General features: G+C 43.9%; 3 protein-coding genes across 9 annotated transcripts in view; 2 read left to right on the plus strand and 1 right to left on the minus strand.

The window, feature by feature from the left end:
- Window positions 1-8,271: 8,271 nt before the first annotated feature.
- LOC106572866 (uncharacterized) lies at window positions 8,272-45,152 on the plus strand. Of its 3 annotated transcripts, none has more exons than XM_045694185.2 (7): window positions 8,272-8,465; window positions 16,193-16,421; window positions 20,993-21,872; window positions 36,937-37,137; window positions 41,923-42,117; window positions 42,784-42,941; window positions 44,325-45,152. In XM_045694185.2, the coding sequence occupies exons 2-7, from the start codon at window positions 16,215-16,217 to the stop codon at window positions 44,472-44,474; spliced, it is 1,791 nt and encodes a 596-aa protein (XP_045550141.1). In that variant the 5' UTR covers window positions 8,272-8,465; window positions 16,193-16,214; the 3' UTR covers window positions 44,475-45,152. The 3 variants fall into 3 exon arrangements, with proteins under 3 accessions (XP_045550141.1, XP_045550144.1, XP_045550127.2); XM_045694188.2 differs by having other exon boundaries at window positions 36,937-37,116; XM_045694171.2 differs by lacking the exons at window positions 36,937-37,137; window positions 41,923-42,117; window positions 42,784-42,941; window positions 44,325-45,152 and adding exons at window positions 31,219-31,308; window positions 31,439-32,062; window positions 32,809-34,671.
- Window positions 45,153-51,488: 6,336 nt separating this feature from the next.
- inip (INTS3 and NABP interacting protein) lies at window positions 51,489-59,529 on the minus strand. 4 transcript variants are annotated; one of them, XM_014147377.2, is made up of 5 exons: window positions 59,416-59,529; window positions 58,983-59,028; window positions 58,672-58,768; window positions 58,392-58,482; window positions 51,489-51,942 (listed from the first exon to the last, which is right to left on the minus strand). In XM_014147377.2, the coding sequence occupies exons 1-5, from the start codon at window positions 59,512-59,514 to the stop codon at window positions 51,832-51,834; spliced, it is 444 nt and encodes a 147-aa protein (XP_014002852.2). In that variant the 5' UTR covers window positions 59,515-59,529; the 3' UTR covers window positions 51,489-51,831.
- A 4,415-nt stretch (window positions 59,530-63,944) lies between these two features.
- LOC106591923 (sorting nexin-30) overlaps window positions 63,945-72,089 on the plus strand; it is a 63,606-nt gene continuing 55,461 nt past the window's right edge. For both annotated transcript variants that reach the window (XM_082957055.1, XM_082957058.1), the window contains exon 1: window positions 63,945-64,241. In XM_082957055.1, the coding sequence (XP_082813181.1) occupies window positions 64,101-64,241 (141 nt within the window). In that variant the 5' untranslated portion in view covers window positions 63,945-64,100. The remainder of the gene's footprint in view (window positions 64,242-72,089) is intronic.

Below are 72,089 nucleotides of genomic sequence, written 5' to 3' on the forward strand. Positions count from 1 at the left end.
TACGGAGCTGTGAGGGGAACGGCACCTCCGTACCTTCAGGCTCTGATCAGGCCCTACACCCAAACGAGGGCACTCCGTTCATCCACCTCTGGCCTGCTCGCCTCCCTACCTCTGAGGAAGCACAGTTCCCGCTCAGCCCAGTCAAAACTGTTCGCTGCTCTGGCACCCCAATGGTGGAACAAGCTCCCTCACGACGCCAGGACAGCGGAGTCAATCACCACCTTCCGGAGACACCTGAAACCCCACCTCTTTAAGGAATACCTGGGATAGGATAAAGTAATCCTTCTAACCCCCCCCTTAAAAGATGTAGATGCACTATTGTAAAGTGGTTGTTCCACTGGATATTATAAGGTGAATGCACCAATTTGTAAGTCGCTCTGGATAAGAGCGTCTGCTAAATGACTAAAATGTAAATGTAAAATGTAGTCTCTATAGTCTCTATAGTCTCTGTAGTCTCTGTAGCCTCTATATGTGGTGCATTTCAGATAACTAACAGATAATAATACATATCACTTTCTGACTGCATCCCTTTTGATTGGAAAATACCTTCCACAGGCGACATGTTTGCCCAGGGTAGAAGCGTCTTCATCACAGAAAAACGTAAACGTTTGAAGTTTGATCAAATTTGAACTCTTACAAACAATTGTATAATTTCATTTTTTTACGTCTATTTAAAAAAAAACTCGTAGCCCTTTACAACTCACAACACGTTTACAGGTTGAAAATGGCAGATTTGGTCACTGATAAGAACCTAAATTGTAACGCAGTCGCTGTACAGTAACATGCTATACATGACGTCAGAACTCAGGCTCTTGGCTTTGCAGCGCAGCGCAGCATGGGTTTAGACTGACAGACGCTCTGAGAGTGAGCACCGTGCGCGACAAGACGCCCCCCCCATCCCTCCCCCTAATTGGACTACTTTTCCTCATTTGTTGTCTGAGAGAGAGGAAATTCTGTAAATGGAGAGTCGTCGATGTGCTCTGAAAGATGAGAAGTTGAGGATTATAATAAATACTGCTTTGATGTCATACAAGCAAAACCACACACACCTTGAGGCCAAATGTGACTTCACATTTCCATATTACAAAAGTCATGTCATTTACAGTGTCCATGTTTATAATCCCCATGTTTAGTGTACAGTTACAAGGATGACATGGTGTGATACTGTGTGTAGGTCTAAGCTCAGGATCCTGGGACTGAACAACTCCTTCTGCAACTGGATCCTGGACTTCCTGACAGGGCCGCCCCCAGGTGGTGAGAGTAGGCACCTCCGCAACGCCGGCCCCTCAGGGGTGCGTGCTCAATCCCCTCCTGTACTCCCTGTACATGTAGGTAGGGGTGAAGTGACTATGCATAGATAATAAACAGCGAGTAGCAGCAGTGTAAAAACAAATGGAGGGGGGGGGGGAGGGGGTCAATGTAAATAGTCTGGGTGGCCATTTGATGAACTGTTCATCAGTCTCATGGCTTGGGGGTAGAAGCTGTTATGGAGCCTTTTGGTCCTAGACTTGGCGCTCCGGTACCGCTTGTCATGCAGTAGCAGAGAAAACAATATGACTTGGGTGACTGGAGTCTCTGACAATTTTATGGGCTTTCCTCTGATACCGCCTGGTATAGAGGTCCTGGATGGCAGGAAGCTTGGCCCCAGTGATGTACTGGGCCGTTCTCAACCCTCTGTAGCGCCTTGCGGTCGGATTTCGAGCAATTGCCGTACCAGGCGGTGATGCAACCAGTCAGGATGCTCTCGATGCTGCAGATGTAGAACTTTTTGAGGATCTGGGGACCCATGCCAAATCTTTTCAGTCTCCTGAGGGGGAATAGGTTTTGTCGTGCCCTCTTCACAACTGTCTTGGTGTGTTTGGACCATGATAGTTTGTTGGTGATGTGGACACCAAGGACATTGAAACTCTCGACCCACTCCACTACAGCACCGTCAATGTTAATGGGGGCATGCTCGGCCCTCCTTTTCCTGTAGTCCACGATCAGCTCCTTTGTCTTGCTCACGTTGAGGGAGAGGTTGTTGTCCTGGCACCACACTGCCAGTTCTGACCTTATAGGCGAACATAAAAGGCATTTAGTTTGTTTGGGAGTTCTGCATCGCTGGGCAGCTCATGTCTGCGTTTCCCTTTGTCCATTATCGTCTGCAAGTCCTGCCAAGTGGAGCCTGTGTAATATGATTCCATCGTTCTGCTATATTGTCCTTGATGTTTGATGTCTCTTACGAGGGGTTTTCTTCCTGTATGAGTCCATGTCTGTGTCCCGTTCATTATAAGCAGTAGCCCTTTAGCCAAGCGAGGATATAGTCCATCGGTTTTTGGTTTGGATATGTCCTTATAGTCACTGATGGGGGATGACATTGTCTTATTGATGAAGCCTGGGATTGTTGTGGTAAACACAATGCTATCAGATGAATCCCGGAACATATTCCAGTCTTCAAATCAAATCACATTTTATTGGTTCAATGCACATGGTTAGCAGATGTTAATGGTCACATACACGTGGTTAGCAGATGTTAATGCGAGTGTAGCGAAATGCTTGTGCTTCTAGTTCCGACCGTGCAGTAATATCTAACAAGTAATCTAACAATTTCACAACAACTACCTAATACACACAAGTGTAATGGAATTAATAAGAATATATACATATAAATATATGGATGCACGATGGCCGTGTGGCATAGGCAAGATGCAGTGGATGGTATAGAGTACAGTGTATATACATATGAGATGAGTAATGTAGGGTATGTACACATGAAATAAAGTGGCATTGTTTAAAGTGGCTAGTGATACATTTATTACATCCGAATTTTCATTATTAAAGTGGCTGGAGTTGAGTCTGTATGTTGGCAGCAGCCACTCAATGTTAGTGATGGCTGTTTAACAGTCTGATGGCCTTGAGATAGAAGCTGTTTTTCAGTCTCTCGGTCCCAATTTTGATGCTCCTGTACTGACCTCGCCTTCTGGATGATAGCGGGGTGAACAGGAAGTGGCTCGGGTGGTTGTTGTCCTTGATGATCTTTTTGGCCTTCCTGTGACATCGGGTGGTGTAGATGTCCTGGAGGGCAGGTAGTTTGCCCCAGGTGATGCGTTGTGCAGACCTCACTACCCTCTGGAGAGCCCTGCGATTGCGGGCGGTGCAGTTGCCGTACCAGGCGGTGCAGTTGCCGTACCAGGCGGTGATACAGCCCGACAGGTTGCTCTCCATTGTGCATCTGTAAAAGTTTGTGAGGGTCTTGGGGGCCAAAACAAATTTCTTCAGGCTCCTGAGGTTGAAGACGTGTTTGCTCTGTTCTCAACGGCACCAAACAGCAGACCTCACACAGAGTGCCTTCAGAAAGTATTCACACCCCTTGACTTTTTCCACAAAATTGATTTAAATGTATATTTTGTCACTGGCCTATACACAATACTGCATAATTTCAAAATGGAATTATGTTTTTAGAAGTTTACAAATTAATAAAAAATAAAAAGCAGAAATGTCTTGAGTCAATATGTATTTAACCCCTTTGTTATGGCAAGCCTAAATAAGTTCAGGAATACATATTTGCTTAACAAGCTACATGTTGCATGGTCTCACTATGTGCAATAATCAAATCAAATTTTATTTGTTACATGTGCCGAATACAACAGGTGTAGATCTTACCGTGAACTGCTTACTTATAAACCCTTGTGGTGGCTAATTTCTGCATTACCAAATGAGGAGTTACAAACACACCAGTCCGAGTTAAACTACATCTTTAATACTTAAGATACTTTTGCAAAAGTACTTGACCCCCAATAATGCACTCTCTCGAATGAACCATTGAACAAGGTGATTACCCAATGGCTACAGGGATCTTTTATAGCAACGATACACCCCCTTCAACGTACATTGACAAACCACAGATACTTAGTAACAGTTCACAAAGGTTAAGTTTTGTATGACAGATATCAATAAAACACATCAGACAGTAACTGCTATGTCAACAGGATTAATGGTATAGCCCAGTATCTGGTCTCCTTAGAACCGTCCCTCCCTGGTACGGTATTGAACAGAACTATTTCATCCAATGGCATATATCAATTGTCAACTCTAGATACTCCCATCTCAAGCAAACCCCCTCTTGACTCCACTCCTGGACAGGCTCACTGAGGGGAGTGAGCCTCTAGGCCATATATTATCACAGGATAAGTGTGAGATCTAAGAGACCATGGTCCCAGACACTGCCATAAACCTCCCCACAATAAGGAAAAGGAGGGTGTGACTTGCTCACAGACATTGTGGAGACAAGTCATTGGTTCCCCAGTAATCACGCCATCCCTTCACATGGTTTAAAAAATAGGTAAAGACACATTCCCATGACGACAAGTCTGACCTCTCCCCTCTCTGGGCCCCAAGTGTCTGAGCCCCAGCTAAGGGAGACGTGCAACAGAAAAGACACCAGAGTCCAATGGACACTTTCTAATGACAAGTACCTCAAATAAGCATATTATACTAATAAAACATCTTAATTATCTATGTTACCCAACTAATTCTGATTCGTCCACGACACCCTTAACCAACAATGCAGTTTTAAGAAAATAGAGTTAAGAAAATATTTACTAAATAAAGTAAAGTAAATGTAAAAAATTAACACAATAAAATAACGAGGCTATATACATGGGGTACCGGTACAGGGTCAAACAAAGATGCCTCCCACCAGAGCATATTTCCAAATTATGTTTGCATATAATGACAAATTAAAACTGTTATTCTTTTGTCCATTTATTTAGTTGTTTATTAAATTATATTCTAAGTTCAAAATATTATTATTTAATAACAGTAGCCATAATTTATAAATGGTACCATGCAGGGTTCAGTGAAGAAGAACCTCTAGGGTTCTGACAGGGTTCTATATAGAACCTCTAGGGTTCTGACAGGGTTCTATATAGTTCTATATAGAATGTGTGTTCATCTTGAAATTTAATTGAAAAAGAGAACACTTTACAAAAATAAACCAAAGACGACAGCAAAACAGTCCTGTCAGGAAAAACTCTCAACAGAAAACAATCACCCACAAACCCCAAAGGAAAAACAGGCTGCCTGTGTATGACTCCCAATCAGCAACAACGAACTACAGCTGTTCCTGATTGGGAGCCACACACGGCCAACCAAAAAACAAACCAACATAGAAAAATAAACATAGAACGCCCACCCATGTAACACCCTGGCCTAACCAAAATAGAGAACAAAAACCCCTCTCTATGGCCAGGGCGTTACAGTACCCCCCCCCCAAAGGTGCGGACTCCGGCCGCAAAACCTGACTCTGAAGGGGAGGGTCTGGGTGGGCCCTCCTACGGCGGCGGCTCTGGTGCGGGACGTGGACCCCGCTCCACCCTTGGCTTAGCCCACTTAGGTAGCGCCCCTAGCTGCGCCGGAGGACTGGCGGGCGACACTGGTTGCGCCCGGCTAGCGGGCGACTCTGGCGGCTCCGGGCTGGCGGGCGACTCTGGCGGCTCCGGGCTGGCGGGCGACTCTGGCGGCTCTGGCCCAGGATTCACCAGGCTGGGGAGACATGCAGGAGGCCTGGCTCTGGGCGCAGGCACAGGACTCACCAGGCTGGAGAAACCCCCTGGAGGCCTGGTCCTGGGAGGAGGCACAGGATAGACCAGGCTGGAGAAACCCACTGGAGGCCTGGTCCTGGGAGGAGGCACAGGATAAACCAGGCTGTGGGGGAGCACTGGAGTTCTGGTGCGTAGGCTTGCCACCCAAACTCCAGGCTGAATGCCCACTTTTGCCTGGCACGGGCGGAGCGCAGGCATAGGCCGAACTGAGCCCTGCCAGCACCCCGGAGACACAGTACGCAGCGCCGGTGCAGGATAGCCTGGACCGAGACAGCGCACCGGAGACCAGATGCGCTGAGCTGGAACACTCCGACTTGGCTCGATGCCCACTCTCGCATGGCACTTGCGGGGGGCTGGCATGTAGCGCTCCGGGCTATCAACGCATACTGGGGACACTGTGCGCTTTACCGCATAACACGGTGCCTGACCAGTACTGCGCTGCCTCCTGTAAGTACGGGGAGTTGCCTCAGGTCTCCAACCTGACTCTGCCACACTCCCCGCTGTCGTCGTAATGAGACCAAGGTGCAGCAGAGGATGTGTGTTCATCTTGAAATTTAATTGAAAAAGAGAACACTTTACAAAAATAAACCAAATATTTCCCTCAATCCTGAGTCTCAGTCCCTGCCGCTGAAAACCATCCCCACAGCATGATCAATGAAAACAGGATGCACCTGAGCTCAATTTTGAGTCTCATAGCAAAGGGTCTGAAAAGTTATGTAAGTAAGATAACTGATAGTTTTTTTATTTTTAATACATTTGCAAACATTTCTAAAAACCAGTTTTTGCTTCGTCATTATGGGGTAGTGTGTGTAGATTGAGGATAAAAAAATAAAAAAAATCTAATTAATTGTAGAATAACACGGAACACAAACCGGCTGCGCGCGTGCGCCATCGTGCATAAATGTATTTTGTCCCCCTACACCAAACGCGATCACGACACGTAGGTTAAAATATCAAAACAAACTCTGAACCAATGACATTAATTTGGGGACAGGATGAAAAGCATTAAACATTTATGGCAATTTAGCTAGTTAGCTTGCGCTTGCTAGCTAATTTGTCCTATTTAGCTAGCTTGCTGTTGCTAGCTAATTTGTCCTATTTAGCTAGCTTGCTGTTGCTAGCTAATTTGTCCTATTTAGCTAGCTTACTGTTGCTAGCTAATTTGTCCTGGGATATAAACATTGAGTTGTTATTTTACCTGCACAAGGTCCTCTACTCCGACAATTAATCCACACATAAAACGGCCAACCGAATCATTTCTAGTCATCTCTCCTCCTTCCAGGCTTTTTCATCTTTGAACTTATATGGTGATTGGCATCTACACTTTCATAGTATTACCACGACAACCGGCAAAACAGTTTGTCTTTCAATCACCCACGTGGGTATAACCAATGAGGAGATGGCATGTGGGTACCTGCTTCTATTAACCAATGAGGAGACGGCACGTGGGTACCTGCTTCTATAAACCAATGAGGTGATGGGAGAGGCAGGACTTGCAGCGCGATCTGCGTCAGAAATAGAAAGGAGTTCTATTTTATCCCCTTGGCAACGCAGCCGCTCGTTGGCGTGCGAGAGCAGTGTGTCCGGTCTGGTCAGCATGTAAGAGTTTAAACTACTAGAGTTATCAGATAGGATTTATTAATTACAAAAACGGGTCGTTTTTTGGGGGGTTGGAACCGGTTCATAAATGTATTTTGCTGGTTGGAACAGTGACCACATTTCCATCCACAGTAAAGTCATAATAAAACACAAATCACAACAGCTGTAGAAATAGGAAGTGTCGGGACAGATATTTTTGGGATCTTTTTGTGTCAGTAAAATGTACTATGGGAGAAATGGCGGAAGAAATGCCCAGATGTGCAAATATATCTATACAGCAACGCTCCCTATCCAACCAGACAGAGCTTGAGAGGATCTGCAGAGAAGAATGGGAGAAACTCCCCAAATACAGGTGTGCCAAGCTTGTAGCGTCATACCCAAGAAGACTCGAGGCTGTAATCACTGCCAAAGGTGCTTCAACAAAGGACTGAGTCTGTGATACATTTACATTTAGCAGACTTGCATTTATCCAGAGCGACTTGCAGTAGTGAGAGCATACATTTTACATTTTACAATACTAAATGTGATATCCGTTTTTTTTATTTCATACATTTGCAATACATTCTAAAAACCTGTTTTTGTTTTGCCATTATGGGGTATTTTCTGTAGATTGATGAGGAAAAAACGATTTAACACATTTTAGAATAAGGCTGTAACGCAACAAAATGTGGATGCACTGTACACTAACCAGATTTATTTGTGGGTAAAGTTGATAACATTACCAGTGGAGGGTTCTTATCAACAGTCTAAAGCCATCTACATTTCTAGAAATGAAACAAACAAAAAACAAATAGCTAGTGTGAGTTCTTTTTTTAATTCTCCCTATTGATTTAATGAATGTAAACATGTTTTAAAAAAAAAAAAATAATAATAAGTTTAACTTTCTTGTTTTGTTAAAACAAGTATACAATGAGCCTAACATCAACCCATGCATTGTCTTTAAAGTTTCTCATCCTTCCATTTTGTATATGTTACAAAATTGTCATGTATTGTATTTATTATGAATAAGATTTACATTTTTCATCTGTCGTGGCCACACGATGACGTAGCTACAAAAAAGCGAGAAAAAAAACCCGATGACGCAGCTACATATCCGATTCGACGTATTTCCGGTTAGGCCTCGTGCCCCTTCAACGTCTTTTATTTATATGTTTTAGGAGAAGAAGAAGAAGAAGCTATCCAGCTAGCTTGGCTAGTTGACCGCTGTGTTACTTACCATCATCCCAAACAACTCCTTCCTTTATGTTAGAAGAAATAGCTATATGAAGAGTCTCCGGTGTAAAGGTAAGTGTTTATTGACAATACAGAGAGATTAGGCGTCTCTTTGTTCTATGAGGAGTCGGATCACGCTAACGAACGTAGCTAGCCGGGCCGTTGTTATTCTGGCTGCTGTTGATTTGAAATAGCTGAATATCTAGCAAGATAACTGGCTAACTCGAGTGTGTTATGTTAGCCGCGGGCCCAGCTAGATAATTAGCAAGCTAGCTAGATAGCGAAATGCAGAATGGTTGAAATGACTAGCCAGCCCAGAACTAACGTTAAATCAATGTGCTAGCCACTGATAACGAAATGGCCTATGAACCATATTTTTATTTGGTTGTTATATATATATATATATCTAACAACTTTAACAGTAGGCCGTTCTTTGCCTTAGTTGACTTATAATCGGCATACACTAGACGACTTAACAACTTGGACGTGCTCACATTTCCCGATGTCCTTGTCCCCAATCTTTCCTCCCATCCATCCATCCTAAACCCCAGGACGTGGGTGTTCACATTACACAATGATTCCCTAGTTGATCCTGACCTGCTCTTCTCGGTTGTCGTAGGAAGAAAACAAATATGTGCAGAAACATCAAAAAAGTCTGAGGCGCAGAATATGGTCTTGATTTCATGTCATCTATTATTGTTTATTTCTGTCATGTAACGCGTATGTAATATTGGTTCGTTTTGCTTGGCCTGTTGCCTCGGGTGAGTGGAGGTTTTACTTAAGTGCCAAGGATTCTGTTTTCCCTTGCAAAAGGGATTGCTTTTGATAAAACGTTTTTTTTTCTTCCTTCCCAATGAAAATGAAAATATGTATTTTATGGAAAAGAGATGTATGTTTATGGACGATGCACCATGCTGCCTTGTTGACAACATGACAGAGCTGTTCCATTTGAGAAGGGCATGCCTCCCTCCCCGCCAGATGTGACAGGTAGAGGCCCCGGCTCAACATGATTGAATCCGCCCATTGTTTTGGTCTCACATGCTGAATGCTCCATGGCTATTGGCAGCAGTCCTTGCCCAATCATGCCGAAGCAATGCTCATACTATAAAATGCACAACCAACATTTAGGACATGTCAGAGACTGATCAGGACATCAGACAGGGGTCTGGAGAACAGAACAGCCATCATTGGTGCGTCCTTGACCTGCTCGAACTATGCGAGTCTCGATGTAATGATCCTAGCCCAAGTTCATAGGATTTTACCCAGATCATGAAAATTCATCTGGGATGGCAAAATTGTGTAGTGTATGCCTGGCCTTAAGCCCTCTACAGATGGTACGATTTTAGCTGTCTTATGCAGTGATTTTTGCCTTCTCAGACAACATTTCCACATCATTGGCAAATTCTTAAGTCGTAAACGATTGTTGGACATCTTGGCTCGTTCAGTGTAACGGGGTCTAGGTCTGCCGATTTTTAAAAGAAAAAAAGTTTAAAAATAAATTGTTTTAAGTACAATTACATTCGTAGGCTCTGACACAGTTCTGGTGGCGTCTTCATCGTGTAGTGTGGCAGGTGTTCCGAGCTGATCCCGGTGACTGACCAATAGGAACACTGAGTATGCACACAATTAGTCAGAATAATATAATAGTTTGGTTTTAAACATTTACATGCTGTGCAAGAAAGAACCGATTTCTCTAATAATCTTGTTTACATGATGGGATTTTGATAAATGCAGAAAATCTCCAATCAAAATAAACGTTCTACCATGTTATTTTGGGGAAGCCTATTTTGATTCTGACTTGGGACATATGAAGTTTGTATGTGTAAACTTTTTACAGATGCATACTTTCTGTTTTTCTGAACTCACTTCTCTCGCGCACAACCATAGAGAGAGGCTTGCGCTGCTGGTACAGATCAAATACGCCGCTGCAGTTGGCATAGCCTACATCGGCTGGTGTTGACGTAAGCCCAGCAGCATACCACCCTGCATCCCGCTGCTGGCTTGCTTCTGAAGCTAAGCAGGGTTGGCCCTGGTCGGTCCCTGGATGGGAGACCAGATGTTGCTGGAAGTGGTGTTGGAGGGCCGGTAGGAGGCACTCTTTCCTCTGATCTAAAAAAAAAAATATATATATTCCAATTCCCCAGGGCAGTGATTGGGGACATTGCCCTGTGTAGGGTGCCATCTTTCGGATGGGACGTTAAACAGGTGCCCTGACTCTCTGAGGTCACTAAAGATTCCATGGCACTTATCGTAAGAGTAGGGGTGTTAACCCCGGTGTCCTGGTTACATTCCCAATCTGGCCCTCATACCATCATGGCCACCTAATCATCCCCAGTTTACAATTGGCTCATTCATCCCCCTCCTCTCCCCTGTAACTATTTCCCAGGTCGTTTCTGTAAATGAGAATGTGTTCTCAGTCAACTTACCTGGTAAAATAACGGTAAAATAAATGAAATAAAAACATCGGCTGGTGTTGCATCTCAAGCTAATCGCAGAATGTGATGACAAACCCGTACCAATTTAACCAGGTTGATGTCCAGATTTTAATTAACATCGCACACAGTGAATCTGACGTACAGTCCGCACAAAGGCCTTAAACTCTACAAATTACTATGGAGTTGAGCAGCGGTGAGTGTGAGCGGACTGTTGCGGGCGGGCTGTAACTGGCTCCATTAGCCATTACAGGATAGTAGGCAGGGCAAACCCCGTTTTGGATATTTCTGGTAGATCATCAACAAATAAATCACAGTATGTTTTTGGACACATTCAGCAGTTTAAAAAAAAAATATATATATATATATTTTGTACCAGATTAAGTACAATACCATTGGAAATGAATGTTAAAAATTCAGTTGTATATTCCTATAAACTTAAATTGAAAATTATGCTGTCAACTGCTTCTGTTTTTCATGAGTGTTTTAGTCTTTTTGGTCACGTGACAGACGCCAAGCCCCTCCCCATGCCACTCACAACAAAGACGAAAGATTATCTTCTTCCTCTATGACAACAAGCCGTTTTAATTAACTCGCTATTTGCATTTGAGGTTTGGTCCAATACAATCGGTCATATGGACACTGAAAAACATTGAGACATTATTTTACTGTAATAGAGGAGACCTTGACCTTTCTAATGATTCCCTATTTATGTCTCAACTCCCAACATGTTGAACAGAGAAGACCCTACTAAAACGAGAAGATCAATGAACATGTTGAACAGAGAAGACCCTACTAAAATGAGAAGATCAATGAACATGTTGAACAGAGAAGACCCTACTAAAACGAGAAGATCAATGAACATGTTGTGGAAAATCAATAAAATGTATTTATAAAGCCCTTTTTACATCAGCCGATGTCACAAAGTGCTGTACAGAAACTCAGCCTAAAACCCCAAACAGCAAGCAATGCAGATGTAGAAGCACGGTGGCTAGGAAAAACTCCCTAGAAAGGCCAGAACCTAGGAAGAAACCTAGAGAGGAACCAGGCTATGAGGGGTGGCCAGTCCTCTTCTGGCTGTACTGGGTAGAGAGGAACCAGGCTCTGAGGGGTGGCCAGTCCTCTTCTGGCTGTACTGGGTAGAGAGGAACCAGGCTCTGAGGGGTGACCAGTCCTCTACTGGCTGTACTGGGTAGAGAGGAACCAGGCTCTGAGGGGTGGCCAGTCCTCATCTGGCTGTACCGGGTAGAGCGCAACCAGGCTCTGAGGGGTGACCAGTCCTCTACTGGCTGTACTGGGTAGACCAGAGGAACCAGGCTCTGAGGGGTGGCCAGTCCTCTGCTGGCTGTACTGGGTAGACCAGAGGAACCAGGCTCTGAGGGGTGGCCAGTCCTCTACTGGCTGTACTGGGTAGACCAGAGGAACCAGGCTATGAGGGGTGGCCAGTCCTCTACTGGCTGTACTGGGTAGACCAGAGGAACCAGGCTATGAGGGGTGACCAGTCCTCTACTGGCTGTACTGGGTAGACCAGAGGAACCAGGCAATGAGGGGTGACCAGTCCTCTACTGGCTGTACTGGGTGGAGATGAGGAACCAGGCAATGAGGGGTGGACCAGTCCTCTACTGGCTGTACTGGGTGGAGATTAGAAACCTAGAGAGGAACCAGGCAATGAGGGGTGGACCAGTCCTCTACTGGCTGTACTGGGTAGACCAGAGGAACCAGGCTCTGAAGGGTGGCCAGTCCTCTACTGGCTGTACTGGGTAGACCAGAGGAACCAGGCTCTGAGGGGTGACCAGTCCTCTACTGGGTGGAGATTATAACAGAACATGGCCAAGATGTTGTTTGAGGCCTGTTCATTTTCTATAATGCCTGCTACCAGTAGTTGGTCTATAATGATCTATATTGCTACCAGTAGTTGGTCTATAATGATCTATATTGTTACCAGTAGTTGGTCTATAATGATCTATATTGCTACCAGTAGTTGGTCTATAATGATCTATATTGTTACCAGTAGTTGGTCTATAATGATCTATATTGTTACCAGTAGTTGGTCTATATTGTTACCAGTAGTTGGTCTATAATGATCTATAATGTTACCAGTAGTTGGTCTATAATGGTCTATATTGTTACCAGTAGTTGGTCTATAATGATCTATATTGTCACCAGTAGTTGGTCTATACTGAGCTATATTGTTACCAGTAGTTGGTCTATATTGTTACCAGTAGTTGGTCTATAATGATCTATATTGCTACCAGTAGTTGGTCTATAATGATCTATATTGCTACCAGTAGTTGGTCTATAATGATCTATATTGTTACCAGTAGTTGGTCTATAATATTACCAGTAGTTGGTCTATAATGATCTATATTGTTACCAGTAGTTGGTCTATATTGTTACCAGTAGTTGGTCTATAATGATCTATATTGTTACCAGTAGTTGGTCTATAATGGTCTATAATGTTACCAGTAGTTGGTCTATAATGATCTATATTGTTACCAGTAGTTGGTCTATAATGATCTATAATGTTACCAGTAGTTGGTCTATAATGATCTATATTGTTACCAGTAGTTGGTCTATAATGATCTATATTGTTACCAGTAGTTGGTCTATATTGTTACCAGTAGTTGGTCTATAATGATCTATATTGTTACCAGTAGTTGGTCTATATTGCTACCAGTAGTTGGTCTATAATGATCTATATTGTTACCAGTAGTTGGTCTATAATGATCTATATTGTTACCAGTAGTTGGTCTATATTGTTACCAGTAGTTGGTCTATAATGATCTATAATGTTACCAGTAGTTGGTCTATAATGGTCTATATTGTTACCAGTAGTTGGTCTATAATGATCTATATTGTTACCAGTAGTTGGTCTATACTGAGCTATATTGTTACCAGTAGTTGGTCTATATTGTTACCAGTAGTTGGTCTATAATGATCTATATTGCTACCAGTAGTTGGTCTATAATGATCTATATTGCTACCAGTAGTTGGTCTATAATGATCTATATTGTTACCAGTAGTTGGTCTATAATATTACCAGTAGTTGGTCTATAATGATCTATATTGTTACCAGTAGTTGGTCTATATTGTTACCAGTAGTTGGTCTATAATGATCTATATTGTTACCAGTAGTTGGTCTATAATGGTCTATAATGTTACCAGTAGTTGGTCTATAATGATCTATATTGTTACCAGTAGTTGGTCTATAATGATCTATAATGTTACCAGTAGTTGGTCTATAATGATCTATATTGTTACCAGTAGTTGGTCTATAATGATCTATATTGTTACCAGTAGTTGGTCTATATTGTTACCAGTAGTTGGTCTATAATGATCTATATTGTTACCAGTAGTTGGTCTATATTGCTACCAGTAGTTGGTCTATATTGATCTATATTGTTACCAGTAGGTAGTCTATAATGATCTATATTGTTACCAGTAGTTGGTCTATATTGTTACCAGTAGTTGGTCTATAATGATCTATATTGTTACCAGTAGTTGGTCTATATTGTTACCAGTAGTTGGTCTATAATGATCTATATTGCTACCAGTAGTTGGTCTATAATGATCTATATTGTTACCAGTAGGTAGTCATTATTAGTAGATGTGCATTATTCATGGTTCTGGTTACATTTGTAACAATAAGGGTGTTTTCATAGACAGACTTGAAAGCCAGATCACTGATTATTGCAAAAAAAAAGCAGGTTAAACTATTTTGATAAAATAATTATATTATTAGTGGGTCTTATGGTTGTGGAGGCTTATATTTAGCCTTGGTATCATTTTACAACCCCTGAATTCATTAGATTATTCCAGACTTTTTGAAATGCATTCATTTACCTTTTTTTAATTGAACAACAAAGCCTGTTTTGAGAACTTAAAAAAAATTAAATATATAAACAAAACATTTACTCTATCGATTTAATAAAAAAATAAAATCTTAGTTCAATTCAAAGGTCAATTAATGCATTTCAAACATTCATGAACACCCATAAGTTTGAAAAATTCAGAGATGATTTTTAGGCCCTAGATAGGTTCTGTTTGTAGCTAGTGAGTGATGTGCAGTTTGCGAACCATTCCTTCTTTTTGAACGACTTACTGAGTCGAGTCATGATTAGTTTTTCTAAGTGACTCGTTCATTGTAGCCGTTCGTTTTGACCTGCTAGTGCTGGGCACAGTACAGCAGGATGAATACAAGCTCCTCTGGCTCAGTGGCTCCAGAGACGTGCTCTGACCACCGCCTGTCAAATTCACGCAGGACTATCGATCATGAGTACAGAGAAGAAGAAATACATGTTTACAACTGATAATTGATCACATGGTGCAAAAATGACAGCAATTCATTTATTGTTTCATGTTATGATGGACACAGCTTTGTAGAACCAAAACATACTCTGCTCAACAAACTCCTAATTTGTTGGGTTGTTGGGTTGCAGTTTACAAACAACATTGTGTTTATCACCCTCGGGCCATTCAAGCAATGCAATCCACCAATGGTGGAACAAGCTCCCTCACGACGCCAGGACAGCGGAGTCAATCACCACCTTCCGGAGACACCTGAAACCCCACCTCTTCAAGGAATACCTGGGATAGGATATAGTAATCCTTCTAACCCCCCCTTAAAAGATTTAGATGCACTATTGTAAAGTGGTTGTTCCACTGGATATCATAAGGTGAATGCACCAATTTGTAAGTCGCTCTGGATAAGAGCGTCTGCTAAATGACTTAAATGTAAGAATCATTCAATCTCGTCTGGTTGTGGCCACAACTAGACCTCGTTTGAAATGTATCAAGAAATAATTATATTTGTATACGTAGCGATCAACACATGTCCATCACCTGGGTTCACAAGGTGCGTGTTGCCTTCCTCCTCGCCGTCAGTGTTTTAAAAAATTAAAAACGTTTATAAGGGTTCAGTTCCAATACGCTATGATGAGCGACATTTGAACGAAGGGGCTTAGAATCGTTAGTTTTCAGTTCATTGTTCACCGGTAGGGGGTCCAGCGTGCTCTGGGCATTACTGACTCAAATGAATGAGATGTGTCTGGTGTAGTACAGAGTTTTTTTTTTTTTCAGTAAACCTTAACTTGGCGATACTATCTTAGTTCTCCTGTCTTCTGGAATATACGGTTTCCTGTTTACAGGTTTGTTTTGAATTACATCGAGTCGCTGTCAGTTCATACTTGGAAAAATGTTACCTATGTTAAATGTGTTATTTTCTTTGGGTGCTGCAATGGATGACTGTAATAACGCTCTCGGTAGCCGATGTGAACAAAACCTTTTAAAACAGGTCAACATTCACAAAGCCGCTGGGCCAGACGGATTACCAGGACGTATGAATAAGTAATATACATTTTTCCATAGGGGGAAACGACTCCAACTCACGATGGAAGACTGCTTGCACACTTCTTCAGAGAACCTGTCTAAGTTGGTCCGCTGGGCCCACAGTCACGGCACCATCTGTGCTCTCATCCCGAACCTCAAACACCTGCTTACCGAGGGTTCCCATGGGACCCTGACCGCCATGTGGGGGTGCAGCGCGGGCCACGCCTACCACTGGCCCCTCCCCGCCACCTGTAAGACAGGCCAGAAGGTGGGTGTGTTTTTAGTCCCAGATGTTTGTGATTTTGACTGGTCTATTGACAAGCTGAACATGTTTGGGTTGGCAAGAGGGCAGAAACAGACTGGAGCCCAGGTTAGGCATTTATGGCACTGTAATGTAAACTCAGTGGCCAGTTTACACCACCCCGTTCACTACAATGGTTCACTCCTACAGACAGTGAGTCACGTGGCTTGTTATATAAAGCAGGCAGGCATCGAGGCATTCAGTTACTGTTTTATTGAATGTTAGAATGGGCAAAACAAGTGACCTATACGACTGAGCGTGGTATGATTGTCGGTGTCAGGTGTGCCAGTTCCAATGCGCCGGTTCTCAGAAATGGCCGGCCTCCTGGGATTTTTACGCACGACAGTGTCTAGGGTTTACCGAGAATGGTGCGATTTTAAACAAAAAATATCTGGTCAGTGGCAATCCTGTTGCCAAAAACAGCTCATTGATGAGATGTCGAAGGAGAATGGCAAGAATCGTGCAAGATAAAAGGCGGTCAACGAACAGGCAAATAACGGTGCAGTACAACGGTGGTGTTCACAAACGGCATCTCGGATTGGCTATTGCAGCAGACGACCACACCAGGTTCCACTCCCATCAGCTAAAAACAAGAAGTGGCGGCTTCAGTGGGTACACCATCACCAACACTGGACAATAGAGGAGTGGAAAAACATTGCCTGGTCCGATGAATCCCGGTTCCTTTTGTCAAGCTGATGGCGCTCAGTATTTAGCGTAAGCGGCAGAGCGCTCTGTAAGCAGTATGAGTCATGGCCCCATCCTGCCTGGTGTCAACACTACCGGCTGGTGGCGGTGGTTTAATGGAGTGGGGAAGGTTTCCCTGGCACGCCTTAGGTCCCTTGATACCGATTGAGCAACTTTCCATGCCCTGGCGAAGTCTGGCTTTTCTGGAGGCAAAGGGGAGTCTGACCCGGTACTATACGAGTTTATAGGTAAACTGTATGTCTTCCTGTAAATAATGGGGCCAATGTGTGACGTTGGGATAAACATTTTCTAAATGGTTTGAAACCAAAATAAAAATGATTTTCATGCAGTTCCAAATGTGAACTCGGAGGAATAAAAGTGAATATATGCAAATTGGACCATAACTCCACCTATACGACACCACAGGTCTAGGACTGTACGACACCACAGGTCTGGGACTGTACGACACCACAGGTCTGGGACTGTACGACACCACAGGTCTGGGACTGTACGACACCACAGGTCTGGGACTGTACGACACCACAGGTCTGGGACTGTACGACACCACAGGTCTGGGACTGTACGACACCACAGGTCTGGGACTGTACGACACCACAGGCCTGGGACTGTACGACACCACAGGTCTGGGACTGTACGACACCACAGGCCTGGGACTGTACGACACCACAGGTCTGGGACTGTACGACACCACAGGTCTGGGACTGTACGACACCACAGGTCTGGGACTGTACGACACCACAGGTCTGGGACTGTACGACACCACAGGCCTGGGACTGTACGACACCACAGGCCTGGGACTGTACGACACCACAGGCCTGGGACTGTACGACACCACAGGCCTGGGACTGTACGACACCACAGGCCTGGGACTGTACGACACCACAGGTCTGGGACTGTACGACACCACAGGCCTGGGACTGTACGACACCACAGGTCTGGGACTGTACATCCTTTAAGCAAGATTCATAAAGACATTGCCCAGTCAAATTCAAGGACTTTCAGGCACTTTTTCAAGCACTTTATTGTAATTTTCAAGGACCTCAAAGTTATTGTTAGATTCTGGGTTAAACTTGGAACATTATTATACTACAGACATGATACATCAGAAGTAATACTGTAGTATCTGAGGGGTGATAGACTGGTTGTTACATCAGAAAGTAAGACCAATAACATTTTGATTTGAACAGAGTAGCGCAGCGGTAAACAAATGAAAGTGGGGGGCAATGCAAATGGGGGGGGTGGGGGGGGAATGCAAATAGTCTGGGTAGCCATTTGATTAGGTGTTCAGGAGTCTTATGGCTTGGGGGTAGAAGCTGTTTAGGAGCCTGTTGGACCTAAACTTGGCGCTCCGGTACCGCTTGCCGTGTGGTGGCAGAGAGAACAGTCTATGACTTGGGTGGCTGGAGTCTTTGACAATGTTTAGGGCCTTCCTCTGACACCGCCTGGTATAGAGGTCCTGGATGGCAGGAAGTTTGGCCCCAGTGATGTACTGGGCTGTACGCACTACTCTCTGTAATGCCTTGCGGTCGGAGATCGAGCAGTTGCCATACCAGGCGGTGATACAACCAGTCAGGATGCTCTCGATGTTGCAGCTGTAGAACCATTTGATGATCTCAGGACCCATGCCAAATATTTTCAGTCTCCCGAGGGGGAATAGGTTTTGCCGTGCCCTCTTCACGACTGCCCTGGTGTGTTTGGACCATGTTAGTTTGATGATGTGGACACCAAGGAACTTGAAGCTCTCAACCTGCTCCACTACAGCCCCGTCGATGAGAATGGGGGCGTGCTCAGTCCTCCTTTTCCTGTAGTCCACAATCATCTCCTTTGTCTTGATCATATTGAGGGAGAGGTTGTTGTCCTGGCATCACACTGCCAGGTCTCTGATCTCCTCCCTATAGGCCGTCTCATCGTTGTCGGTGATCAGGCCTACCACTGTTGTGTCGTCAGCGAACTTAATGGTGGTGTTGGAGTCGTGCCTGGCTGTGCAGTCATGAGTGAACAGGGTTTTAAGTGTCAATGTAGTGACTCTCGGTTAGAAGCATTCCATGAAAACCGTTTTCACCTGTAACATAAGGAGACACAAAATGTTATGTAGTTATGAGATCTTTATACCCAAACTGTCCAACAGATAGATACCTGGTTCCAGTTCAGTGTCTAATTTAACCGTCAATTTACACTGCTAAAAAAATGCAAGTCATGTATTATGTCACACAATTTTGGACAAATCCATCAAGTTACCAACCATGATGAAAGGTTAAAACAAGTTTTAAATCAACTTGTGAATGTTATTGATTATAGCTATGATGTTATTGATTATGATCCTTCATGTAATGACATTAAAACATTGTCAGATTATTATCAATGACTTTTGTCCTCACTGGTACCTTTTCATAGAAATTAAATTACATTATTATTATTAAATTCAAATACAGAGCGGAAAGTATTCTGACCCATTCACCTTTTCCACATTTTGATTCGTTTATAGCCTTATTCTAAAATTGATTAAATAGTTTTTTTCCCCCCATCAATCTACAAACATTACCCCATAATGACAAAGCAAAAACAGGTTTATATTTTTTTTGCACATTTTATTACAAATAAAACTCAAACACATTTACGTAATTATTCAGACCCTTTACTCAGTCCTTTGTTGAAGCATCTTTGGCAGCGATTACAGCCTCGAGTCTTCTTGGGTGTGACGCTACAAGCTTGGCAACACCTGTATTTGGGGAGTTTCTCCCATTCTTCTCTGCAGATCCTCTCAAGCTCTGTCAGGTTGGATGGGGAGCATCGCTGCACAGCTATTTTCAGGTCTCTCCAGAGATGTTCGATCGGGTTCAAGTCCGGGCTCTGGATGGGCCACTCAAGGACATTCAGAGACTTGTCCCGAAGCCACTCCTGCATTGTCTTGGCTGCGTGCTTAGGGTTGTTGTCCTGTTGGAAAGTGAACCTTAGACTGGGGCAAAGGTCCTGAGCGCTCTGGAGCAGGTTTTCATCAAGGATCTCTCTGTACTTTGCTTCGTTCATCTTTCCCTCGATCCTGAGTAGTCTCCCAGTCCCTGCCGCTGAAAAACATCCCCACAGCATGATGCAGCCACCACCATGCTTCACTGTAGGGATGGTGCCATGTTTCCTCCAGACGCTTGGCATTCAGGCCAAAGAGTTCAATCTTGGTTTCATCAGACCAGAGAATCTTGTTTCTCATGGTCTGAGAGTCCTTTAGGTGCCTTTTAGCAAACTCCAAGAGGGCTGTCATGTGCCTTTTACTGAGGAGTGGCGTCCGTCTGGCCACCCTACCATAAAGGCCTGATTGGTGGAGTGCTGCAGAGATGGTTGTCCTTCTGGAAGGTTCTCCCATCTCCACAGAGGATCTCTGGAGCTCAGTCCGAGTGACCATCGGGTTCTTGGTCACCTCCCTGACCAAGGCCCTTCCAAATCATGTCCAATCAGTTGAATTTACCTCAGGTGGACTCCAATCATGTTGTAGAAACATCTCAAGGATGATCAATGGAAACAGGATGCACCTGAGCTCAATTTAGAGTCTCATAGCAAAGGGTCTGAATACTTTTTTTAATTTTTAATACATTTGCAAAAAAATCTAAACCTATTTTTGCTTTGTCATTATGGGGTATTGTGTGTAGATTGAGGGGGAAGAAAACAATTTAATCCATTTTAGAATAAGGCTGTAACGTAACAAAATGTGGCAAATAGTCAAGCGGTATGAATACTTTCTGAATGCACTGTATTCTCTGTATATTATGTTGTCAGTGCCATTCCACCAAGTCAAATTCCTGATCCATGTCAAATGTACTTGTTAATTCTGATTTCTAAAGGAGCGGGGTGGCTGCTACCAGGACAGCCGTAGCATCAACTCAGACAGCCTCAGTCTCCAGGGAGGGGCTTCAGCCCGTCAGAGCAGCCCAGGAGGTGAGAGGTTTCTGGGCCGCTCCACCAAGGCCAAGGGAGGCGACAGCAGCCAGACCCGGGACTCCTGCGACTTCTCCAACTGCAGCGACGACAACACCGAAGCCGACGACAACACTGAGGAATATAACAGCAACCTGTTTGATATCGTCTGTGAGTCCTCAGCCACGACGGACGAGGATGGAGACGTAGACTACGAGCCTCATCACAGACCCAGGAAGAGGGGACCCCCGGGGGGAATGCCCGGCCCCCAGAGACCAGGGTCTGAGGACAGGGGACAGGGGGACAAGTCAGTGAAGAAGATCAAGCAGGAGACTTCTGAGGACTATTACACAGTACCTAAAGCCCAGCTAGCAGCAGTGGTAGGTACTGACTCTGGCCTGGCCTCTCACTCAGTCTCCCAGTCCCCAAAACCTAATAATAACAACTCTCTGTCCCACCATGCATTGCCACACAAACCCTCCCAGCTGGACGCCGACTGTTTGGTTGGTGGCGTGTCGTTGTCTGTGTTGGGGCGCTCCTTTCCTCACAAACCTCTCCGAGGCTCTATCTCCAGCTCTGTCTCCAAACCTTCCATGATGGGCGCTAGTTCTCCCAGACACCAGGACCTGTCCTCGGTGTCGACCCGGGACCTGAGCACCCTCCCTGGGGCAGGTAGTGAGCTGATGGAGGACCTGCTGAAGCATGGAGGATCCGAGGGGCCGTTGGGGAACATGACTCCTTCCTCACCCAGTGGGATGAACCCTGACCTGGACCTCCTGGGAGCAGAGACCAAAGGAGAGGCTACAGGTACAGTTAACATCGCTCTCTCTCCCTCTAGCTGCCCCCTCTCTCCTTCTAGCTGCCCCCTCTCTCCCTCTAGCTGCCCCCTCTCTCCTTCTAGCTGCCCTCTCTCTCCCTCTAGCTGCTCTCTCTCCCTCTAGCTGCTCTCTCTCTCCCTCTAGCTGCCCCCTCTCTCCCTCTAGCTGCTCTCTCTCTCCCTCTAGCTGCTCTCTCTCTCCCTCTGGCGGCCCCCTCTCTCCTTCTAGCTGCCCCCTCTCTCCTTCTAGCTGCCCCCTCTCTCCCTCTAGCTGCCCCCTCTCTCCCTCTAGCTGCCCCCTCTCTCCCTCTAGCTGCCCCCTCTCTCCCTCTAGCTGCCCCCTCTCTCCTTCTAGCTGCCCCCTCTCTCCCTCTAGCTGCCCCCTCTCTCCCTCTAGCTGCTCTCTCTCCCTCTAGCTGCCCCCTCTCTCCCTCTAGCTGCCCCCTCTCTCCCTCTAGCTGCCCCCTCTCTCCTTCTAGCTGCCCCCTCTCTCCCTCTAGCTGCTCTCTCTCCCTCTAGCTGCCCCCTCTTTCCCTCTAGCTGCCCCCTCTCTCCTTCTAGCTGCCCCCTCTCTCCTTCTAGCTGCCCCCTCTCTCCCTCTAGCTGCCCTCCCTCTCCCTCTAGCTGCCCTCTCTCTCCCTCTGGCTGCCCCCTCTCTCCCTCTGGCTGCCCCCTCTCTCCCTCTAGCTGCCCCCTCTCTCCCTCTAGCTGCTCTCTCTCCCTCTAGCTGCCCCCTCTCTCCTTCTAGCTGCCCCCTCTCTCCCTCTAGCTGCCCTCTCTCTCCCTCTAGCTGCCCTCTCTCTCCCTCTAGCTGCCCCCTCTCTCCCTCTAGCTGCCCTCTCTCTCCCTCTAGCTGCCCCCTCTCTCCCTCTAGCTGCCCCCTCTCTCTCCCTCTAGCTGCCCTCTCTCTCCCTCTAGCTGCCCTCCCTCTCCCTCTAGCTGCCCTCCCTCTAGCTGCCCTCCCTCTCCCTCTAGCTGCCCCCTCTCTCCCTCTAGCTGCCCCCTCCCTCTCCCTCTAGCTGCCCCCTCTCTCCCTCTAGCTGCCCCCTCTCTCCCTCTAGCTGCCCCCTCCCTCTCCCTCTAGCTGCCCCCTCTCTCCCTCTAGCTGCCCCCTCCCTCTCCCTCTAGCTGCCCTCTCTCTCCCTCTAGCTGCCCTCTCTCTCCCTCTAGCTGCCCTCTCTCTCCCTCTAGCTGCCCCCTCTCTCTCCCTCTAGCTGCCCCCTCTCTCTCCCTCTAGCTGCCCTCTCTCTCCCTCTAGCTGCCCTCTCTCTCCCTCTAGCTGCCCTCTCTGTCTGTGTGTGTCTCACCACACTAGTTCTGCTGTCAAACACAACCAATTCTCACAAAAAGGCTCCTCACCATTTCTGAGTGGTGTACCTGAGAGCTTAGTGCACCTACCAATTAAAGCGATTACAAATATCTAGAATATAATGTACTGTTACACCTTTTCTATACCGGTGAAAACTTGTATCTGTGTTTGTAGTGTATTTCAGAGCCCTGTCTTTTCTGTATGTTGTTGTAATATGGCCCGTTCCTCAATAGACAATAAGATTTACACTGCTGCATGCTCCATATCTTCCCCCATGTGTTATGATTTTAGAAGACATGACAGTTTCTCTGTGAATCATGTAGGAGGACTCTTAAGGGTGTAACGGTACACGGGGACCTTGGTTCGGTCCGCACTGTGAACTCTAATACCTTTAAAAACATATTTACAAAATAAAAATACTAGGCTTAAAGGCTATGCCTAAACTGTGTGGCAGAGCTGCCCCCTCTGTGTGGCAGAGCTGCCCCCTCTGTGTGGCAGAGCTGCCCCCTCTGTGTGGCAGAGCTGCCCCCTCTGTGTGGCGTGGCAGAGCTGCCCCCTCTGTGTGGCAGAGCTGCCCCCTCTGTGTGGCAGAGCTGCCCCCTCTGTGTGGTGTGGCAGAGCTGCCCCCTCTGTGTGGCAGAGCTGCCCCCTCTGTGTGGCAGAGCTGCCCCCTCTGTGTGGCAGGCCCTGCTCCTCAAGTAAATCTGAGCTGAAAAAAAACAATTTCAGCCTATTTTGTTAAAACAACTAAAGCCTATGTGCACGTTAATCAAAATTTTAAATCTTAATTAGCGCATTTCAAACTATCCTTTTTCTGAGGCGCAGCCAGGAACTATTTCTGTACGATGGCGAGTGGTGGGGTCGATTTTTAAACAGGAAATGGAGGATCATCCGGCGTTTAAATCTCCATTTGGGGGAACATTTTGACTTCCCAGTAGATTTATAACTGTGATAGTGAGTTGTGGCTAAAACGTTAACAGTATGTCGCCACGCTCAACAAGAATAGTCTTTGTAGCTGCCAACACCTCATATGTTGACACATTTACACAGACATTACCCCAGTATACCAGAGCAAGAGGAAACGCAAAGAAACACAACATCTTCTTCCTTCTGCATTCAAGCAGCTTATTCTGACCGGACCAAAGACATTACAAGAGTGATAGGTAGGCTATGCGTATAATCATTTTTAAATTTTTTTTGATAGCCTTTTGGTTTATAGCCGCTTATATAAACCATTCTTGGTGGTTGAGAATAGGAGGTTTCAGGCAGAACCTCGTGAAAGTTCTTCGAGCCACATTACGAACTTCGCTCTATATAAGCAAGCCAAAAGTTTTCGATGAATTGCGCTTACTTAAGTGACAGCCCATTGCATTACCCCGGGGTGGGAGGTGCAGCCCATCAACATTACCCCGGGGTGGGAGGTGCAGCCCATCAACATTACCCCGGGGTGGGAGGTGCAGCCCGTCGCATTACCCCGGGGTGGGAGGTGCAGCCCGTCGCATTACCCCGGGGTGGGAGGTGTGTCGTGCAGCCCTTCACATTGCCGTGCTACAGACACAACTCCTTTTATTCGTCACAAGTGGGCGTCTGGCACTGAAGGAAGTAGTGTCGTGGTGCGTTCGTAACCAAGGTAGTGGGAATTTACCACATATGACTGGGAAAAATCCACTTGAAAGTTAGCAACTTATATATAGTTAGTTAGGATAGTTAGCAACTTATATATAGTTAGTTAGGATAGTTAGCAACTTATATATAGTTAGTTAGGATAGTTAGCAACTTTTAAACAATGACCCATTCCTATAAGTATTATTTTATTCATGTTCAATAATACACATTGGCTGTTAAGGCAATTCTATTCTATGACTGTTGCCTCCTGTTTGTAGTTTATTGTGATGGTAATGTCATTTTAGTTTTTTGATAATAATTATTAGGTGGAAGGTCGCTGGCTACAGCATCTTCAACCTAGCTTAGCTTTTAGCTAGCTAGCTGCTCTGGGATGTTTTTGAAAAACAAGTTGAAGGGGGCGAAAAAGTAACTAAAACGTCTTGAATGAAAAATTCATATTTTGCCATCTCTCAAAAATAAACGAGATATCTGAAGTGAGACTCTCCTCCGTCTTGTCTTGCTTTGTTAAACCCTATACGTTCTCCGTTCAGTAGCGGAACGAGATTACGGGAAGATGACCTACTGCATAATGACATGTTGCGGCCTGCATAGCTCTGGTCCGGGCTGTTATGTTGCGGCCTGCGTAGCTCTGGTCCGGGCTGTTATGTTGCGGCCTGCATAGCTCTGGTCCGGGCTGTTATGTTGCGGCCTGCGTAGCTCTGGTCCGGGCTGTTATGTTGCGGCCTGCGTAGCTCTGGTCCGGGCTGTTATGTTGCGGCCTGCGTAGCTCTGGTCCGGGCTGTTATGTTGCGGCCTGCGTAGCTCTGGTCCGGGCTGTTATGTTGCGGCCTGCGTAGCTCTGGTCCGGGCTGTTATGTTGCGGCCTGCGTAGCTCTGGTCCGGGCTGTTATGTTGCGGCCTGCGTAGCTCTGGTCCGGGCTGTTATGTTGCGGCCTGCGTAGCTCTGGTCCGGGCTGTTATGTTGCGGCCTGCGTAGCTCTGGTCCGGGCTGTTATGTTGCGGCCTGCGTAGCTCTGGTCCGGGCTGTTATGTTGCGGCCTGCGTAGCTCTGGTCCGGGCTGTTATGTTGCGGCCTGCGTAGCTCTGGTCCGGGCTGTTATGTTGCGGCCTGCCTAGCTCTGGTCCGGGCTGTTATGTTGCGGCCTGCGTAGCTCTGGTCCGGGCTGTTATGTGGCGGCCTGCGTAGCTCTGGTCCGGGCTGTTATGTTGCGGCCTGCGTAGCTCTGGTCCGGGCTGTTATGTTGCGGCCTGCGTAGCTCTGGTCCGGGCTGTTATTTTGCGGCCTGCGTAGCTCTGGTCCGGGCTGTTATTTTGCGGCCTGCGTAGCTCTGGTCCGGGCTGTTATGTTGCGGCCTGCGTAGCTCTGGTCCGGGCTGTTATGTTGCGGCCTGCGTAGCTCTGGTCCGGGCTGTTATGTTGCGGCCTGCGTAGCTCTGGTCCGGGCTGTTATGTCGCGGTCTCCCTAGCTCTGGTCCAGGTTGTTATGTTGCTGACCCTTTTTCAAATGAACGTCAGCAAGGTATTCACACCCCTTGACTTTTTCCACATTTTGTTGTTACAGCCTGAATTTAAAATGGATTAAATGTAGATTCGTCACTGATCTAAACACAATACCCCATAATGTCAGTGGAATTATGTTTTTTAGAAATGTTTACAAATGAATTAAAAATAAAAAGCTGAAAAGGTCTTGAGTCAATAAGTATTCAACCCCTTTTTTGTTATGGCAAACCTATAGTTAAATCACATAATAAGTTGCATGGACTGACTCCGTGTGGAATAGTGTTTAGCATGATTTTTAAATGACTACCCCGTAGTCGACCAGTGAATTTCAAGCACAGATTCAACCACAAAGACCAGGGAGGTTTTACTACGGTTCGCGAAGAAGGGCACCGATTGGTAGATGGGTAAAAAAAAATACTTATCCCTTTGAGCATGGTGCATTTATTAATTACTCTTTGGATGGTGTATCAATACAACCAGTCACTTCAAAGATACAGGCATCCTTCCTAACTAAGTTGCCGGAGAGGAAGGAAACTGCTCAGGGATTTCACCATGAAGCCAATGGCAATTTTAAAACAGAGTTCAGCACAGGCAAAATCCTAGAGGAAACCCTGGTTCAGTCTGCTTTCCAACAGACACTGGGAGATGAATTCACCTTTCAGCAGGTCAATAAGCTTTACGTATTGGCCTCAAGGCCTTCGTCAGAGCTTTTGTGAATTTTTTTTTTTTAAATCGGCACCCCTATGTAGACCTAGCCCCACCCACATCCGTTCCACGCATGGAAAGGGGTTGGAGGCGAAGGAAAAACAAATAAGTGCTACCAAACGTAACAATATGCATTTCACAAACACTACAAAAGTGTATAAATAAGACGCATTAAACACGCCCATAAAACCACAATGAGGACACAGCAAGTTTTCATTAATCATTAATCGTACGAAAAAACATCAGAGGAATCTGAAATAGCCACATCATTAATGTTCAAATTCACAACATAACACACAGAGGCATTTCATCATTAAGTCCTTTAGGAAATAATGTCTGGAGGGTGAAAATCCCAAAACATTCTCTTTTACTCAGAGTATTATTAATATCACCTCCCCTGTCTGGTCAATAATCTAAAACGCATGGCCAAGGGCCACTGATTGAACAGAGCTCTAACCTTATGAAAACTCAATTCTCTCATTTAGAAGCTAAAATTACATTTAATCTTTTCACAAATAGTTTAATTTAAATTGAACAACAATTCCATGTGAATCTGATAACTAGAGGGTGTAGACTTTCCCAGGTACAGTTTATGTCGTCCTGTCATCAGTCATAATGTCTCAGATTACAACCGAACTGACATCATATTCATTAAGTACCAACGCATATTTTCAACTGGTTCTATTACCGAAATATGGTTCCTTTCCCCCCACTTGTTTGATGTTCCCAGACTCTTTGTTTAACAAAGGCTTTTCAAGAGTCCTTCAGTAGAGTCAGAGAGAGAGGGGGGGTCATAAACCTTACCCACAGGCCAACTTCATGACACTTCTCTGCAGATCCTCTCAAGCTCTGTCAGGTTGGATGGGGAGCGTCGCTGTACAGCTATTTTCAGGTCTCTCCAGAGATGTTCGATCGGGTTCAAGTCCGGGCTCTGGGCGGGCCACTCAAGAACATTCAGAGACTTGTCCCGAAGCAACTCCTACGTTGTCTTGGCTGTGTTCTTAACGTCGCTGTCCTGTTGGAAGGTAAACCTTCGCCCCAGTCTGAGGTCCTGAGCGCTCTGGAGCAGGTTTTCATCAAGGATCTCTCTGTACTTTGCTCCGATCATCTTTCCCTCAATCCTGACTAGTCTCCCAGTCCCTGCCGCTGAAAAACATCCCCACAGCATGATGCTGCCACCACCATGCTTCACTGTAGGGATGGTATTGGCCAGGTTTCCTCCAGACGTGACGCTTGACATTCAGGCCAAAGAGTTCAATCTTGGTTTCATCAGACCAGAGAATCTTATTTCTCATGGTCTGAGAGTCCTTTAGGTGCCTTTTAGCAAACTCCAAGCGGGCTGTCATGTGCCTTTTACTGAGGAGTGGCTTCCGTCTGACCAGTGTACCATAAAAGCCTGATTGGTGGATTGCTGCAGAGATGGTTGTCCTTCTGGAAGGTTCTCCCATCTCCACATAGGAACTCTGGAGCTCTGTCAGAGTGACCGTCAGGTTCTTGGTCACCTCCCTGACCAAGGCCCTTCTCCCCAGATTGCTCAGTTTGGCCGGGCGGCCAGCTCTATGAAGAGTCCTGGTGGTTCCAAACTTCTTCCATTTAAGAATGATGGAGGCCACTGTGTTCTTGGGGAGCTTCAATGTTGCAGAAATGTTTTGGTACCCTTCCCCAGATCTGTGCCTCGACACAATCCTGTCTCGGAGCTCCACTGACAATTCCTTCGACCTCATGGCTTGGTTTTTGCTCTGACATGCACTGTCAACTGTGGGACCTTATATAGACAGGTGTGTGCTTTTACAAATCATGTCCAATCAATTGAATTTACCACAGGTGGACTCCAATCAAGTTGTAGAAACATCTCAAGGATGATTAATGGAAACAGGATGCACCTGAGCTCAATTTAGAGTCTCATAGCAAAGGGTCTGAATACTGATGTAAATAAGGCATTTCTGTTTTTATTTAAATGTTTTATATATGTGCAAAAATGTTTAACCTGTTGTCGCATTGTCATTATGGGGTGTTGTGTGTAGATTGAGGATTTAATAATGTAATCGTTTTTAGAATAAGGCTGTAATGTGGAAAAAGGGAAGGTGTCTGAATACACTATGACATTATGCTGGTGAGGTTTAGTTTTCTAGGGCATCACGTAATGACAGAAGAGAACCTGCATATATCAAATTATAGACAAGTTGACTAACTAATAGTCTGACAAAATGTCAGAAATTATAAGCAGAAACATAAGCCTAATCTAAAAAGGCCTGTCCAAAAAAACAAAACTAAAAAAAAAACAGCTTTTTCTGACTGTACAGCGTCTTTTTTCAATGTTAGGGTTGATTGCAAACTTTTACCACATTAAATCGGGAGGTTGCGGATGAGTTAACAAGAAGAAGAAATGGCTGACCTGCTCACCACTAATCTCAATATAAGGTGAGTTATTAAACCTTTCTGTTGAGTGATATATATATATATATATATATATTTCTAGCTGATTTTGTGTAATGTAGTTCTGTAAAATCGGATTTAATAAAAAAAATTTGACTGCCTGTATGCTATAACTAAGGAGAGCACTGTATGTTTCCGTCCTAAATTCCACCCTATTCCCTAAGTAGTGCACTACTTTTGACCTGTGCCCATAGGGAATAGGGTTCCATTTAGGGAATAATGTGCCATTTGCGTAGTAGACTTTTTTTTTTTCTTCATTTCTTCATGTGAAACAGTGAATGAACAAGTGTTCAATCCCATTTTACAGGTCCACCAGACTGTTCCAAGAAGATGGGAGTGAGCTGTTTTTTTACTTTGAGAAAAATGGTTAGTTATTTGTATGTACATTTCCAATTAAATGTGCTTTTAAAGGTCATAAACCAATCAAAAATCATGTTTTTTTTTTTTTTCTTCATTTAATTGGATGAGATTTGGATGAAACCAGATCAAAGTATGAATAAATGACTGTTGCTTCTACATCGCTAAAGTTTGATCATAAAGTTACTGGTCCCGTCCCACGTGTCAAACACTTGGATTCAGGAGGCGGGATTATTAAGATGATAGGGTGACATCACCTTAGCTCTCTCGTTTTTTTTAATAGACCAATGGTAACATGATTATTACTTCGCCTAATTTACATAAGTAGGGGCTTATAACCAACATCAGAGATGCTGTGTTTGCAGAGGGGCGTGGTTTATATAGCTCCAAAGCTACTCTACTGGTGCCAAAATCTGACTGTAGGGTGGCAGCAAATATAATTAAAAGTTTACTCATTCGTTTACCCTTTCATCCGGCTAGCTAGGTCTGGGGGGGGGGGGTTGTTCAAAACTCACGTCAACACATCCGTCAGTGCTGCCGTGAACCGCATGGCATAACAAACGGGAGATGTATAAAACATTTTTCACATCATTGATGCTTTGTGTTTCACCAAATTTAGGTTGAGAGGATTTTACTGCAACATTGCATCCAAGTTGCTTGACATAGGCGTTTTTCAAAGAGCTCATGAATATAAGCTCCCCGCCCACTCAGCCTGTCTTTTTTATTTTTTTTAATTATTTTTATTTTTTTTACTTCCTGGTAGTTAGCCATGAGAGGAAGTACTTTTTCCTCACATTTTAAATTTTTGTCTGTTTGACATGGGAATCAGAATGACTGTTGGGGACCAATGACTAGGCATTGTTCAATGATGCCCCTCAAACTTGTACAGTGAATACTGTGTAAAATAAACTGTAATAAAAAAAAAAAAAAATGTACAGCCAAACTGTGTTGTCATTATGTCTTATAGGGAATATAGTTAAAGCTGCACTATGTAGAAATCGCTCCGCCATTTCCTGGTTGCAAACATTTCTAGAGTTTGCCTAATTTCAGTTTGTGACAAAACAAAGGATAGTGTAGAGAATTATTGTACCATCTAAACCACTGTGAAATTATCTTCTCCATAACTCAAAATATTGTATTTTCAGCTGTTTGAAGCTGGTGTACAAAATAAAACGCGTAAACTAAACTTTAAGAACAGGAAGCATAGAAATAGCACACACACACAACAGATCTGCCGTTTTTCTTAAACTCAGCGACAGATCTATAACTCATTTCTATGAGTTTGTTCGGCTCGTCCAAAAAGTGACATATATTCCCACATTTTTTTTAATTGAAAATATTTATATAAACTTTTCTAAAAACCTGTCTGATTCCTCTTCTCCTTTTTTTATATATTTTTTTAGACTTATTCTGGCCCACCTCTTCAAGTCACTGCTTGACCAGCGACCCGTCAGAGGAGCGGCGGCGGGTTGAGGAGTTTGTTGCTAGTATAGGTGAGGCCATTTTGGAACTAAGCCGGTTTTCAAATGACACTATTGATGGAAGGTTTCTTCTAGGCACATTTTGTAGAAATTGCTCTGTGTTTTTTGTTTTGTGTGTAAATCTCTGTGTTGTTCTCTACAGACCTGGGTCAGCTACAGAGTCTTCAGACAGTCATCCACCAGGTTCTGTCTTTCCGTGAGAAGAAAACGGAGAGAGGGGAAGAGAGGAGAACGGAGAGAGGGGAAGAGAGGAGAACGGAGAGAGGGGAAGAGAGGAGAACGGAGAGAGGGGAAGAGAGGAGAACGGAGAGAGGGGAAGAGAGGAGAACGGAGAGAGGGGAAGAGAGGAGAACGGAGGATTGGAGAACGGAGACATGGCAGTTCCATGAGGCTAGAGCTCCCAGTCATTATCCCCAGCCTCACATTCATCAACCCAACAGCCATCAGCAACAGACCCAGTCCCATCTCGAGACCCACCAGCCACAGCTTCAACCCCAGCCTGAGCCGACGCGCTGGCGAGGCCGTCACAGGGAGCAGATGCAGGGCCAGCAGCAGCTCTACCCCGGCTCAGGAGTCCTGCTGTCCTCCCTGCAGCTAGCTGCCATGTTTCAGGAGGCCAGAGGGAACTGCATGAGACTCTTTCATCTCCTATTCGAGCATTTCTTCACCGAGGAAGACCTCATAGGGGCGGTGGCTTTCGGCAGGAGGGGGAAAGTACCCGACGGCAAGAAGATTCTTGACCGCAGAACGGTGGACGCAATCATAGGTGAGGAGGAGATTGTTAATAATGCACTTTTTTGGGCCCTGGTCAAAAGTAGTGGACTATATAGAGGGAATAGGGCCCTGGTCAAAAGTAGTGGACTATATAGAGGGAATAGGGCCCTGGTCAAAAGTAGTGGACTATATAGGGAATAGGGCCCTGGTCTATAGTAGTGCACTATATAGAGGGAATAGGGCCCTGGTCAAAAGTAGTGGACTATATAGGGAATAGGGCTCTGGTCTATAGTAGTGCACTATATAGAGGGAATAGGGCCCTGGTCAAAAGTAGTGGACTATATAGGGAATAGGGCCCTGGTCTATAGTAGTGCACTATATAGAGGGAATAGGGCCCTGGTCAAAAGTAGTGGACTATATAGGGAATAGGGCCCTGGTCTATAGTAGTGCACTATATAGAGGGAATAGGGCCCTGGTCAAAAGTAGTGGACTATATAGGGAATAGGGCCCTGGTCTATAGTAGTGGACTATATAGGGAATAGGGCCCTGGTCAAAAGTAGTGGACTATATAGGGAATAGGGCCCTGGTCTATAGTAGTGCACTATATAGAGGGAATAGGGCCCTGGTCAAAAGTAGTGCACTATATAGAGGGAATAGGGCCCTGGTCTAAAGTAGTGCACTATATAAAGGGTTGCCATACACGGGACTCAGTTACTTGTGTTTTCTACTCTGGGCACATGTATTGTATGTATGTATGTATTGTATTGTTACCTAACTGTTTCATGGCCTACTTTACAGCGTACGTCCTCCACTGCTCTGCCCTGGATGGATGGACATCGGTGGAGTCGTCCAAACTGAAGAAAGCATGCATCAATAAGTGTAGACTGAGGATGTGTCAGAGGAGAATTGTTACATGTCCTGGTGACTTCCCACAGGTCAGGGTCTGAGGGTCTGAGGATCTCATTATTACATGTCCTGGTGACCTTTCCACAGGTCAGGGTCTGAGGATCTCATTATTACATGTCCTGGTGACCTTTCCACAGGTCAGGGTCTGAGGGTCTGAGGATCTCATTATTACATGTCCTGGTGACCTTTCCACAGGTCAGGGTCTGAGGGTCTCATTATTACATGTCCTGGTGACCTTTCCACAGGTCAGGGTCTGAGGGTCTGAGGATCTCATTATTACATGTCCTGGTGACCTTTCCACAGGTCAGGGTCTGAGGATCTCATTATTACATGTCCTGGTGACCTTTCCACAGGTCAGGGTCTGAGGGTCTCATTATTACATGTCCTGGTGACCTTTCCACAGGTCAGGGTCTGAGGGTCTGAGGGTCTCATTATTACATGTCCTGGTGACCTTTCCACAGGTCAGGGTCTGAGGGTCTCATTATTACATGTCCTGGTGACCTTTCCACAGGTCAGGGTCTGAGGATCTCATTATTACATGTCCTGGTGACCTTTCCACAGGTCAGGGTCTGAGGATCTCATTATTACATGTCCTGGTGACCTTTCCACAGGTCAGGGTCTGAGGGTCTCATTATTACATGTCCTGGTGACCTTTCCACAGGTCAGGGTCTGAGGGTCTGAGGATCTCATTATTACATGTCCTGGTGACCTTTCCACAGGTCAGGGTCTGAGGATCTCATTATTACATGTCCTGGTGACCTTTCCACAGGTCAGGGTCTGAGGGTCTGAGGATCCTACCATTGTGGAGGAAATGAGGTCATCATGTCTGCCTTCTGTTAGACATTAGACCATGTCTTTGTCCCAAATGGAACCCTATTGCCTTCATATGGGCTCTGGTCTAAAGTAGTGCTCTATATAGGGAATAGGGCTCTGGTCTAAAGTAGTGCTCTATATAGGGAATAGGGCTCTGGTCTATAGTAGTGCACTATATAGGGAATAGGGCTCTGGTCTAAAGTAGTGCTCTATATAGGGAATAGGGCTCTGGTCTAAAGTAGTGCTCTATATAGGGAATAGGGCTCTGGTCTAAAGTAGTGCTCTATATAGGGAATAGGGCTCTGGTCTAAAGTAGTGCTCTATATAGGGAATAGGGCTCTGGTCTAAAGTAGTGCACTATATAGGGAATAGGGCTCTGGTCTAAAGTAGTGCACTATATAGGGAATAGGGCTCTGGTCTATAGTAGTACCACTATATAGGGAATAGGGCTCTGGTCTATAGTAGTACTATACAGTGTACTATATAGGGAATAGGGGGCCTGTGGGACTACATGTTTACTAATCAAGAAGACATGGCGCCGGGGGGGAACGGCGCCGGGGGGGGGACGCAGGGTTCTGTTATTTAGTTCCCTTTTTCCTGCATTACGTTTATTGTTGTTTGTAAAGATGTTAGACCAATGACTGGAGGAGGAATGTTGTGTGTAAAGATGTTAGACCAATGACTGGAGGAGGAATGTTGTTTGTAAAGATGTTAGACCAATGACTGGAGGAGGAATGTTGTTTGTAAAGATGTTAGACCAATGACTGGAGGAGGAATGTTGTTTGTAAAGATGTTAGACCAATGACTGGAGGAGGAATGTTGTTTGTAAAGATGTTAGACCAATGACTGGAGGAGGAATGTTGTTTGTAAAGATGTTAGACCAATGACTGGAGGAGAAATGTTGACAGTATGTTGCTCTGAAATAAATGGTCAATACCCCTCGATGGTGTCAAGGAATTATTGAATGGATATTTAAAAAGACAAGCCTTGATCTCAGTCATAGAAGGGTTTAAACTGATCTCTTCATGTTTCTCTACAACTTTTTCTGAACTCTGTATGTCACAGTTTTATATTAGTGTTGAAGACTAGCTATAGTTGAAGTGGGAAGTTTACGTACACTAAGGTTGGAGTCCTTAAAACTCGTTTTTTAACCACTCCACAAATTTCTTGTTAACAAAATATAGTTTTGGCAAGTCAGTTAGGACATCTACTTTGTGCGTGACACAAGTCATTTTTCCAACAATTGTTTACAGACAGATTATTTCACTGTATCACAATTCCAGAGGGTCAGAAGTTTACATACACTAAGTTGACTGTGCCTTTAAACAGCTTGGAAAATTCCAGAAAATGTCATGGCTTTAGAAGCTTCTGATAGGCTAATTGACATCATTTGAGTCAATTGGAGGTGTACTTGTGGATGTATTTCAAGGCCTAACTTCAAACTCAGTGCCTCTTTGCTTGACATCATGGGAAAATCAAAAGAAATCAGCCAAGACTTCCACAAGTCTGGTTCATCCTTGGGAGCAATTTCCAAACACCTGAAGGTACCACGTTCATCTGTACAAACAATAGTACGCAAGTATAAACGCCATGGGACCACGCAGCCGTCATACCGCTCAGGAAGGAGACTCGTTCTGTCTCCTAGAGATGAACGTACTTTGGTGCGAAAAGTGCAAATCAATCCCAGAACAACAGCAAAGGACCTTGTGAAGATGCTGGAGGAAACAGGTACAAAAGTATCTATATCCACAGTAAAACGAGTCCTATATCGACATATCCTGAAAGGCCGCTCAGCAAGGAAGAAGCCACTGCTCCAAAACCGCCATAAAAAAGCCAGACTATGGTTTGCAACTGCACATGGGGACAAAGATCGTACTTTTTGGAGAAATGTCCTCTGGTCTGATGAAACAAAAATAGAACTGTTTGGTCATAATGACCATCGTTATGTTTGGAGGAAAAATGGGAAGGCTTGCAAGCTGAAGAACACCATCCCAACCGCGAAGCACGGGGGTGGCAGCATCATGTTGTGGGGGTGCTTTGCTGCAGGAGGGACTGGTGCACTTCACAAAATAGATGGCTTCATGAGGGAGGAAAATTATATGGATATATTGAAGCAACATCTCAAGACATCAGTCAGGAAGTTAAAGCTTGGTTGCAAATAGGCATACTTCCAAAGTTGTGGCAAAATGGCTTGAGAACAAAGTCAAGGTATTGGTGTGGCCATCACAAAGCCCTGATCTCAATCCTATAGAACATTTGTGGGCAGAACTGAAAAAGTGTGTGCGAGCAAGAGGCCTACAAACCTGACTCAGTTACACCAGCTCTGTCAGGAGGAATGGGCCAAAATTCACCCAACTTATTGTGGGAAGCTTGTGGAAGGCTACCTGAAACGTTTGACCCAAGTTAAACAATTTAAAAGGCAATGCTACCAAATACTAATTGAGTGTATGTAAACTTCTGACCCACTGAGAATGTGATGAATGAAATAAAAGCTGAAATAAATCATTCTCTCTACTATTATTCTGACATTTCACATTCTTAAAATAAAGTGGTGATCCTAACTGACCTAAAACAGGGAATTTTTACTCTGATTAAATGTCAGGAAATGTGAAAAACTGAGTTTAAATGTATTTGGCTAAGGTGTATGTAAACTTCCGACCTTAACTGTATGTACTAAATAGCTAATCGATATTTTAAAACTTTTCCCAACTCCTTTTTTAAAATTAAAACACATATAGGGCCGCTAACTGTATAGAGTTTTAAAGCAAGTGGGGAAAACTCCTCTCATATTGGAAAGTTAACTGCAACAAATTAACCGCACCTGTTATGAGAAGCAGGTAGTTTCCAATTTTCTCTCGTAAACTTTTCCATTTCCTGTTATTTGGCCTTGGTGCATTCTGCATGTGTTCTCTCATATGTTGGAACTGGGGGGAGGAGGGGGGGGGGGGGTCTGCCCGGGGGGGGTCTGCCCGGGGGGGAGGGGGTCTGCCCGGGGGGGGTCTGCCTACGTTCTTTTGGAAGTGACCCTACTCTGTATGTTCTCTGAACTAAGTGTGTAGGCCTACACCATAAGGATACACTGTTAGTTACTTCGTTTAGCTTTTTATGCACTTTAAGCTTATTTCTGTAATAAAATTACTATTATTATTATTATTATGTACATATTGAAACTGTATAGTGTTCCTGTCTCAACCTTCCTGTTACCAGTGGGCCCAGCTCTGTGTGAGATAGAGCGGCTGCGAGCGTTGCTGAGTGTTGAGCGGAGCCGCAGGGAGCAGATGGGAGAGACCATCTCTAGTCTGAAACAGGACAAGGAGCTGCTGCAGCAGGAACTCACTAAGAAGGCTGAACTCATCTGTGACTTCCTGCAAGACCAGCTACGACCAGGTATGCTCTTACTACGCCCAGGTAGGCACCTCTCATTCTTCTCAGATACGCTATGAGCTCAATGGGATGTTATATAATGGGATATTAATATTGAGGGTTGTGTTTTCAGCGCTGACAGACAGGGTAGAAAAGTAATGTGTAATGACCTAAATCTAACCCAGCTGGTGACTAAGACTACATTTCCCAAACCTAAAGATCCTTCAAAGTCAACTCTGATCTTATTCTAACGAATAAACCAGTGAAATATGTTTCTATTGGTGTCTTCTCCCAAGACATTAGTGACAATTGCCCAGTTTGTGTTAGAGAAATCCCTAGCTGTTTTAATACAGGCAAAACTAAACTCAAGTTGTTTTTTAAAACTCTCGTAGGCATGTTTCAGATTAACTACATGTTCACTCATTGGATGGTTCTCCAATCGAACATGTTCCTGCATAAAGTGGGGGGGGGGGAAGTATTTGATCCCCTGCTGATTTTGTGCGTTTGCCCACTGACAAAGAAATTATCAGTCTATAATTTTAATGGTAGGTTTATTTGAACAGTGAGAGACAGAATAACAACAAAAATATCCAGAAAAACGCATGTCAGAAATGTTATGTTTCCACATTTTGTTACATTAAAGCCTTATTCTAAAATTGATTTCATAAAAAAAAGTATTCATCAATCTACACACAATACCCCATAATGACATCACAATACCCCATAATGACATCACAATACCCCATAATGACATCACAATACCCCATAATGACATCACAATACCCCATAATGACATCACAATACCCCATAATGACAAAGCGAAAAAAGGATTTTAGAAAGTTTTACAAATAAAAACAGAAATACCTTATTTACAGAAGTATTCAGACCTTTTGTTATGAGTCTCGAAATTGAGTTCAGGTGCATCCTGTTTCCATTGATCATCCTTGAGATGTTTCAAAAACCAAGCCATGAGGTCGAAGGAATTGTCCGTAGAGCTCCGAGACAGGATTGTGTCGAGGCACAGATCTGGGGAAGGGTACCAAAACATTTCTGCAGCATTGAAGGTCCCCAAGAACACAGTGGCCTCCATCATTCTTAAATGGAAGAAGTTTGGAACCAATAAGACTTTTCCTAGAGCTGGCTGCCCGGACAAACTGAGCAATCTGGGGAGAAGGTGTGGTCTGGCTGGTGTGTTTACGGACATATTCAATCAATCCTTATCCCAGTCTGCTGTTCCCACATGCTTCAAGAGGACCACCATTGTTCCTGTTCCCAAGAAAGCAAAGGTAACTGAACTAAATGACTACCGCCCCGTAGCACTCACTACTGCCATCATGAAGTGCTTTGAAAGACTAGTCAAGAACCATATCACCTCTACCTTACTTGCCACTCTAGACCCACTCCAATTTGCTTACCGCCCCAACAGGTCCACAGACGATGCAATCACACTGCACACTGCCCTAACCCATCTGGACAAGAGGAATACCTATGTGAGAATGCTGCTCATCGACTACAGCTCAGCATTTAATAACACCATAGTACCCTCCAAACTCGTCATTAAGCTCGACACCCTGGGTCTCGACCCCGCCCTGTGCAACTGGGTCCTTGACTTCCTGACGGGCCGCCCCCAGGTGGTGAGGGTAGGTGACAACATCTCCACCCCGCTGATCCTCAACACTGGGGCCCCACAAGGGTGCGTTCTCAGCCCTCTCCTGTACTCCCTGTTCACCCACGACTCCAACTCAATCATCAAGTTTGCAGACGACACTACAGTGGTAGGCTTGATTACCAACAACGACGAGACGGCCTACAGGGAGGAGGTGAGGGCCCTCGGAGTGTGGTGTCAGGAAAATAACCTCTCACTCAACGTCAACAAAACAAAGGAGATGATCGTGGACTTCAGGAAACAGCAGAGGGAGCAGCCCCCATCCACATCGACAGGACAGTAATGGAGAAGGTGGAAAGTTAAGTTCCTCGGCGTACACATCACGGACAAACTGAAATGGTCCACCCACACAGACAGCGTGGTGAATAAGGCACAGCAGCGCCACTTCAACCTCAGGAGGCTGAAGAAATTCGGCTTGTCACCAAAAACACTCGCAAACTTTTACAGATGCACAATCGAGAGCATCCTGTCGGGCTGCATCACCGCCTGGTACGGCAACTGCTCTGCCCATAACCATTAAGGCTCTCTAGAGGGTAGTGAGGTCTGCACAACGCATCACCGGGGGTAAACTACCTGCCTTACAGGACACCTACAGCACCCGATGTCACAGGAAGGCCAAAAAGATCATCAAGGACAACAACCACCCGAGCCACTGCCTGTTCACCCCGCTATCATCCAGAAGGCAAGGTCAGTACAGGTGCATCAAAGCTGGAACCGAGAGACTGAAAAACACCTATCTCCAGGCCATCAGACTGTTAAACAGCCATCACTGACATTGAGTGGCTGCTGCCAACATACTGACTCAACTCTAGCCACTTTAAACAATGCCACTTTATATAATGTTTACATACCCTACATTACTCATCTCATATGTATATACTGTATTTTATACCATCCACTGTATCTTGCCTATGCCATTCTATACCATCACTCATTCATATATTTATTTTAATGTATATATTCTTATTCATTCCTTTACACTTGTGTGTAATAGGTAGTTGTTGTGAAATTGTTAGGTTATATTACTCGTTGGATATTACTGCATTGTCGAAACTAGAAGCACAAGCATTTCGCTACACTCGCATTAACATCTGCTAACCATGTGCATGTGACAAATAAAATTTGATCCTGACGAACAGTTATTGTGCTGACTTCCAGAGGCAGTTTGGAACTCGGTAGTGAGTGTTGCAACCGAGGACAGATGATTTTTACGCACTACGTGGTGGTTCCGTTCTGTGAGCTTGTGTGGCCTACCACTTCGCGGCTGAGCCGTTGTTGCTCCTAGACGTTTCCACTTGACAATAACAGCACTTACAGTTGACCGGGAAATTTGACTTACTGACTTGTTGGAAAGGTGGCATCCTATGACAGTGCCTCGTTGAAAGTCACTGAGCTCTCCAGTAAGGTCCATTCTATGTTTGTCTATGGAGATCGCATGGCTGTGTGCTCAATTTCATACACCTGTCAGAAATAGCTGAATCCACTAATTTGAAGGGGTGTCTACATATATATATATATATATAAACACCATACTCAACGTCAACAGTGAAGAGGCGACTCCGGGATACTGGCCTTCTAGGCAGAGTTGCAAAGAAAAAGCCATATCTCCGACTGGCCAATAAAAATAAAAGATTAAGATGGGCAAAAGAACACAGACACTGGACAGAGGAACTCTGCCTAGAAGGCCAGCATCCCGGGGTCGCCTCTTCACTGTTGACGTTGAGACTGGTGTTTTGCGGGTACTATTTAATGAAGCTGCCAGTTGAGGACTTGTGAGGCGTCTGTTTCTCAAACTAGACACTCTAATGTACTTGTCCTCTTGTTCAGTTGTGCACCGGGGCCTCCCACTCCTCTTTCTATTCTGGTTAGAGCCAGTTTGTGCTGTTCTGTGAAGGGAGTAGTACAAAACGTTGTACGAGATCTTCAGTTTCTTGGCAATTTCTCGCATGGAATAGCCTTCATTTCTCAGAACAAGAATAGACTGACAAGTTTCAGAAGAAAGGTCTTTGTTTCTGGCCATTTTGAGCCTGTAATCGAACCCACAAATGCTGATGCTCCAGATACTCAACTAGTCTAAAGAAGGCCAGTTTTATTGCTTCTTTAATCAGAACAACAGTTTTCAGCTGTGCTAACATAATTGCAAAAGGGTTTTCTAATGATCAATTAGCCTTTTAAAATGATAAACTTGGATTAGCTAACACAACGTGCCATTGGAACACAGGAGTGATGGTTGCTGATAATGGGCCTCTGTACGCCTCTGTAAATATTCCATAAAAAATCTGCCGTTTCCAGCTACAATAGTCATTTACAAGATTAACAATGTATTTCTGATAAATGTTATTTTAATGGACAAAATGTTTGCTTTTCTTTCAAAAACAAGGACATTTCTAAGAGACCCCAAACTTTTGAATGGTAGTGTACCATTAAAAAAATCTCTGTGCATTCAAATTAACATTTAATAAAATGCAATTGTGTTGGTTGTCCGTGGCTTATGCCTGTCCATACCATAACCCCACCGCCACCATGGGGCACACTGTTCACAACGTTGACATCAGCAAATCGTTCGCCCCACATGACGCCATACTGCGTTTGGAGGCCGGTTGGACGTACTGCCAAATTCCCAAAAAACGACGTTGGAGGCTTATTTTGGAGAAATGAACATTCAATTATTTGGCAACAGCTCTGGTGGACATTCCTGTAGTCAGCATGCCAATTACACGCTCCCTCAAAACATCAGACATCTGTGGCATTGTGTTGTTTGACAAAACTGCACATTTTAGAGTGGCCTTTTATTGTCCCCCAGCACAAGGTGCACCTGTGTAATGATCATGCTGTTTTAATCAGCTTCTTGACATGCCACACCTGTCAGATGGATGGATTATCTTGGCAAAGGAGAAATGCCCCACTAACAGGGATGGAAACAACATTTGTGTACAAAATTTGAGAGAAATAAGCTTTTTGTCCGACACTTTTTTATTTCAACTCATGAAATATGAGACCAACGCTTTACATGTTGCATTTTATATTTTTTGTTCAATGTAGAAGATAATTAGTCTGAGGCTTAGGAGGCATGTAGAAGAATGACACTACATTATAAACCCAGAGGTAAAAACGTGATGTCAGAGACCATCGGTTTAATGTTTTTTTTTTCTTCTTTTCCTCAGAGAAGAGGCGTGGTCTTTCGTCCAGCCAGATGGAGCTGGGGACGGGTAGCTCCTCCCACATGGGGGTGGGTTTCCCTGACGAGGGTGTGGCTTTTGAGAACCCCGCCTTGTTCGACAGCTTTGAGGAGGTGGAGCTCCACAGGGTGATGAAGAGCTCCAAGAGGAGCAGAGATGGAGAGAACACGCGAGTCAGGAGTAAGTACTGTAGATGGCCCTTAAACAGAGTCGGGACTGTAGATGGCCCTTAAACAGAGTCGGGACTGTAGATGGCCCTTAAACAGAGTCGGGACTGTAGATGGCCCTTAAACAGAGTCGGGACTGTAGATGGCCCTTAAACAGAGTCGGGACTGTAGATGGCCCTTAAAACAGAGTCGGGACTGTAGATGGCCCTTAAACAGAGTCGGGACTGTAGATGGCCCTTAAACAGAGTCGGGACTGTAGATGGCCCTTAAACAGAGTCGGGACTGTAGATGGCCCTTAAACAGAGTCGGGACTGTAGATTGCCCTTAAACAGAGTCGGGACTGTAGATGGCCCTTAAACAGAGTCGGGACTGTAGATGGCCCTTAAACAGAGTCGGGACTACAGTCCTGTAGATGGCCCTTAAACAGAGTCCTGTAGCCAATACCATAGAGTTGGATAGAGGGCGCACTTGGACCAAAGTCAGGTGATGGCGCTGAATGGCGCTGCCCATGCTGCTCACAGAAGTGGCCAATGCAAAGATAGGATATGAGCTCTCTAGTACATCTCCATCCCTCACACTGAAACATGTCAAATAAAGAGTTGAGAAACCAGCGTTTTAAACGAAAAAATGCATTTGTTTTACTATTACGTAACCCCGTCGGTCCTGTCTCTCTCCTCAGTGAAGAACGTGGTGGGCGTCATCGCCAGGTACATGGCGGCCCTGCAGGAGTTCAGACGCAGCGTCTCCATGAAGGTGGCGTTTGACCGGGTGGGCGTCGACCGGAACACCATCTCACGGACGGCCGCCATCGCCGAGCTGAGCCTGGCAGCTCCAGAGGTCCGATGGAGACATTTTAATCTAAGGCTCTCCATTGAGTTTGCTTTTTAGTCTGGGATTAGGTTATCATCATTTGTGTCTTTCATTGTATTTATTCAGTGTTGTAGGAGCCATTTTGATTTATGAGTTGTGTATATATCGTCTGTCCAGGGTTATTTTGACTTGTTTTGTACACTAGAGGGCACTATATGTTGGGGTCATGGGTCACTGGTCTCGTGTGTGTAGGTAGCCCAGGTGACCAGGAAGGGTTAGGGCAGGTGACCAGGAAGGGTTAGGACAGGTGACCAGGAAGGGTTAGCCCAGGTGACCAGGAAGGGTTAGCCCAGGTGACCAGGAAGGGTTAGCCCAGGTGACCGGGAAGGGTTATCACAGGTGACCGGGAAGGGTTAGCCCAGGTGACCAGGAAGGGTTAGCCCAGGTGACCAGGAAGGGTTATCACAGGTTTCCAGGAAGGGTTAGCCCAGGTGACCAGGAAGGGTTAGCCCAGGTGACCAGGAAGGGTTAGGACAGGTGACCAGGAAGGGTTAGGACAGGTGACCAGGAAGGGTTAGCCCAGGTGACCAGGAAGGGTTAGGACAGGTGACCAGGAAGGGTTAGCCCAGGTGACCAGGAAGGGTTAGCCCAGGTGACCGGGAAGGGTTAGCCCAGGTGACCGGGAAGGGTTAGCCCAGGTGACCAGGAAGGGTTAGCCCAGGTGACCAGGAAGGGTTAGCCCAGGTGACCGGGAAGGGTTATCACAGGTGACCAGGAAGGGTTAGCCCAGGTGACCAGGAAGGGTTAGCCCAGGTGACCAGGAAGGGTTATCACAGGTTTCCAGGAAGGGTTAGCCCAGGTGACCAGGAAGGGTTAGCCCAGGTGACCAGGAAGGGTTAGGACAGGTGACCAGGAAGGGTTAGGACAGGTGACCAGGAAGGGTTAGCCCAGGTGACCAGGAAGGGTTAGGACAGGTGACCAGGAAGGGTTAGCCCAGGTGACCAGGAAGGGTTAGGACAGGTGCCCAGGAATGGTTAGGACAGGTGACCAGGAAGGGTTAGCCCAGGTGACCAGGAAGGGTTAGGACAGGTGACCAGGAAGGGTTAGCCCAGGTAACCAGGAAGGGTTAGGACAGGTATCCAGGAAGGGTTAGCCCAGGTGACCACATACAATTGTTACTGTATCACATATATAGCTGATGGAAAGCATCTCTCTGCACCTTTTCTATAGGAATATGGGCATTGGAGCTATTTATATACGCAATAAATGGGAACTTCCCCCCCCCCAAAAGAGTAACGTTTGGAAAGCTGATTGTTATGGACGTGGCTTTTCATAGGAAATCGCCACTGCAGGTGTTGTATGTATTAGCTGGTCCTTTAGGGGATTAATAAAGTACTATTTTTATCCTAGGTGTTCCACGCTCTGCCACCTTGGGACGAGAAAGAGGAGACGCTGGCTCACTACGCCCACCGCTGCAGGCAGGCCATGGACGACACCATCAGAGCCAAGATCAAAACCATGAAGACCAAGGGAGAGCTGCTGCCTATAGTCAGCAAATAACAGAGGAGACGGAAGGTGTGACCTCTGATGCCTGTAGGACAAACCAGACCAACACCATCTGTAGTAGATTACCTGCTCTGTGTTTTGACGAAATGTGGCCATTTTAACATGTAGAATCGTCAGGTAATGACAGCCTACGTTCTGTGGTCGAAGGCGATAGGACGGCTGTGTTCTGTGGTCGAAGGCGATAGGACGGCTGTGTACGGCCTACGTGTTGGTCTGTCTTGTCCTTGTGATTAAAGCCTGGTCCACAGATGTGTGTTTGTACTGTCATGCCAAGTTGGAAAGACGACACAAACAGGTCTGGGGTCAGGCTTTTGCCCTCTGATCCCCAGTGATGCTCGACTGCCATTTTAAAACAAGTGAAACGTTCTTATTGCTCCATTCCAATTGTCTGTCGTCCCCCCCCCCCCCCCCCCCCAATCACCTTAACCCATCAATGACGACAGACACCATGACTATATTAAAATACATTGTAGTGCACAAATGTTTTGATTTACTGTAATGTGTAACATTTATTTAGTCTTTTGAATGATGTGCTAATGCTTTGAAGTGTTTTTAGTAGTGGAGAACAACATTGGAAAATACTATTCAAATAAGAATCTTATTTTTGTTAAAAAGAGATTTTCCGGTACTTTTGGTGGTCTATGTAATTGTTTTTAAAGAGATTCTCCAGTACTTTTGGTGGTCTATGTAATTGTTTTTAAAGAGATTCTCCTGTACTTTTGGTGGTCTATGTAATTGTTTTTAAAGAGATTCTCCTGTACTTTTGATGGTCTATGTAGGGTGGTCTATGTAGGTGGTCTATGTAGGGTGGTCTATGTAGGTGGTCTATGTAGGGTGGTCTATGTAGGGTGGTTTATGTAGTGTTGTTTTTAAAGAGATTCTCCGGTACTTTTGTATACTTTTTAGCCAGTAGTTTTGAAAGTAGCGCTCACGAGCCAAAAGGGGTCCCTGAAAATTGCATACTACGTCACTGCTCTTGCTAGCTGTCACTCAAATGGCGAGGGGTTGAACTCAAACTGCCTAGGGGCTGGCCCACGTGGGGGAAAATGTAAGGAAATGGTGCAGCTTCCAGAAAAACAGTTGCTTTCAAACTAGGGATTTTAAGGCTAATTGAGATGAGACGTGTTGATATTTTAGTTTGTCCCTTTAGGGCACTCGTACTGATCTAGCGATGTCTCTGAGGTTGTGTACATTGTCACTCGTGGGAAAGGAGGAGAGCTGTCGGACAGCCTAAATCCTTACCCGGTGAGGAGAAACAAGCTCACAGTTCAGTCTGGATGCTTGCTATGGGGCTTTCGAGTCATCATACCGCCGCCACTGACAATGCAGCTGCTTGATGAACTACATTCAGGGCACTGTGGCATGGTGCGAATGAAGGAGATTGCACGCAGCTACTTTTGGTGGCCAGGCTTGGATGCAGTTATCAAAGACAAGGCCAAGTGTTGTTCTGCATGTCACGTGACGAGGAACATGAGGAACGTGCCTTAGTTAGCTAGAGGAGCCTTGGCAGCGAGTACACATGCAGGCCCACTGGAGCAAGGTTTTCTAAACTCTGTCCTGGGCTCCTCGGTTTCGGTTTTCTTGGCCCCTAGCACCACACAGCTGATTTAAATAATCAAAGCGTGATGATGAGTTGGTTATTTGAATCAGCTGTGTAGTGCTAGGGGCAAAAAAAAACAAAACGTGCACCGCAGGGAGAAGCCCAGGACCGAGTTGAGAAAACCCTAGACTGGAGGATCGTATGTTCCTAGTCGTAGTCACACAGCGATGAAGAACACTTCGGCAGAGAGAACCATCGAAGAGTTACGATCAATATTCAGTCGCTTCAGATTGCCAACGCAACTCGTTAGTGATAATATTCCCCCAGCTGGTGTCTGAAGAGGTCCGGTCGTTCGCGGAAAAAAACAGAATCCACCACATCAAGTCAGCACTGTATCACCCTGCAACGAACTGCCTCGTCGAAAGATTCATCCAGACTATGAAGCAAGCTTTAAAAAAATCATCACAAGGAAACGGGTCCCTCAACAGGCGCCTAAACACCTTCCTGTTAACCAACAGAAACCCCTCCCCACGCTGCAACCAAAGTGGCACCCACATCAGCCACGATAAAAAAGACCGCTTCGCACTCACTCGACCTCCTGAGACTAAACAGGTCGTACAGACACAACAGAGAGCATGTACTCTTTACAACTATTGATTATGAATGGTTATAGCCCGTTATAACACTGGCTGTTTTTTTGTAAAATAAAAAAGTACAAGACTTTTTACATGGTTGGAACACATTGGGCGAGCGGAATTCTAGGAGAAATTCTGACGTGTGTCTGTTAGCAACAGAACATAGTGTGTCCTCACTGCATAGTGAACTATATAGGGAAATCACTACAGGCTCTGAATGGTTTCAGTATAACTCCTTCTCGTTGGTTCTGACCGAGCTGGAGGCGGCTGAAAGAGAACAGGGAGAAGACCATCCATACAGCTCTCCCCGTAACTTCAGAGACTTCCTGGTGTTCAAGTATCCGTCCGAGAGCCCGGGAGATCTACTGTCTCTCTCCCCTGCAGAGAGCTGGGCAGCTACCTGGCCTCCTTCGGTGACTCGATGTAGAAGGACGGTTTGGAGTCCAACAGCCTGGCCAATTACCAGTGTGGTCTGCAGCGCTACAGGTAATGGCAGGTTAGAAAAGCGGGGCAGCAACCTTCAAGGTTGCCAGTTGAAATCCCATGTCCGACGAAAAAAATCTGGTCGGGAGTGTCCTAGATGCCGTCTCTTGCCGTTGTGTCCGTAAGCTCCAAACTGCTCACCGGGTGGCGTAGTATGGCTGCCTTCTGCTCCGACCTCTGTGTTTCTGAGGGGTCGGACTAAAGCAGAAGACATTTCCATTGGACAATAAACAAATCTTCAGCTACAGCATCATCAGAGACAAGGAGGCCATATTTGCAAACATAAGCAACCATTTAAAGTTAAATGGGTTCTCCAGGCAATGAAATGCATTGATTTACTTGTGTGTGACAGAACACTAAATTGTAGCTTGTCCCATCAGATAACATGGCACATGTTACATATTAAAGCGTTAGACCTCACACTAAAAGCTTCAGTCATACAAAAGTTACTTAAATCCAAACTGGTTCTCCAGCGGATCAGTAAGAATGTCTCACCCCATGTTCAAGAATGGCCTTTTCCCCTTTATTCAGATTACGACCTCTCCCTTTATTCAGATTACAACCTCTCCCTTTATTCAGATTACGACCTCTCCCTTCATTCAGATTACAACCTCTCCCTTTATTCAGATTACGACCTCTCCCTTTATTCAGATTACGACCTCTCCCTTTATTCAGATTACGACCTCTCCCTTTATTCAGATTACGACCTCTCCCTTTATTCAGATTACGACCTCTCCCTTTATTCAGATTACGACCTCTCCCTTTATTCAGATTACGACCTCTCCCTTTATTCAGATTACGACCTCTCCCTTTATTCAGATTACGACCTCTCCCTTTACTCAGATTACGACCTCTCCCTTTATTCAGATTACAACCTCTCCCTTTATTCAGATTACAACCTCTCCCTTTATTCAGATTACGACCTCTCCCTTTATTCAGATTACGACCTCTCCCTTTATTCAGATTACGACCTCTCCCTTTATTCAGATTACGACCTCTCCCTTTATTCAGATTACGACCTCTCCCTTTATTCAGATTACGACCTCTCCCTTTATTCAGATTACGACCTCTCCCTTTATTCAGATTACGACCTCTCCCTTTATTCAGATTACGACCTCTCCCTTTATTCAGATTACGACCTCTCCCTTTATTCAGATTACGACCTCTCCCTTTATTCAGATTACGACCTCTCCCTTTATTCAGATTACGACCTCTCCCTTTATTCAGATTACGACCTCTCCCTTTACTCAGATTACGACCTCTCCCTTTATTCAGATTACAACCTCTCCCTTTATTCAGATTACAACCTCTCCCTTTATTCAGATTACGACCTCTCCCTTTATTCAGATTACGACCTCTCCCTTTATTCAGATTACGACCTCTCCCTTTATTCAGATTACGACCTCTCCCTTCATTCAGATTACGACCTCTCCCTTCATTCAGATTACGACCTCTCCCTTTATTCAGATTACGACCTCTCCCTTCATTCAGATTACAACCTCTCCCTTTATTCAGATTACGACCTCTCCCTTTATTCAGATTACAACCTCTCCCTTTATTCAGATTACAACCTCTCCCTTCATTCAGATTACAACCTCTCCCTTTATTCAGATTACGACCTCTCCCTTCATTCAGATTACGACCTCTCCCTTTATTCAGATTACAACCTCTCCCTTTATTCAGATTACAACCTCTCCCTCTATTCAGATTACAACCTCTCCCTCTATTCAGATTACAACCTCTCCCTTCATTCAGATTACAACCTCTCCCTTTATTCAGATTACAACCTCTCCCTTTATTCAGATTACAACCTCTCCCTTTATTCAGATTACAACCTCTCCCTTCATTCAGATTAGGGTTAGGGTTAAAAATAAAAGTCCTAATCTTTGTAAATGTTATCATAAACAGGACTGGTGGAGTTCTGCCAAACATGGAAATGTCTGCTCTACCCACAATTACAACCAACTAATTGCAGCATTACTGCAAAAAGGCAAGAGGCATGTAGAAGGGGGAGAAAGGAACTTGTCTATTAAAGACCAAAATTGGTTAAAAAAAAAAAGACCAGTTTCATTTAAGAACCAACATTTTTTATAGCTGTGCCATATATAGTTGGTAAGAGATTTTTGACGTACTGATTCCACGGCACATGGTTTATGAACAAAACGACGCCATATTCAAAACTTAGAATTCTGTTTAATTTAAGACACGATGAAGGTGTCAGTAGAATTTTCTATCCCAATGATGATAATTAACAATCAATAAGCCGTGACTAATCCCCGAGGTTTGTAAGACACCGGGTTAAGAATAATTAGGCAAGGACTCAGCTTTTCTGCAAAAAGGTCTGTACAGTTTATTCAGAGAACATTCTGAGGTTCAAATAACAAAGACATTCATTTTATGCTAACTCTCCACTTACGCACACACCTCCACACAAACAGTAGGTGAGTTGTAACCCTCCTTGGAGTTCTCACCACTGTTAATCACTACCCAGCGCTGTCTGTTCCTTTCCCCCCCGAGATTAGAGAAACCTTGAGGGTCACTCCCTTTCTTCTCTAAGTTACTCCAAGTTCCTCACTAGGTCGGGTCAAACACAGTCTACTATTTTCTTAGGCACACTTAATACACACATTTCATTTTTGTCCCGGGCCTCTACTAGACCTTATGGGCCTTTCGATTAGTACTTTAATTATACATGCTACATAACTACTAATTGGTTACGTGACAGGGTTGGATTCTTTAATCATTTACCTTTGAACATATTATTCCCTTATCAGAAGGTCAGACAATACGGAACATTACAAGAACTTCGAAAGTTAACTCAAGTGCAGTCGCAAAAACCATCAAACGCTATGATGAAACTGGCTCTCATGAGGACCACCACAGGACAGGAAGACCCAGAGTTCCCTCTGCTGTTGAGGATACGTTCATTAGAGTTACCAGCCTCAGAAATTGCAGCCCAAATAAATGCTTCAGAGTTCAAGTAACAGACACATCTCAACATCAACTGTTCAGAGGAGACTGTGTGAATCAGGCCTTCATGGTCGAATTGCTGCAAAGAAACCACTACTAAAGGACACCAATAATAAGAAGAGACTTGCTTGGGCCAAGAAACACGAGCAATGGACATTAGACCGGTGGAAATCTGTCCTTGTCTGATTTAAGATTTTTGGTTCAATCCGCTGTGTCTTTGTGAGACGCAGAGTAGGTGAACTGATGATCTCCGCATGTGTTGTTCCCACCGTGAAGCATGGAGGAGGAGGTGTGACACTGATTTATTTAGAATTCAAGGTACACTTAACCAGCATTGCTACCACAGCATTCTGCAGTGATACGCCATCCCATCTGGTTTGGGCTCAGTGAGACGATCATTTGTTTTTCAACAGGACAATAACCCAACACACCTTCAGGCTGTGTAAGGGCTATTTGACCAAGGAGAGTGATGGAGGGCTGCATCACCTGACCTCAACCCAATTGAGATGGTTTGGGATGAGTTGGACCGCAGAGTGAAGGAAAAGCAGCCAACAAGTGCTCATCATAAGTGGGAACTCCTTCAAGACTGTTGGAAAAGCATTCCAGGTGAAGCTGGTTGAGAGAATGCCAAGAGGGTGCAAAGCTGTCAAAGGCAAAGGGTGGCAACTTTGAAGAATCTAAAATAGATTTTGATTTGTTTAAGACTTTTTTGTTACATGATTCCATGTGTTATTTCACAAACTATGTTCATAGTTCCTTCCAGGGTTGGGTATATTACATTTACATTTTAGTCATTTAGCAGACGCTCTTATCCAGAGCGACTTAGTAGTGAATGCATACATTTCATACATATTTTTATTTTTTTTCTGTGCTGGCCCCCCGTGGGAATCGAACTCACAACCCTGGCGTTGCAAACACCATGCTCTACCAACTGAGCTACAGGGAAGACCATTTAGATTACTTTCTAAATATAATCTGTTAGTTACGTACCAAAATTGTAATAACTAAATGTAATTTTGGATTATTTAGAATTATATAAAAATGATCCATCATATAGGTGTGAGACTCGATCAGGTGGAACAAACTTTAAAAAGTGCGATTTTTTTTTGCTCTCAACGCTGAATTGAATGTTGAGAAAACAAAAGGTGTATTTTTTTCACAAACATCCTTTCTGAATTTAAAAGTAATCATTTCATTTTTTCAAAAGTATCTGTAATCCAATTATAATATTTTTTGCTGGTAACGTAACTGATTTGTCATCAGATTACGTAAACAGTTACCCAACCCTTGTTCCTTCTATGTTGTAACAATATAACCTCTGGGTTTAATATAACGATATATAATGAGTTTGCAAATTCCCAAGTAAAAAGCGTCCAAATGTTGTTGTTGACTTGATCTTTATTTGATTAGGCCTTTTTTTCCATTTATAAAAAAAAATGTTAGAAAAATGACATTGTCTTTCAAAACCACATGATGTACGGTGCACCGAAAATAGACAGAAATAATATGACCCTTAGCTTCAACAAACAATCCAAGACTTTTGTTCGGAAAAGTTCTAGAGAGCAACTTGTAACAAAAGTCTGTGTCAGTTGAGAAAACACCAGAACGAACGTCGACTAAATGATCTGTTGGGGTGTTGACGAACGGTGGCAATTCAACAGAATCGTTGGAAAATGGCGGCCGATCTGTGGCCCACTGCCATTCGTTTTCTGCAGTTTCCTTCTTAAGATTCTGCTGGTGGTGGTGGATCTAGACGTGGCAACACCGGGAGGATCAGGTTCCCGAAGGACGAGTCTTGAGTGATGAAGAATCCAGAAGAGTGAGCATGGGCATGCTACAAAACAGAAAGATAAAGGAAGATTAGCAGTGTTTTCCACAGGAACATACAGTAGCCAACCACATAGACAGTGGTCTGCGGACGCTGGGCCGGGTAACCTCCAGGGTTAGATTGTGTTTGCTAAAAAAAGCTCTAATTTGGTGGCCTCTGGTACATTCTGGCCTTGATTCCATCTGAATACACAGACAAATTATTCAATTTGTTATCAAGTTTACCTCCCAGATTAGAACATTTGTTGTGGTATTGTGAAAAAAATAAAGTACAATTTAAATGACTGAAAAAGTACTATCAGTAAGAGAACATTACGTTTGTATTTATATATTTTTTTATTTATTTTTAACTTTCAACCCGTCTTCTCTTGAGATGAATGTCTTAGTAATATATGAACGTTTCTGTTTTAATAAAATATTTTGAAGAACAAACCAAGTAGATAGTCCACATTATCTTGAAAAATAAAGGTTAAATAAAAAAAAATAAAGGGATTTAATTTTATTAGGATCTTTTAAGTCCTCATTTGGACTAATCTTCCAAGAGTCCTTAAACATTAAAATACAATTTATAATACGAACACATTTTCACATATAACACACAAACATATTGACCAGATAAACACTCTTAACAGTCTGAAAAGATATTGATTCTTCTTCTACTGTAGTCCAGCACAACTTTCCTATGAATTATATTTAAATGGTTTTAAAGTATTGTTTGAATTTATATATTGAAAAGGTTTCTGGTTTGCTCAGAAATTATTCCATTTCTTTATTGCTCTAAATCAAAATGTTCTTTTGCCAATTTTTATCAGTCTTGTTGGGGCTACAGGCAATGAACCCCGAGTCGGGATTGCTAACAAGGCTGGAAATTCAAAACATCAAAAATCTAATAATTTCAATTTCTCAAACAATCAACTATTTTACACAATTTAAAAGATAAACATCTCCTTAATCTAACCACATTGTTCGATTTTCAAAGAGGCTTTACGGCAAAAGCATAAAGTTAGATTATGTTAGGACAGTACATAGCGACAAAAGTACAAACATCCATTTTCAATTCAAGGTCAGGCGTCACCAAAAGCAGAAACCAGCTAGAATTATGCACTAACCTTTGTCAATCTCCATCAGATGACACTCCTAGGAAATTATGTTATACAATACATGCATTTTTTGTTCCATCAAGTTCATATTTATATCCAAAAACAGCATTTTACAGTAGCGTGAAATTCAGATTTTTTTCTTCTCTGAAATGCTTCCGGTGAACATAACAAAATTACTATTCGAAAACATTGGTAAATTATAATATTGTCATTCAAAGAATAATATATTATCATCTCGTAATTTCTACCGAATGGCCAGATCTCAAAATAACTTTACTGGGAAATCACATTTTGCAATAAACGGGGTGCTATGCTAAGAACAATAAGCTATGCTATACAGTTAGCATCATCTAATATCGATAATAACATTGTAAATATCCCCTTACCTTTGATTATCTCCATCAGAAGGCACTGCCAGGAATCCCAGGTCCAGAACAAATGTGGTTTCTTTTGACAAAGTTCATAATTTATGTCCAAATAACACCAAGTAGTTAGCGTTCATTATGCTCCCACAAAACGTGGTGGGGGGGGGGTGTAAAATCACGCCGAAAAGTTAAAAAAACCTAGTAAATAATCTATTTACGTTCGTTCAAACATGTCAAACGTTGTTTAGCATTAATCTTTTGGTCCATTTTTAACGTTAAACATCAGTAATATTTTCACACAACCTATCCTATGTCTAGATAAACAATTATGACAAACTCACGTCTCTCAGATTTATGCGCAGGCGCAAAAAAATGAAGTGATGACATGTCAACTTCCTTGGATTCTAATTTGCTCTCTGTTTATCATAGACGCTTCAAACAACTTTATAAAGATCGTTGACATCTAGTGGAAGCCGTAGGAGTTGCGAAATGAATCATTTCTCACTATGGTATCTATAAAACAATGACACTAAATAGTACAGTCACAAAATTCACATTTTTTTTTAAATCTATTTTTCACAGGTTTTTGCCTGCAATATGAGTTTTGTTATACTTACAGACACCATTCAAACTGTTTTAGAAAATTCAGAGTGTTTTCTATCCGAATGTGTTAATAATATGCATATCCTAGCTTCTGAGTTGGTGTAGGAGGCAGTTAAAAATGGGCACATATATTTTTTTTAATTTCTCAATACTGCCCCCTAGCCCCAACAGGTTAATGGTATTGACAAACTATCCCGTGGCTATTTCTTTGAAGTATTTTAATACATTTGAATATTTGTGGCTACTTTTTAAGTTAATACCTTGAGGCTGTCCCAAACTTTACAACAACAAAAAGTTGGTCGGCCGAAAGTAGTCTGTTCTTTCGACCAATCGATTGCTACAACATTTTAAACATGTATTTTTCCATATATAGACACACCCCATGTGCATTGAGCTTGTCTGATGATTTAAACTTACGGGTTGAGGCCTCAAGAGGGCACCAGAGATCTAGATAACCAGAAGAAAAAAAACCTAACCCTATTATTCTCCAACAGCTCCTGCTGGCTTCCACAGATTCTGCCATTACTCTCCTGAAGTTGACGGTAATAAGCGACACGAGGAGTCAGCAACCTTTCATGTGGAATGCCAATTTATCTCACCATTCTACCGATCCGTGTGCCAGTTATGGTTTTCATTGGCACATTATTGTGAAACAGTTATTTCATTTATAATAACGTATTCATATCTCAAAATCACTGTCATTTGGTTAATCAAAATTCTATATCTAAAATGATACAAACATAAAAAGTAACTTCTATTGCCAACTATGTACAAATAGCCTACATAAAGCCAACAAATACAAACATTGCAGCCTGCAGGAAGAAAATATCCTGATAAGAATGAAATATCCTATAAATAACATTGGCTACACATGGGCTGTCAGCAACGAACTTGAAACATTGTATCAACTATTAACTTGGGTCTGGCCAGAAGCACTAGCGAACTTGCAACATTGTATAAAATATTCTGGGCCCTCAGAGTTTCCTGAGCCAGTGAGCTGGAGGCTATTTTCACCAGGGCTAAGAAGCAGTGGTTGACTTGGGCAGGAGCTCACCGGAGCCGGGTACCGACACCTCAAAATGTTATTCTGCTTCAGCTCCTGTTCCTCTTGTAGAATATCAGCTCCAGAATGAGGAACCGATTTCACTCCAAGTGAAGCGCTGATAAGAAGCCGATTTTATGATGTTTCTACTGGATCAGAGCAGGACATTGTTCCCTTTCACGCCGAGTGGTTATCGAAAGGGAGAGCGCTGGAAAGATTTTTACAAATACAGTTGAAGTCAGAAGTTTACATACACTTAGGTTGGAGTCATTATAACTCGTTTTTCAACCACTCCACAAATTTCTTGTTAACAAATTATAGTTTTGGCAAGTCGGTTAGGACATCTACTTGGTGCATGACAAGTCATTTTTCCAACAATTGTTTATAGACAGATTATTTCACTTATAATTCACTGTATCACAATTCCAGAGGGTCAGAAGTTTACATACACTAAGTTGACTGTGCCTTTAAACATCTTGGAAAATTACAGAAAATGATGTCATGGCTTTAGAAGCTTCTGGTAGGCTAATTGACATCATTTGAGTAAATTGGAGGTGTACCTGTGGATGTATTTCAAGGCCTACCTTCAAACTCAGTGCCTCTTTGCTTGACATCATGGGAAAATCAAAAGAAATCAGCCAAGACCTCAGAAAATAATTTGTCTGGTTCATCCTTGGGAGCAATTTCCAAACGCCTGAAGGTACCACGTTCATCTGTACAAACAATAGTACGCAAGTATAAACACCATGGGACCACGCAGCCGTCATACCGCTCAGGAAGGAGACTCGTTCTGTCTCCTAGAGATGAACGTACTTTGGTGCGAAAACTGCAAAAACAATCCCAGAACAACAGCAAAGGACCTTGTGAAGATGCTGGAGGAAACAGGTACAAAAGTATCTATATCCACAGTAAAACGAGTCCTATATCTACATAACCTGAAAGGCCGCTCAGCAAGGAAGAAGCCACCTCTCCAAAACCGCCATAAAAAGCCAGACTACGGTTTGCAACTGCACATGGGGTCAAAGATCGTACTTTTCGGAGAAACGTCCTGTGGTCTGATGAAACAAAAATAGAACTGTTTGGCCATAATGACCATCGTTATGTTTGGAGGAAAAAGGGGGAAGCTTGCAAGCTGAAGAACACAATCCCAATCGTGAAGCACGGGGGTGGCAGCATCATGTTGTGGGGGTGCTTTGCTGCAGGAGGGACTGGTGCACTTCACATTACCGATGGCATCATGAGGAAGGGAAATGATGTGGATATATTGAAGCAACATCTCAAGACATCAGTCAGGAAGTTAAAGCTTGGTCGCAAATGGGTCTTCCAAATGGACAACAACCCCAAGCATACTTCCAAAGTTGTGGCAAAATGGCTTAAAGACAACAAAGTCAAGGTATTGGAGTGGCCATCACAAAGCCCTGACCTTAATCCTATAGAAAATTTGTGGGCAGAACTGAAAAAGTGTGTGCGAGCAAGGAGGCCTACAAACCTGACTCAGTTACACCAGCTCTGTCAGGAGGAATGGGCCAAAATTCACCCAACTTATTGTGGGAAGCTTGTGGAAGGCTACCTGAAACGTTGACCTAAGTTAAACAATTTAAAAGGCAATGCTACCAAATACTAATTGAGTGTATGTAAACTTCTGACCCACTAGGAATGTGATGAAAGAAATAAAAGCTGAAATAAATCACTCTATTATTCTGACATTTCACATTCTTAAAATAAAGTGGTGATCCTAACTGACCTAAGACAGGGAATTTCTACTAGGATTAAAATGTCAGGAATTGTGAAAAACTGAGTTTAAATGTATTTGGCTAAGGTGTATGTAAACTTCCCACTTCAACTGAACATGTAGGTCGGGGTAAAGTGACTATGCATAGATAAAAAACACTGAATAGCTGGGGTAGCCGTTTGATTAGCTTTTAAAAAGTATTTTTGGACCTCGACTTGGCGCTTCGGTACCGCTTACTGTGCTGTAGCAGAGAGAACAATCTATGACTAAGTTGGCTGGAGTCTTTGGCAATATTTAGGGCCTTCTTCTGACACCGCCTGGTATAGAGGTCCTGGATGGCAGGAAGCTTGGCCCCAGTGATTTACTGGGCCGTACTCACTACCCTCTGTAGCGCCTTGTGGTCGGATGCATAGCAGTTGCCATACCAGGCAGTGATGCAACCAGTCAGGATGCTCTCGATGGTGCAGCTGTATAACTTTTTTGAGGATCTGAGAACCCATGCCAAATTTTTTCAGTCTCCTGAGGGGGAAAAGGCATTGTCGTGCCCTCTTCACAACTGTGTGTGTGTTTGGACCATGTCGTCCACTGGATTGAATCCCCGAGCTGACAAGGGGAAAAAAAATCTGTCGTCGAAAGGTATCCCCCTTTCCCTTTCCAACTGACTAGGTGTCCCCTTTTCCAACTGACTAGGTATCCCCCCTTTCCAACTGACTAGGTATCCCCCCTTTCCAACTGACTAGGTATCCCCCCTTTCCAACTGACTAGGTATCCCCCCTTTCCAACTGACTAGGTATCCCCCCTTTCCAACTGACTAGGTATCCCCCCTTTCCAACTGACTAGGTATCCCCCTTTCCCTGTACAACTGACTAGGTATCCCCCCTTTCCCTGTACAACTGACTAGGTATCCCCCCTTTCCCTGTACAACTGACTAGGTATCCCCCCTGTACAACTGACTAGGTATCCCCCTTTCCAACTGACTAGGTATCCCCCTTTCCAACTGACTAGGTATCCCCCCTTTCCAACTGACTAGGTATCCCCCCTTTCCAACTGACTAGGTATCCCCCCTTTCCAACTGACTAGGTATCCCCCCTTTCCAACTGACTAGGTATCCCCCTTTCCAACTCACTAGGTATCCCCCCTTTCCAACTCACTAGGTATCCCCCCTTTCCAACTGACTAGGTATCCCCCTTTCCAACTCACTAGGTATCCCCCTTTCCCTTTCATTACATTAAGACACGGTCACATCTTTTTATTTTTTTGTCTTGGGAATATTTCGGAACAGATTTCCTAAATTAAACTCATCCTTAGCTTTATTCCCGGTAATTTTAGTCTTTTTTATTTTCTACATAAAAATAAAAATCCCTCGTGGGCCTAATGTTGCCGACGCCTGCCTTCCTGTGTACACAGAGATCATGCAGAATGGCTCTGGGGCCACCTATGACCCTCTTGGGGAAAAAAACTTCTGAAATGCATCCTTCCAGATCTGAATTGGTTGGTTTAGGTAACACCTCGCTCACACCCGTCCAATCACTTATAGATCTATGCTTAGCCCCCAGATGAAAAAAGGAGGGAGGGGTGCACTTCTGAAATGTTCAAATGAGGTCAAGGCCTTACCTGCAGAGCTGCTTTCTGCTGGGCAGCGATGTGCTGCTGCTCCGCGTGGTCTCTGAAGTCTTTATTCAGGGCTGGTCTGGACAGAGGGATGCTGTTGGCGAGAGGGATGGAGGGATATGGGTCAGGGGCTGCACTGGGGTTTATGTCCCAAACAGCACCTTATTCCCTATATAAATGCAGGGCTCATAGGGCTCTGTTCAAAAGTAGTTCACTATATGGGACGCAATCAAGGTTTATGGCAAACACACACACTCCATCATAACCAGATGCTTCCAGATACCTGGCTCCAGGGTTATTCATGGAGGAGTTTTGTATCAAGCGTCTCTTCTCTTTGTCCAGTTCAGCCAAAATGGCAACACGGTTCTTGTTCTGGAATCCTGAGTAGAGAAAAATAAAAATATAAACTGATTAGCAACAAAGTAAATGTTACAGAAATACAGTACCAGCACAATTAACGCCAAACTTAGCTGTAGTCCAGTGCTGTTTAAGAAGACTCGCCATCAGTAAGCAGCACAAAACGCCCTGGGTCACAGCTACCTGCTAACTATACTATCCTGCTATTACTACCCGGACTTTTACTACTCGACTTACCCGCTCCAGGTGCAGGCGAGGCCATGTCAGAGAAAGTGACTGCAGCCTAAACAACACAAAAGATAAGAGAGAGAGAGAGCACTGGGCTAACTAGCATTTAGCACTGGGCTAGTTAGCATTTAGCACTGGGCTAGTTAGCATTTAGCACTGGAACAGATTGGACGAATCGACTAAGGATAGTAGATGTTCACTATCGTTCAAATAGTTACATAACTATCACAAACAATAAAAATGCTTGAGTTCTACCGTAAAGTCTTTGCTATATACAGAAACAAACCACTAAAACATAACTACGTTTTTAGTCCTCCGGTGAACTCGTGTATCAACAACAACAAAAAGTCGCGTTACCGCTTCAAACGGAGGGCGCGTTCGAGCGGATCGCTTTTATCGAGTTGGTGACTATCGATCAAATCAAGGTTTATTGGTGGCGTACACAGATTTCCAGACGCAGCGAAATGTTTGTTTCTTCTTCTTCTTCTTCTTCTTCTTCTTTGTGATTGGGTTGGCGGAGAACGTATTCAACTTTTAACATGCATACAACGCCACCTATTGTAGTGGAGTGTGAGGCCAGTCACGGCCTGCCTATATTAAATTCTCTTCATTAGTCCTGTTCCTCCAGGAAAGTGAACTAGAGCCCTAGACACCACTTCCCTTTCCTTCCCCCACTAATCCACCCATACCCCATCCAGCCTCTATAACCCTTTCACACTATCTCTCCCTATCTACGTTCTACAGTTCTCAAAAATAACAACACATGTTTCCACCGTTTCCTCCACTAAACACTCATCACACAGACCAAAATCAAAAATCAAATCAAATTTATTTTTTATATAGCCCTTCGTACATCAGCTGATATTCTCAAAGTGCTGTACAGAAACCCAGCCTAAAACCCCAAACAGCAAGCAAAGCATGTGAAAGAAGCACGGTGGCTAGGAAAAACTCCCTAGGAAAAACTCCCTAGAAAGACCAAAAACCTAGGAAGAAACCTAGAGAGGAACCAGGCTATGAGGGGTGGCCAGTCCTCTTCTGGCTGTGCAGGGTGGATATTATAACAGAACATGGTCAAGATGTTAAAATGTTAAAATGTTCATAAATGACCAGCATGGTCAAATAATAATAATCATAGTAGTTGTCGAGGGTGCAACAAGCACGTCCGGTGAACAGGTCAGGGTTCCATAGCCGCAGGCAGAACAGTTGAAACTGGAGCAGCAGCACGGCCAGGTGGACTGGGGACAGCAAGGAGTCATCATACCAGGTAGTCCTGAGGCATGGTCCTAGGGCTCAGGTCCTCCGAGAGAAAGACAGAAAGAGAGAAAGAGAGAATTAGAGAGAGCATATTTAAATACACACAGGACACCGGATAAGACAAGAGAAATACTCCAGATGTAACAGACTGACCCTAGCCCCCCGACATATAAACTACTGCAGCATAAATACTGGAGGCTGAGACATTATTTATTTAACTAGGCAAGTCAGTTAAAAACAAACTCTTATTTACAATGATGGCCTAGGAACAGCAGGTTAACTGCCTTGTTCAGGGACCGAACGACAGATATTTACTTTGTCAGCTCAGAGATTCGATCCAGCAACCTTTCAGTTACTAGTCCAACGCTCTAATCACTAGGCTACCTGCTGCCCCAATATACAAGTCAAAAGTTTGGACACACCTACTCATTCAAGGGTTTTTCTTTATTTGTACTATTTTCTACATTGTAGAATAATAGTGAAGACATCAAAACTATGAAATAACACATATGGAATCATGTAGTAACTAAAAAAGTGTTAAACAAATCAAAATATAAGTGGCCTAATCTGAACACAAGTGTAACACATGTAGCCTGTGTGTAGAGATGTCATTTTGTTTGGTCTTAAAAATATCACAGACCTTTTCAGCATATTGATTCTGAATTTTGACATTTTAAAACCAGTGTTTTGACACTGGTCTATAACATCAAACAAATCAATGACAACAAGAAGCAGCAACAGCAGTGCTTCAGTTGAGCCGGATCCTGCTGAAACAGGATCAGGAACCTTGTTTGTTTTGGACTGTTTTTGTTCCGGGAACCGATCTGGTATCTGGTCTCGTGGTATGGACATATATTATTCTCTCTTTTTGCAATGTAAAAATTTGAATAAAAGCGATCAAAGTTAATTCGAGTTGCCCCCACAAATGTAATATGAAAAAGTAGATTTTTCAGCCCTGGCCTAATATTCTAAGAGTTGATTTGGTTTGAGACCTGACCCGGGTTAATGGTTTGCGTAACATTGTTAACTATGTTTGAGACCAACAGGTGACTGGGGCTGCATGAGAAACATGCCAGTATCTCTCATGTTACTAGAATGAGATTCACGTTCTACGATCTCTCTCTCTCTCTCTCTCTCTCTCTCTCTCTCTCTCTCTCTCTCTCTCTCTCTCTCTCTCTCTCTCGCTCTCTCCTGCTCTGATAGACATGAGCCTGCAACTCTCATCTCTCCAGCGTTGCACTTCGTCATTTATTTCCTTATAGAATCATAGCCGCACAAAGGGTTCTGGGGGAACTGCAGCACCCCTGATGAATTGAAATACATTTGACAAAGTTAAAGAATAACCGCTGTCTGTTCATAAATAAATGAAATAATTCAGAATAGCCTACTACACCATGAGAAGGCTTATAATTTAGCCACAGAGGATCAATAGCTTCTTTTTTTTTAAATAGCATGTGGATTGTAGCCCAATAACAAGGAATAGCCTACAGTCAGGAACATGCGGCAAATCTGTCAGAGAAATAAAACATCACACCGACAAAACAAACCTTTTGCTAAATATTTCAAATACAATCGAGGGAAAACACAGGTTGTAAAGCAAATGGCTCCTGCTGAAAAGAGAACACGATGCTGTAGGCTACCAATATATTTTATATTACATCAACTTCCAAAATATTGTTTTACAAGAGAGAAAGACTTTGGCACGAGTGTGTCGGCCATCACCAGCAAGTGAAACTGGAAAGCATTTTTAGGACTATAATTTCCTTCCTCATATTGTAGCCTACAATATGTTTCTCCACACACCTAGGCCCGGGTTATTGATGGATTCAAGACAAGGTCGTTTTTAATGATCTCAGTTTGTCAGTGTCAAAGTAGTCTGCCATTTTGATCATTTATGCGGTATAAAAAAAAGTCTCTGGTCATGTAAAATTAAATAGAATTGCATGAAATGTGTTTATAAAAGGCCACATTTTTCCCGGACCCTAGGCTACTAAAAATGTTCTCCATGTGTGCAACTTCTGTAAGTGCCTCTCACTCTACTGCTCTACATAAATCTGTCCCAACAGCAGAGCTTTTATTTTCAGCACCACGGAGTGAATCCTTACCACTGCTACACCTGGTTATCAGCAGAGCCCAGTCGGGCAGCGAAACAGTTCATTCAGCCTCTTTTACTGCTTTTGTTAAAAAAAAAAACATATGGCTGACTTGCTTAAACAAATGTTGTTTCTACTGACAGTTGAGATGTACAAACTATGGCATAAGGGGACGACAGGGGCTTGGCTTCCCTAGTGATTTGGGGGGGGGGGCTTGGCTTCCCTAGTGATTTGGGGGGGTGGGGCTTGGCTTCCCTAGTGATTTGGGGGGGGGGGGGGCTTGGCTTCCCTAGTGATTTGGGGGGGGGGGGCTTGGCTTCCCTAGTGATTTGGGGGGGGGGCTTGGCTTCCCTAGTGATTTGGGGGGGGGGGCTTGGCTTCCCTAGTGATTTGGGGGGGGGGGGGCTTGGCTTCCCTAGTGATTTGGGGGGGGGGGGCTTGGCTTCCCTAGTGATTTGGGGGGAGGGGGGGGGCTTGGCTTCCCTAGTGATTTGGGGGGGGGGGGGCTTGGCTTCCCTAGTGATTTGGGGGGGGGGGGGGGGCTTGGCTTCCCTAGTGATTTGGGGGGGGGGGGCTTGGCTTCCCTAGTGATTTGGGGGGGGGGGGGGGGGCTTGGCTTCCCTAGTGATTTGGGGGGGGGGGGGCTTGGCTTCCCTAGTGATTTGGGGGGGGGGGGCTTGGCTTCCCTAGTGATTTGGGGGGGGGCTTGGCTTCCCTAGTGATTTTGCCCACGCACAGCTACTGTTTGGGTGCTCTATATGAAATACTGTGTGACAAAAGTGGTCCATATTGAAAACAAGATTTTTCTTTCATGGCACAAGAGACAGCTGCCTGGTTTGTGCCTGTCTCAGTGGACTAATCCATTAGGAGGCCGTGGGGATTGACACAGTCCAAGAATATGGGGATTGACACAGTCCTAGAATATGGGGATTGACGCAGTCCAAGAATATGGGGATTGACACAGTCCTAGAATATGGGGATTGACACAGTCCTAGAATATGGGGATTGACACAGTCCTAGAATATGGGGATTGTGGCTCAGATGCACAAGGCACATCTCTCTCCAGAATACCTCTTTCCCGCCAAGCTGCTTTCTGTTTCAGTCATGTCTATGGTCCCGTTCACATCGGTTTAACAAAAACACTTACGATTGATTGACAATTAGTGCCTTCCACAATGCAGGCAATGGCTTCAAGTTGCAGCTGGTGAGGAGCAACTGCAGAAAATGTGCAGTCAAAACTTCTGATCACGTTTATTTAACTAGGCAAGTAAGTGAAGAATAAATTCTTATTTACAATGACAGCCTAGGAATAATGAGTTAACCGCCTTGTCCAGAGGCAGAGCAACAGATTTTTACTTTGTTAGCTCGGGGACTTGATCATCAACCTTTGGGTTACAGACTCAACGCTCTAACCACTAGGATACCTGCCGCCCCTGGTGGTTGTATTGTTCATGCAGTGGACATGTAGGTGCAAGTGGGACAATTTTATCCCAATAATGCAACACACTTTGAAAGGATGTGACCAACGATTGTCACCCGAATTGACAAAAGTGATCCACTCGAACGCACCCTCTGGCTCAAGCGTTGTATTACTTCCGGTACTGTTATTTTACTTCCGGTGCGAGTCACCTGACAGTTGTGTGGATGCAGCCAGCGGGTTCAGCATTTGATACACGGGATTGGAAATAATCACAAAACAAACCATAATTCCAGGCCAAAAAATAAAAAAAACGAAGAGATTTTCCGTTAAATCGGTTCTCGGTTTCCCGTCTCTTGCACAATGAGTGCTGGCACCCCTAAATCACTGGCATCATCGGGACAAAAACCCATTCAAGAGATCTGCCATCCGCTCGGAGCCGAGGAGGCTGCTCTCACACCCAGTCCAGATGTCAGGAACATCACCAGCAGCATTGGAGAGAAGGTATGATAAATATATAGATAGATAGATAAATATGTTAACTAGTTGTTTAGATATTTTGGTCCTAACACGGGTTTAGGATAATAACCGACTAACATGGTTATCAAATGTTTTCTGATTTTTTTTTTTCTTCTTCTGAACGCTCATCTGTTTCACCAAACCACAAATATCTTTTCGAATATGACATTTTTTTTTATCAGTTTATCCTGTAGACATGTAATAGATCTGGGGACAGAGCTGTTGGGAGACTGATTTCTACTGATAACTTGAAGCTACAGAGATTCAGTGAATTCTCCATATGGCATCAACTATAGATGCTTGTTGTGACTGTATATGACCTAACAAAACATTGTTTAACTCTATAACATTTTGTAAATTAATCCATGCCGAAGGTTTTCTGATCACAGGATAGATAAAGACGGGGTCTTCAAGCTGGAGATTCCTTCTACCAGTAGTTTGTAAAGAACTCAAGATAACCATATCATACGCAGCCTAATACAAATGAATACCAGGTCCAGATTGGAAGAGCTTTCAGTCTGTTGTTGATACAGAGCAGATGTTGTCGTTTTTAAAACCCATGCTATTTCTACAAAGCAGTGGTATTTAAAACATAAACACACATAAACAAACAGCCCTAGACAGTTGAGCTGGTTTTGTGATACTGTAGGTGGCTTCAGAGTGGGCTGTCCGTGCCAGTCATGAGCAGCTTGACAACGGCGCTGTGTTTTCCTCAGGGACATCTCGTTCTCATGGGCTGTGGCCACAAATGGCACCTGATTCCCAATATAGTGCACTACTTTTGACCAGAGCCCTCAAAAAGTAGTGAACTACATAGGGAACAGGGTGCCGTTTGGCCACATCCTGTGCTCTCTATGGGGGATTGTTTACTGTGTGTATAACTTGTTGTATCATAATGTGTGTAGTGAAAATGGGGCCATGTCCAAGACAAGCTGTAGCCTGCCAGGAGATAGAGGATGTTTACAAATAGCAAGAGAAGTAGATCACTATATGACTTCGCTACTCAGACCTCACAGTGAAATGCTGAATACAACAGGTGTAGTAGACCTCACAGTGAAATGCTGAATACAACATGTGTAGACCTCACAGTGAAATGCTGAATACAACAGGTGTAGTAGACCTTACAGAGAAATGCTGAATACAACAGGTGTAGTAGACCTCACAGTGAAATGCTGAATACAACAGGTGTAGTAGACCTCACAGTGAAATGCTGAATACAACAGGTGTAGTAGACCTCACAGTGAAATGCTGAATACAACAGGTGTAGTAGACCTTACAGTGAAATGCTGAATACAACAGGTGTAGTAGACCTCTCAGTGAAATGCTGAATACAACAGGTGTAGTAGACCTCACAGTGAAATGCTGAATACAACAGGTGTAGTAGATCTCACAGTAAAATGCCGAATACAACAGGTGTAGTAGACCTCACAGTGAAATGCTGAATACAACAGGTGTAGTAGACCTCACAGTGAAATGCTGAATACAACAGGTGTAGTAGACCTCACAGTGAAATGCTGAATACAACAGGTGTAGTAGACCTCACAGTGAAATGCTGAATACAACAGGTGTAGTAGACCTTACAGTGAAATGCTGAATACAACAGGTGTAGTAGACCTCACAGTGAAATGCTGAATACAACAGGTGTAGTAGACCTTACAGTGAAATGCTGAATACAACAGGTGTAGTAGACCTCACAGTGAAATGCTGAATACAACAGGTGTAGGTAGACCTTACAGTGAAATGCTGAATACAACAGGTGTAGTAGACCTCACAGTGAAATGCTGAATACAACAGGTGTAGTAGACCTTACAGTGAAATGCTGAATACAACAGGTGTAGTAGACCTCACAGTGAAACGCTGAATACAACAGGTGTAGTAGACCTCACAGTGAAACGCTGAATACAACAGGTGTAGTAGACCTTACAGTGAAATGCTGAATACAACAGGTGTAGTAGACCTCACAGTGAAATGCTGAATACAACAGGTGTAGTAGACCTCACAGTGAAATGCTGAATACAACAGGTGTAGTAGACCTTACAGTGAAATGCTGAATACAACAGGTGTAGTAGACCTTACAGTGAAATGCTGAATACAACAGGTGTAGTAGACCTTACAGTGAAATGCTGAATACAACAGGTGTAGTAGACCTCACAGTGAAATGCAGAATACAACAGGTGTAGGTAGACCTTACAGTGAAATGCTGAATACAACAGGTGTAGTATACCTCACAGTGAAATGCTGAATACAACAGGTGTAGTAGACCTTACAGTGAAATGCTGAATACAACAGGTGTAGACCTCACAGTGAAATGCTGAATACAACAGATGTAGTAGACCTCACAGTGAAATGCTGAATACAACAGGTGTAGTAGACCTCACAGTGAAATGCTGAATACAACAGGTGTAGTAGACCTCACAGTGAAATGCTGAATACAACAGGTGTAGTAGACCTTACAGTGAAATGCTGAATACAACAGGTGTAGTAGACCTCACAGTGAAATGCTGAATACAACAGGTGTAGTAGACCTTACAGTGAAATGCTGAATACAACAGGTGTAGTAGACCTCACAGTGAAATGCTGAATACAACAGGTGTAGTAGACCTTACAGTGAAATGCTGAATACAACAGGTGTAGTAGACCTCACAGTGAAATGCTGAATACAACAGGTGTAGTAGACCTCACAGTGAAATGCTGAATACAACAGGTGTAGTAGACCTTACAGTGAAATGCTGAATACAGCAGGTGTAGTAGACCTTACAGTGAAATGCTGAATACAACAGGTGTAGTAGACCTCACAGTGAAATGCTGAATACAACAGGTGTAGTAGACCTTACAGTGAAATGCTGAATACAACAGGTGTAGTAGACCTCACAGTGAAATGCTGAATACAACAGGTGTAGTAGAACTCACAGTGAAATGCTGAATACAACAGGTGTAGTAGACCTTACAGTGAAATGCTGAATACAACAGGTGTAGTAGACCTCACAGTGAAATGCTGAATACAACAGGTGTAGTAGACCTTACAGTGAAATGCTGAATACAACAGGTGTAGTAGACCTCACAGTGAAATGCTGAATACAACAGGTGTAGTAGACCTTACAGTGAAATGCCTTATACAACAGGTGTAGTAGACCTCAAAGTGAAATGCTGAATACAACAGGTGTAGTAGACCTTACAGTGAAATGCTGAATACAACAGGTGTAGTAGACCTTACAGTGAAATGCTGAATATAACAGGTGTAGTAGACCTTACAGTGAAATGCTGAATACAACAGGTGTAGTAGACCTCACAGTGAAATGCTGAATACAACAGGTGTAGTAGACCTTACAGTGAAATGCTGAATACAACAGGTGTAGTAGACCTCACAGTGAAATGCTGAATACAACAGGTGTAGTACAACTCACAGTGAAATGCTGAATACAACAGGTGTAGTAGACCTCACAGTGAAATGCTGAATACAACAGGTGTAGTAGACCTCACAGTGAAATGCTGAATACAACAGGTGTAGTAGACCTCACAGTGAAATGCTGAATACAACAGGTGTAGTAGACCTTACAGTGAAATGCTGAATACAACAGGTGTAGTAGACCTCACAGTGAAATGCTGAATACAACAGGTGTAGTACAACTCACAGTGAAATGCTGAATACAACAGGTGTAGTAGACCTTACAGTGAAATGCTGAATACAACAGGTGTAGTAGACCTCACAGTGAAATGCTGAATACAACAGGTGTAGTAGACCTCACAGTGAAATGCTGAATACAACAGGTGTAGGTAGACCTTACAGTGAAATGCTGAATACAACAGGTGTAGTAGACCTCACAGTGAAATGCTGAATACACCAGGTGTAGTAGACCTTACAGTTAAATGCTGAATACACCAGGTGTAGTAGACCTCACAGTGAAATGCTGAATACAACAGGTGTAGTAGACCTTACAGTGAAATGCTGAATACAACAGGTGTAGTAGACCTTACAGTGAAATGCTGAATACAACAGGTGTAGTAGACCTTACAGTGAAATGCTGAACACAACAGGTGTAGTAGACCTCACAGTGAAATGCTGAATACAACAGGTGTAGCAGACCTCACAGTGAAATGCTGAATACAACAGGTGTAGTAGACCTTACAGTGAAATGCTGAATACAACAGGTGTAGTAGACCTCACAGTGAAATGCTGAATACAACAGGTGTAGCAGACCTCACAGTGAAATGCTGAATACAACAGGTGTAGCAGACCTCACAGTGAAATGCTGAATACAACAGGTGTAGTAGACCTCACAGTGAAATGCTGAATACAACAGGTGTAGTAGACCTTACAGTGAAACGCTGAATACAACAGGTGTAGTAGACCTTACAGTGAAATGCTGAATACAACAGGTGTAGTAGACCTTACAGTGAAATGCTGAATACAACAGGTGTAGTAGACCTTACAGTGAAATGCTGAATACAACAGGTGTAGTAGACCTTACAGTGAAATGCTGAATACAACAGGTGTAGTAGACCTTACAGTGAAATGCTGAATACAACAGGTGTAGTAGACCTCACAGTGAAATGCTGAATACAACAGGTGTAGTAGACCTCACAGTGAAATGCTGAATACAACAGGTGTAGTAGACCTCACAGTGAAATGCTGAATACAACAGGTGTAGTAGACCTCACAGTGAAATGCTGAATACAACAGGTGTAGCAGACCTCACAGTGAAATGCTGAATACAACAGGTGTAGTAGACCTCACAGTGAAATGCAGGATACAACAGGTGTAGTAGACCTCATAGTGAAATGCTGAATACTACAGGTGTAGTAGACCTTACAGTGAAATGCTGAATACAACAGGTGTAGTAGACCTCACAGTGAAATGCCGAATACAACAGGTGTAGTAGACCTCACAGTGAAATGCTGAATACAACAGGTGTAGTAGACCTCACAGTGAAATGCTGAATACAACAGGTGTAGTAGACCTCACAGTGAAATGCTGAATACAACAGGTGTAGTAGACCTTACAGTGAAATGCTGAATACAACAGGTGTAGTAGACCTCACAGTGAAATGCTGAATACAACAGGTGTAGTAGACCTTACAGTGAAATGCTGAATACAACAGTTGTAGTAGACCTCACAGTGAAATGCTGAATACAACAGGTGTAGTAGAACTCACAGTGAAATGCTGAATACAACAGGTGTAGTAGACCTTACAGTGAAATGCTGAATACAACAGGTGTAGTAGACCTCACAGTGAAATGCTGAATACAACAGGTGTAGTAGACCTTACAGTGAAATGCTGAATACAACAGGTGTAGTAGACCTCACAGTGAAATGCTGAATACAACAGGTGTAGTAGACCTTACAGTGAAATGCTGAATACAACAGGTGTAGTAGACCTTACAGTGAAATGCTGAATACAACAGGTGTAGCAGACCTCACAGTGAAATGCTGAATACAACAGGTGTAGTAGACCTCACAGTGAAATGCTGAATACAACAGGTGTAGTAGACCTTACAGTGAAATGCTGAATACAACAGGTGTAGTAGACCTCACAGTGAAATGCTGAATACAACAGGTGTAGTAGACCTTACAGTGAAATGCTGAATACAACAGGTGTAGTAGACCTCACAGTGAAATGCAGAATACAACAGGTGTAGGTAGACCTTACAGTGAAATGCTGAATACAACAGGTGTAGTATACCTCACAGTGAAATGCTGAATACAACAGGTGTAGTAGACCTTACAGTGAAATGCTGAATACAACAGGTGTAGACCTCACAGTGAAATGCTGAATACAACAGATGTAGTAGACCTCACAGTGAAATGCTGAATACAACAGGTGTAGTAGACCTCACAGTGAAATGCTGAATACAACAGGTGTAGTAGACCTCACAGTGAAATGCTGAATACAACAGGTGTAGTAGACCTTACAGTGAAATGCTGAATACAACAGGTGTAGTAGACCTCACAGTGAAATGCTGAATACAACAGGTGTAGTAGACCTTACAGTGAAATGCTGAATACAACAGGTGTAGTAGACCTCACAGTGAAATGCTGAATACAACAGGTGTAGTAGACCTTACAGTGAAATGCTGAATACAACAGGTGTAGTAGACCTCACAGTGAAATGCTGAATACAACAGGTGTAGTAGACCTCACAGTGAAATGCTGAATACAACAGGTGTAGTAGACCTTACAGTGAAATGCTGAATACAGCAGGTGTAGTAGACCTTACAGTGAAATGCTGAATACAACAGGTGTAGTAGACCTCACAGTGAAATGCTGAATACAACAGGTGTAGTAGACCTTACAGTGAAATGCTGAATACAACAGGTGTAGTAGACCTCACAGTGAAATGCTGAATACAACAGGTGTAGTAGAACTCACAGTGAAATGCTGAATACAACAGGTGTAGTAGACCTTACAGTGAAATGCTGAATACAACAGGTGTAGTAGACCTCACAGTGAAATGCTGAATACAACAGGTGTAGTAGACCTTACAGTGAAATGCTGAATACAACAGGTGTAGTAGACCTCACAGTGAAATGCTGAATACAACAGGTGTAGTAGACCTTACAGTGAAATGCCTTATACAACAGGTGTAGTAGACCTCAAAGTGAAATGCTGAATACAACAGGTGTAGTAGACCTTACAGTGAAATGCTGAATACAACAGGTGTAGTAGACCTTACAGTGAAATGCTGAATATAACAGGTGTAGTAGACCTTACAGTGAAATGCTGAATACAACAGGTGTAGTAGACCTCACAGTGAAATGCTGAATACAACAGGTGTAGTAGACCTTACAGTGAAATGCTGAATACAACAGGTGTAGTAGACCTCACAGTGAAATGCTGAATACAACAGGTGTAGTACAACTCACAGTGAAATGCTGAATACAACAGGTGTAGTAGACCTCACAGTGAAATGCTGAATACAACAGGTGTAGTAGACCTCACAGTGAAATGCTGAATACAACAGGTGTAGTAGACCTCACAGTGAAATGCTGAATACAACAGGTGTAGTAGACCTTACAGTGAAATGCTGAATACAACAGGTGTAGTAGACCTCACAGTGAAATGCTGAATACAACAGGTGTAGTACAACTCACAGTGAAATGCTGAATACAACAGGTGTAGTAGACCTTACAGTGAAATGCTGAATACAACAGGTGTAGTAGACCTCACAGTGAAATGCTGAATACAACAGGTGTAGTAGACCTCACAGTGAAATGCTGAATACAACAGGTGTAGGTAGACCTTACAGTGAAATGCTGAATACAACAGGTGTAGTAGACCTCACAGTGAAATGCTGAATACACCAGGTGTAGTAGACCTTACAGTGAAATGCTGAATACACCAGGTGTAGTAGACCTCACAGTGAAATGCTGAATACAACAGGTGTAGTAGACCTTACAGTGAAATGCTGAATACAACAGGTGTAGTAGACCTTACAGTGAAATGCTGAATACAACAGGTGTAGTAGACCTTACAGTGAAATGCTGAACACAACAGGTGTAGTAGACCTCACAGTGAAATGCTGAATACAACAGGTGTAGCAGACCTCACAGTGAAATGCTGAATACAACAGGTGTAGTAGACCTTACAGTGAAATGCTGAATACAACAGGTGTAGTAGACCTCACAGTGAAATGCTGAATACAACAGGTGTAGCAGACCTCACAGTGAAATGCTGAATACAACAGGTGTAGCAGACCTCACAGTGAAATGCTGAATACAACAGGTGTAGTAGACCTCACAGTGAAATGCTGAATACAACAGGTGTAGTAGACCTTACAGTGAAATGCTGAATACAACAGGTGTAGTAGACCTCACAGTGAAATGCTGAATACAACA

Source organism: Salmo salar, chromosome 01, assembly GCF_965601325.2.
Source record: "Salmo salar chromosome 01, fSalSal1, whole genome shotgun sequence".
Classification (NCBI taxonomy): domain Eukaryota; kingdom Metazoa; phylum Chordata; class Actinopteri; order Salmoniformes; family Salmonidae; genus Salmo; species Salmo salar.

What these genes read in the sequence shown, in the direction of transcription:
- inip (XM_014147377.2), bottom strand. Translation starts at nt 59,514, where the DNA reads ATGTTAAAAGTTGAATACGTTCTCCGCCAACCCAATCACAAAGAAGAA. An exon ending in CGCTGCGTCTGGAAATCTGT is followed by an intron (nt 59,029 to 59,415) that starts GTACGCCACCAA and finishes TGTGTTGTTTAG; the next exon opens with GCTGCAGTCACTTTCTCTGA. An exon ending in ATGAATAACCCTGGAGCCAG is followed by an intron (nt 58,483 to 58,671) that starts GTATCTGGAAGC and finishes TCTCGCCAACAG; the next exon opens with CATCCCTCTGTCCAGACCAG.
- LOC106572866 (XM_045694171.2), top strand. Translation starts at nt 16,215, where the DNA reads ATGGAAGACTGCTTGCACACTTCTTCAGAGAACCTGTCTAAGTTGGTC. An exon ending in GACCAAAGGAGAGGCTACAG is followed by an intron (nt 21,873 to 31,218) that starts GTACAGTTAACA and finishes ATATTTTTTTAG; the next exon opens with ACTTATTCTGGCCCACCTCT. An exon ending in GGAGTTTGTTGCTAGTATAG is followed by an intron (nt 31,309 to 31,438) that starts GTGAGGCCATTT and finishes TGTTCTCTACAG; the next exon opens with ACCTGGGTCAGCTACAGAGT.